This window comes from Callorhinchus milii, unplaced genomic scaffold (assembly GCF_018977255.1).
Source record: "Callorhinchus milii isolate IMCB2004 unplaced genomic scaffold, IMCB_Cmil_1.0 Scaffold1, whole genome shotgun sequence".
Classification (NCBI taxonomy): Eukaryota; Metazoa; Chordata; class Chondrichthyes; order Chimaeriformes; family Callorhinchidae; genus Callorhinchus; species Callorhinchus milii.
In genome coordinates, this window is record NW_024704742.1 from 70,880,840 (window position 1) to 70,952,738 (window position 71,899).

Sequence of the window (71,899 nt, forward strand, 5' to 3'; positions counted from 1 at the left end):
CAATCCCCCAGATAAAAATTGGTCACTCACTTCATGGCTGTTTGATGGACACTCTGTACACAACTGGCTGCCGCATTTTACCCACAAAATACAGTCTCAATCTACTTTAGAGTATATCCTGTGAAGCACTTCAAAACATCCCAATGACGCGATAAGCAGCTATATCAAATGCAAGGATTATTATTATTGATCATTCCCCTGCTCTCCCCTGATCCTGTCTGGGCTGGTGCTCAGCAAAGAGCAGGGGATGGGATTAAAGTAAAGAGCTCTGGTGGGGGAGCGAGTACCAGCACAGACATGATGGGGAGAGAGCAGGGGCATGCGATTAGAGTAGAGAGGGTGGTAGGGAGGAGGAGACCCTGTATTAGATAGTGAATGTGTTCTCTCTATGTTCATTACAACGTGGGCAGTATTTAAATTAATGTTCAGCATTTTAAATTGAATCAGAGACTGGAGGGGGAATTCTCAGCCCTGTAGAGTTGTCAGGAAGCATATTAATTATCGGAGGGGAAGGATAGCATTGAAAGTAATTTCATCTTGGATTGCGATATGATAATCCTGTGCACTGGTTTCCTTACCTGTTCACTGTGCTTTCAAAGTGTGTGTGCAGAGGGGGAGTCATTTTAACCCACAGTTATCAGGAATTAAATAATAACAATAAGCCCTGCAATTGATATAGCAATGTATCACGCCGTTGAGATGTCTAGGGCACCGGATATACTATAAAGTGGAGTGACAGTATATTTTGTGGGTGAAACACGGCAGCCAATTGCACACTGGAGTGTTCCAAAAACAGTCATGAAGTGAGTGATTAATTTTACCTGGAGAATTGTTGGCCAGGACACCAGGAGAGAGAGACTCCCTTCTCTTTTGGGATCTATAGCATCCACCTGAACAGGGACCTCGGTTTAATGTCTCATTGGACAAAGGGCTTCTCCATCAATGCAGTGATTCCCCAATATTGTGTGTGAACTGAAGCTCTAGAGGTGTGGGGCTTGAACCCACAAACTTCTGACTCAGAAGTGAGAGTGCTAGCAACTGAGCCCGGCTAGCACACAAAGCTTTTCAGACAAAAAATGGTCTCAAAGTTGAGACGGGTGACATTTCGGTTCTTGATCTCTCTTTCTCTCTATGGAATGGAGATTGCTTTAAGTTTATTAATAATAATCCTTGCATTTGATATAGCACCCTGTCACATCATTGAGACGTCTCAAAGCGCTTCACAGAATATACTGTAAAGTGAATTCACTGTATATTTTGTGGGCAAAACACAACAGCCAATTACACACAGCAGTGTCCCACAAACAGCCATGGAGTGAGTGACCAATTTTATTTGGGTGGATTGTTGGTCAGGATAATAATAATAAAAATAATAATAATAATCCTTATATCTTATATAGCGCCTTATCAAGTCGTCGAGACCTCTGAAAGGGCTTCACAGGATTTACTGTAAATTGCAGTGACTGTGTATTTTATGGGCGAAAATAACAGCCAGTTTTATATTTTTGTTTTAAAATTAAAGTATTTGCCTATTTTTTTCAACCAGTCGTTTTGAAACAGAGTTGATAATGAAAATGCAAAGTTTGCTGTGTGTGGGAGATGATTCGATGGGGAAAGGGTTAATCGCTATTGCAACGAAAAATACTTTTGAGGTTTGGTTTTGGGCAATTGAGTGTATGAAAGGCGATCTGTTTTTCTGGAGAGAATGAGGAGGAAGGAAAATGAGGACAGAAGACTGGGAGAGGAACAGAGAGAGAGAGAGAGAGAGGGTGAGAAGAGGAAACGAAGAGGTGGAGGGGAGAGAAAGAGAAACATCAAACGAAGAAACTGAAAGTGACTGGACCGTGAGAAGGTAGAGAGAGAGAGAGAGAGAGAGAGAACGAGAAACAATGGGGGAGAGAGTAACACACACACACAGATGCACCGAGAAAGACGAGCAGTTAAAAAGAAATAGAAATATATATAGAGAGAAATGAGAAATAGACCGAGAGACACACACACATATGTCGAGAGAGATAGAGAGAAATATGCACAGAGAGAAACAGAGAGAGAGATAGAGAGAAAACGCGGACAAATAGGGGCATGCAGAGAGAGAGAGAGAGAGAGAGAGGGGGGGGTGGGGGGGCAGAAAATGGCTTAAAAAGTACAGACAGAACTGTGCGCTTTTAAAATCATTCTCTGAAATATGTTTGTCTGTCGGTCTTTCAATCTGAGTCTGCATGTCTGTACATATGTATCTATGTATCTGTGTCTAGTTCTACTTGTATGTATGTGTCTATCTATACCTGTCTATGTAAGTGTCTATCTGTCTATTTGTCTCGATGTCTGTCTACGTATGTATCTGTCTGTTTATCCCTCTGTCTATGTATGTGTTTATCTATGTGTCTGTCTATGTATGTGACTGTCTGTCTATGTATGTCTGTCTATGTATGTGACTGTCTGTCTATGTATGTCTGTCTATGTATGTGACTGTCTGTCTATGTATGTCTGTCTATGTAAGTGTCTGTCTGTGTATGTGTCTGACTGTGTATGTGTCTGTCTGTCTGAGTATGTATCTGTCTGTCTGTGTATGTTTCTGTATGTATGTATCTGTCTGTCTGTGTATGTGTCTGTCTATGTATGTGTCTGTCTGTCTATGTATGTGTCTGTCTGTCTATGTATGTGTCTGTCTGTGTATGTGTCTGTCTATGTATGTGTCTGTCTGTCTGAGTATGTATCTGTCTGTCTGTGTATGTGTCTGTCTGTATATGTGTCTGTCTGTATGTGTCTATGTATGTGTCTGTCTGTCTATGTATGTATCTGCCTGTCTGTGTATGTGTCTGTCTATCTGTGTATGTGTCCGCCTGTCTATGTATTTGTCTGTCTGTCTGTGTATGTGTCTGTCTGTCTGTGTATGTGTCTGTCTGACTGTGTATGTGTCTGTCTGTGTATATGTCTGTCTGTCTGTCTATGTATGTGTCTGTCTGTCTATGTGTCTGTCTGTATGTGTCTATGTATGTGTCTGTCTGTCTATGTATGTATCTGCCTGTCTATGTATGTGTCTGTCTGTGTATACGTCTGTCTATGTATGCGTCTGTCTATGTATGTGTCTATCTGTCTGTATGTATCTGTCTGTCTGTGTATGTGTCTGTCTGTCTGTCTGTGTATGTGTCTGTCTGTCTGTCTGTCTGTGTATGTGTCTGTCTGTCTGTCTATGCATGTGTCTGCCTGTCTGTCTATGCATGTGTCTGCCTGTCTGTCTATGCATGTGTCTGCCTATGTATTTGTCTGTATGTCTGTGTATGCGTCTGTCTGTCTGTGTATGTGTCTGTCTGCCTGTCTATGTATGTGTCTGTCTGTGTATGTGTCTGTCTGTACTGTATTTCACTGTCTAACTATTTCCCCCAGTAATGTCACAGTAATGACAGCTCCGGGGATCCTATTAGCACAGTTACAGGGGCTGTGGTTACCTACACCCCCCCCCCCCCCACCCCCCCACCCCCCCACCCCCCCCCCCCCCCCCCCCCCACCCCAACCCCAACCCCTGGCAGAGAGCGCGCTCCCCAGGTCAGCAACCTGAGCAGAGTTAGTGCCCAGCTCCTGTTCCTGGGATGGAAGAGAGACACACACAGAGAAAAAGTTTTCCTTAAAAAAAACTGGGAGAAACAGAGACAGAGAGAGAGAGAAACACAGTAGAGAGAGGGAAAGAAAAAAAAACAGGCAAAGAGAGAGAGAAACTGGCAAATAAAAGGAAATGAGAAATATGCAGAGAGAGATATTGCTGCACTCTCTCTCTCTCTTGTGTGTGTGTCTGTCTCTCTGTGTCTCTCTGTCTCTGTGGTGTGTGTGTCTCTATCTCTGTCTGAAGAGATCTCCCCATCTCTCTCCTTATTTCTCTCGGTCCCTGTCTCTCTCTCTCTGTATCTCTCTCACAATCTCTTTTTCAGTCTCTCTCTCTCCCTCTCTCTCTCTCTCTCTCTCTGTCTCTGTTTCTCCCATTTTTTTTAAGGAAAACTTTTGAAACTCTTTTTTTCCGTCTTTGAAAAGTTGTAAAAGTTTGCAAAAGTTGTCTCTAATGCAAATAAAAGCTCTGCCTTCATGTTTCTCTCCCCATCGAGTTGAGGACATGCCATGATCATGCATTGTTGCAGGGGGTCGTTTTGCTTTTTTCTCCACAAAACGCCAGAGGGATTCCTGGCTGTGGGAATAGAGAATATGTCTCTCAGCTCCACCACCACCCTGCTCCAGAGAGAGGGTAAAGGGACCATAGAGAGAGAGAAAGGGGGAGAGAGAGAATGAGAGAGAGAGAGAGAGAGAGAGAGGGAGAAGAAGAAGAAGAAGAAGAAGAGGCAGGAAAGAGATTGAGAGAAGAAAGGATCAGTGAAGAGACTGGGAGGAGAGAGAGCAAATAGAGTGAGGTGTGTGGGTGTGTGTGTGGGTGGGGGGGGGGGGAGATAGAAAGAATAAGAAATAGGAGAGAGAAGAAGGGGGTTAGGAGAGAGACAGGGAAAGAGAGAAGGGGAGAATAGCAAATACAGAGACAGAAGGGGAGAATAGGAGAGAGAGAGAGAGGGGTGCATACAGATGGGAGAGAGATAGAGAGAACATGCACAGAGAGAGAGAGAGGGAGAGAGGAAAAAGAGAGAGCAAATAGGCAGAGAGAGAGAGAAAGAACAAAAACGGGGAAGAGAGAAAAACTGGAGGATAAAAGGGAATGGGAAATAGTCTGAGACAGAGAGAGAGATCCAGGCAGTGAAAGAGAGATCCAACCAAGGAACGCGAGAGAGAGATCGGGAAAAGGGAGAGAAAGAGAGAAACAAACAGAGTGAGAGAGAAAGAGAAAGGTGCAGAGATAGAGTTACAGGGAAAGAAAGAAAAACACAGGTCGGGAGAGAGAGAGAGAGAGAGAGAGAGTAGAGAAGAGACAGACAGAAACCGACAAAGAGAGACAGAAAAAGAATCAGAGAAAGAAAGAATGAGAAAAACGCAGAGAGAGAGAAAGAGAGAGAGAGAGAGAGAGAGAGAAAATAACAAGGAACGAAAGAGCGAAAGAGAGGAGAAGGCCCTAAGAGAATATGCGGTGCGAATCGGGAGAATTTAAGCGGATTATAGCGTATGAAACTGCGATTCGGTGAATTAATGTTCATTTCCTCGTTGACAACGTGTCCCGGTCCATCCCTGGCCATCCCCGGGCTGTCTGACACACTGCACAGCCCACAGCAGTGTCGGGGGCTCTCAATGCCTTAATCCCTCAGCACCAGATGCAAACACATCATTTATTATTTCCGAATGATAACCATTAGTCATTTTGAGCAATAATATTTAATGACTGGTTTCATCCCGGACTGAGGTTTGCAGGACAGAGAGAGGGTTTGCAGAGGCACATTACCAGGTGCGGTGCTAACATTTTGAGATTATAAACTGGATTGTGTTTTGTAATCTAAAGAAATGCAGATCAGAGGGAGAACAGGAATACATCCATCTGTTTTTTTATATATATATATATATCGCAAATCAAATGTGTTCGTTGCTGTTATTTATTCGATATAGGTTATTTTCAATATTTTGACTGGGTGTTTGTCACCTTTCCATTTGCAACACTTGCAAAGTTTGCAGCCAATTATTTACCATCACCATCATTTATTTTCACAATTAAAAAATATGTGTTGCGATATGTTGACGAGAACGTACACCGAGTTTACAATTCGAAGCATCATTTCCTATTCTTTTTTTCATGCAATACTAAAATGATAAACATTACGAGTTTTTTTTTTCCAGATGTTGAATTTTATTTTTTTCTAAGTTTACAAAGTGATTGAATTCATTTTACAATAATATTAATAATAACAATAATCGTGTTTGTTTTTGATATATTGCTCTTTATATATATTCCCGATGGTTACAGATTTATTGTATTAATTGTATTACTCATTAAGGATTATAATAATTGTTTCTTTTTACGCTCATTTGATTTTTTTAAAAAAAATGTTGATCATCTATTTTCCTAAATTAACTGTTTTTTAAAAATATTTTGTTTACGGGTTTGCCAATTTTAGAAATTAATTGCATTAATTAATTACCTTTCAGAATTTTATGATGATAATAATTGCTTATTTTGACAATGTGATCTTACGTTCATTGATCTTACAATTTGATTGCGTTAAATTGTTTAGTTTGTTTTCGAATAATTGAGTTTTTAGAATGTCGATTACATATAAATAACAATAAAGTATTATTTATTACATCTATTAAATTGTTTAGTTTGTTTTAGAGTAATTGTGTTTTTAAAATGTTGATTACATAATATCGGTTTACAAACGAGTTGTGTTTCTCAGTTTCCGTATTCACCAAAAAATATATTTTTTAATTGTGATAGAATTACTGCATTTACGTTGTATTTACTTATAATCATATCCATTTGATAACTTTTTGCAAATCAAATGTGTTAATTACTGTTATTTATCGTATATCTGTTATTTTAAATATTTTGACTGTGTGTGTGCAACATTTCGACTTGCAACTATAACAAATTATTTACCATCATCATTATTTATTTTCGCAAATAAAAAATATATATTTGTAATAATATTTCGACTGGCACGTTCACTGGGTTTACAATTTAAACCGCGTGTGTTATTATTAGTATGGCATCAGTTTGATATTTTATGTTCCAGCTTCCTATAATCATTAACCTTGAAAAGTGATGCATTTTATATAATGTCGTCTTGTTTTGCGATTGATTCAGGCTCACAATTATCCAGAGAGAGTTAAGAGCGTAGAACGCAGGTTTTGATGGCAATGAAATACATATATAAATAAATGTGTTTTGTAACCTATTCGGCTGCAATTTAAATTAAACAGCGTGTCGTATCTCACACAGAGATACAGACGGGTTAAATGCATCGAACTTTACATCTGTTTTATTTTATTTGGTCCCTTGTATTCCATTCCCTTAATGCAGAAGTTATTTTGAACGATTCATTTCAGATCTTAGCAAGTTGAATCTTGGGTGCAGTTTACAAAACATTCCTGATTGTTAAGAAAATGCATTGGAAATCTTCCTGTTAAATCATATTAAACTGGGGTCGTTTCCAATTGGATCTCTTGCAACCAATTTACCTGACTTCCCGTTGTTGTTTTGAGTTTTTCCAAGTCATTTTTTTTTCTTAAATGAAATATGTAAACAATCCAAAATAAGACAAAAAATACTGATTTCGCTTCAGTTGTCTGACCTACAATTAAGAGTCATTTTTATTTCTGATCTTTATATATCTGACGACTAAATAGGAAGTTTGTGCTTTATCTGTAAAGGCGTTGTGTACAGTGTTAATACTAATAAAATGATCATTGCGTTGGATACAGCGCCTTATCACGTCTTAGAGACGTCTCAAAGCGCTTCACAGAATATACTGTAAAGTGTATTGACTGTATATGAATGAATGTGAGTTATAGCTAATATTATCAATGATAATCATAACAAGTGGGACTTTTTATCCCCGTGTTTCTCTGTGGGGAGACAGTTTGTCATTGGTAAGGGTTAAATTCAGCAACTTGGGGCGAAATTTCTCCTTCACCAAATCGTTTTAGATGCAGTTTTCTGTTCTCAAACGGAGAGTTGACACGAAGGAACTTTTATTTAATAACAATAATAATAATAACAACAGTATCAAAGAGATTGCTACCCGTGGCTCAGAAATACAGGTAATGGGGGGAGACAGACAAACAGACAGACAGACAGACAGACAGACAGACAGACAAACAGACAGACAGACAGACAAACAAACAGACAGACAGACAGACAGACAGACAGACAGACAGACAGACAGACAGACAGACAGACAGAAACACAGACAGAAACACAGACAGAAACACAGACAGAAACACAGACAGAAACACAGACAGACAGAAACACAGAGAGGAATTGAGAGCGCCCAATTGGAAAGGATCGGTGGAGAGAGGAGAGTTGACCACTAAAACGTTCACTTAAAATAATTGCCTGTTATAATAATGATAAATATACGTTATTATTATAGGAAACATATCGATCATTTCCTGTAACAATAATAATAATAAACGTCCTACTATTATAGGAAATGTATAGCAAATTGATTTACATTGTCACATATGTTCGCATTCAATTTGTAGATCGATATATTTCGTATAATAGTGATATTATTATTCTGATAAGAAATGTCTTATAGGAAATATATAATAGTTCCTACGATATACCATAGCTCATATAAGCATTGATGCAACGAGGCCTGTTAACAAGACTGATGGTTTGGCAACATATCTGGTGAAAAATATAAACCTCTTACAGAAAGTAGAGGTATTTTAGGAAGTTCAGACATAAGAAAAGTAATATCAATTGCTGTGTAACGTGGCAGTGTTACTGCCCTGACCGACCGTCCCGGAAAACCATCAACACCCACCTCCACAGAGTGATATAAACCGTGATAACCTAACAGTAATATTCCCATTGTAGGTACATCTCTCCCTCAGCCCCAAAGGATTCCGCTGTGGGAAACAAACTGAACGCACATTCAGCAGCGAAGGTTGAAGCGGATTTTAGCGGAACAACTTCGAAACTTGCAATAAAACAGCGCAAATTCATCGCAATCAGAAATGACGGCGTTCCCTCTGCCCCCAGTTCTGTTTCTGAGTTTGGTGGATTGTTATACAAGGATCCGATCTATATTTATTATATATGTGTATGTGAGACGTCCTCCTGACTATATAAATGCCATTTGTTACATTTACTGCAAGATTCAATATCATCTCAATCCATTGTTATATAAAATATGGAAATATATGGAAATATTTTATGCTCAGTAAAATATACGAGTTTTAAAAAATATATTTATTGCACTCATCTATAAATATGCGCCTGCTTTTATATATAATGTTTTGTACGTGTGCTGTTATAAAGCAATTATCCTTGTATTTGATTTAAAGTCTTATCACTCTTCCAAACGTCTCAAAGTCTTTTACAGGATTAAACTGTGTTTTTGTAGGCGAATGTAATATATAAATTATAAATATTCTATTAATATTATTGTTATCTCTGAAGCCCTTTGAGGCGTCTCAGTGTCGTGATAAGGCGTTATATCAAATACAAAGATTGTCATTATAAAATAGACTATAAAATACATAAATATGTATTCTACACCTGTTTCCATACCCTGTCGCTCTATATAAAACGATAGGATATATGCTTATGTGCTATACTATTTAGATGCAAGATATTGATTCCATCTATAAGTGGGTTTCACTTTATATAACAAATTAATTTTAAAAATCCTTGCATTTGATATAGCGCCTTATCACGTTGTTCAGACGTCTCAAAGCGCTTCACATGATATACTGAAAAATGAATTGACTATATATTTTGTGAGCGAAATATACAAATTAAATAAAAAATATGTAGAAACCCAAACTGTCCTCTGTAAAGTTATGTATTTATATTACAAGGAAAGGCGAAATGTCCCTTTTTAAAGGTACTATTTGTGTTTGGGTTTGAGGGGGTGTGAGGAGGGGGTCTGAGGAGGGGAGTGAGGGGGTGTGAGGGGGTGTGAAGGGGTGAGTAGGGATTTGTGAGGGAGTGAGGGGTTGTGAGGGGGTGAGGGGTTGTGAAGGGATGAGTGGGGGTGAGGGGGTGTGAGTGGGTGAGGGGGGTATGAGGGGGTGAGGTGGTGTGAGGGTGTGTGTGAGGGTGTGGGGTATGGTGAGGGGGTGAGGGGGTATGGTGGTGGGGTGAGGGGGTATGGTGGTGGGGTGAGGGGGGGTTTTGGGGGGTGGTGGGGGTGAGGGGGTGTGAGGGGTGTGGTGGTGGGGTGTGAGGGGTGTGGTGGTGGGGTGTGAGGGGGGTGAGGTGGTGGGGGTGTGAGGGGGTGTGGTGGTGGGGTGTGAGGGGGTGTGAAGGGGGTGGGGACGTGAGGGGGTGTGAGGGGGGGTGTGAGGGTGTGTGTGGGGGGATGTGAGGGGGGGTGTGAGGGGGTGTGAGGTTCCCCCCCACCCCTCAACCCCGACACCCCCCTCTCAAAAATGGATAATATAATAACAACCACAAAAAAACAGTTTTTGCAAAACACTGGTTAAATACAGATATTACTCCTCACTGTATAAAAGGTTAATACAATCGTTCCATTTAAAAAATATTAGCAATTAAATAAAAGACGGATCTGGTTTAAAAAAAAGGCACTGGAATAAAAAGTGACATATTTAAAAAATCCTTAAGCAAACGCAAAGCTATTAATAATCTCTCCCCAACCACAGAGAGAGAGAGAGAGATAAAATAGCTAAACCTCTCATTATGATAATAATCCCCCTTTGTAATTGGCAGTTTAATGTGGTTGGAAACTAATTGTTGGGTTTCTAGACGTCAGGAACATCAAATGATATTTATTTAACGATGTAGTTCTGTAGGAAACGACAATTGATAGATTCGTAAAATGAACTAGATTCGATGTGAATTAGATCACTGCTGCACTCACCCAGCCTGTCACACTGCGGAGATGGGCAAACCATTTGCACAGTTTTTTCCTACATGCACTTATTTACAATGCTAATAATTACACTGGATATCTCCTGCTTTTTCAAAACCTCTCACATCCACCGCTTCTGAAAGCTGAGGCATGAGGTTAGCAATTAAAAGCACGTTTTGGGCTAAAAAATGGGAAGCGTCCCATTTGCTCTCTCTCTCTCCCCCCATCCCCACCCCCCCACCCCCACCCCCCCCATCATCTCAATTATTTAAGATACGCGTTTCTTTGCTAACACGTTGCATAAATTCTGCATCAACATCCAACATAACTAATCTCTCTCTCTCTCTCTCTCTTTCTCTCTGCATATACATACATATAATATACAGGTGAGCGTAGATTGCAAATTAATGATTTGCGACATGAAGTCGAAATTATTTTGTGCGCATTTTTTAAATAAAAGCATTTGAAAAATTTAAAAATTGCAGCTTTCTATATCTTTCTGTGCGTGTGTGTGTGTATGTGTGTGTGTGCAGATTGTAAAATGATTGTCTGCCTGAATTATTTCGTGTGCAATTTTTAATCTCATGCAACCATTCACAAACATAAAAATTGCAGTTCTTAAATGAATGCCTAATGAAAAGCGCGGCGTGTCGGTGTTATTTTTGGACCGTCCCTGTGTTTTTATTGCACACCATTTTTCTTCTTTATTGATCTCTCTCTCTCCCCCTCTCTCTCTGTGTAGTTTTTTTTTGCTAAAATCGAGGTCCAGTGTCTGAGCAACGCCTGTCAATCAAAGGCAGCCAAGCCGCTCTGAGCCAATCAGGATCCAGATGCCGCGATTGGCGGGCGAATAGGGCGGAGGCAAAGTTATGAATGGGACCGGCGGCGGCCGCGCTGATTGAGGGATCCGTGTGTCCGTCAAAGGTGCGCTCCAATCAGCGTGGAGGGGGCGGGACGGATGATGCGTCCCAGGGCGAGCTGTCAATCACGCAGCCCAATCCCGCAGTTACCTGCAGAAAGTCGAATGCAACGTGGAAGGGGAGAACTGCTGTCTTAATGTTATTTTTTTTTTACAAAAAAAACGCGTGTCTGTGCGTGTGCGTACATAAACATATATTTTATTTATTGACCCAGCTGGCGAGGGCGGAGAGCAGTCATTTTGAGGAGCGTGGGTTTACATTTTTTTGTGGTTTTCTCACACACACGCGCACATATAACACATTTTTTTTTCTAAAAAAATGCAAGAAATGTTGTAAAGATTGCAATAAAACAAGCACTCCGCATTTTGGAACAGAGGAAGGAACAAAAGAAGGAAAATAAAAAAGAACGAAAGAAGGACGCGTCAGGTAACTATTTGGTGGGAGTTTCTGTCAACCCGTCTACCAACTCCACACACACTCATACTAAAAACTCAACCACACATTTAACAAATTGAAGACAAGGCAAACAAGAGAGAAGAAGATAAAACTGAAGCAGCCGAGAGAGTGAGAGAGACATGGAGCATCATGCATCGATGGAGCAAATCAGCCAAACTCACCCTCAACACGAACCCATCAGCTTCGGTATCGACCAGATCTTGAACACCAGCGACCCTGGCTGTTGCATGCACCCGGGTCAGAGAGCTCCTGAGACGGATTACCACTTTGGGACGCACCCCTATGGCTCTCATGCCAATACCCACTGCATTAACTCCTATGGCAGTAACGCTTGTGGCATGGCTGGGCTGCCGAGTTCCTTCAACGTTAACATGAGCATTAATATGAATGTGAATATGAACGCTGGCTCTGGGGTTATCAGAGTGCCGGCACACAGACCCATGCCCCCACCCCCTCCCCTCTCGGCTGGGATGCCCACTGTGCCCAGTATGACTAGCAGTCTGGCCAACTTGTCCACTGTAACCTTCCCCTGGATGGAGAACAGCAGGCGCTTCGCCAAAGACAGGCTAACAGGTGAGTCTTGTGTGGATGTGTGTGTGTGTCTGTGTGTATATGTATATGTATGTCTGTGCGTGTGTATATATACATGTGTGTGTATACATGTGTATGTGTTTATACATGTGTGTATGTATATATGTATGTGTGTATATATATGTGTATATGTATATATATGTGTGTGTGTATATATATATATGTATGCGTATATATATGTGTGTATGTATATATATATATATGTGTGTGTGTGTGTGTATATATATGTGTGTGTGTATATATATATATGTATGTGTGTGCGTGTTTTATTCCGGGAGGTGAGGTATATGTGTCAAAGATAAATATTATTAAATAATATTACCGAAATAGTAATATTATCATTGCATTTGATATGAGGCCTCATCGGGTCGCACGAGATGTCTCAAAGCGCTTCAGACGATGTTGTAACTGTGTATTTTTGGGGCCAAATTATTATTGTGGTGAAGCGCTTCGAGACGTCTCTACGACGTGATAAACTGCTACATCAAATGCAGGGATTATCATTACAGTTATTTGTATTATTCCTAAAGCATATTCCTAAAGGACGGAGAAGGAGACGGGGAATTGCAGAGAAAAAATGGGTTTTATAAAAATCCCTTTGAAAATAAAGTGTTATAAATACTGTGTGTGTGTATATATATATATACTTAACATCTATCAAATAAGGTCATGTGTGTAACATGGGAATTGCTTTTATTTAGGTCATAATTGCGCACAAATTCTAAATTAATTTGAAAATAGAGATTGGGGATTTTTTTTTACAAATATATATTTTCTTATAAATCTAATCAAACAAGGGGAGGCGTTGTGTAATACATAAGTGTTTTTATTTAGGTAACAATTGAGCCCAAATGTCAAATGGACTCGAAAATAAAATTATATATATATATTTATCTAAAAATATGCATTCAAAAATATCATTTGAAATGTAAATATCGCACCGTGCGCATTTTTCATAGAAGTTAAACCATATTATTAGTATAGAAGTTAAACCTTATTATTATTATTATTATAGAAGTTAAACCATATTATTGTGATAATGTAATGGACATGTAATGGGAAAGGCTGTATTTTGTGAAGCGTTTTGAGCCCGAGATGTGGACGATGCAATAATATTTTAATGTTAAATTAAAATGCAGTCGCACACACAGTTATATTGCTCACATAAACGCTGGTGTATAACAGCGAGGATCAAAACTGAGGGGAGAACAAGATGAAATCATGAAAAACACACGATCAACGAATTTTATTTTGTTTCAATAAAAACATTATAAATATAAAGGCCAACTGTTATTTTGGAATTGAGACAGTGACAAGGGGAGCATTCAACAGCAAATATATATATACACATATATATACACACATATAAAATAATCATTATTAAACAAAACATAAAACATCATTTTACATGGTACAAACTAATGAAACTGCCCCCGAATTATATATAATTCGATTTAAATCCTGGGTTTTATGAACAGATCGTAAAGGGAGATGTTTTAATGTTTTTTTCCCACCTCGAGGCAGAGTTTAGAAAGGAGAAACACGGTGAGATGTATTGCTAAATAGAGGATTAAGTGTGTTCAGGGTTGTTAATGTTACTGTAGTCGCCCTAACCCAGTCTCTCCCCTGAAACCTGGTCAATCTCACTGTGTTCTGGTGTAGACAAGACACAGGAGCTTTCACATCCATAATAATCCTTATTACATTATATATACATTGCACACACACACACACACATATATATATACACAAATAATAGTCTATCAAATACAGATATAACTGGCACAGTCCCTCCCATCAAACAGAGCGAATATTCCTCAAATCATTTAAACCTTTGGACGAGTGAACGTCAATTATTTTAACAATTGAATGCAATTTAAAAACAACGCTCCGAAATGTCGACCCGAATAGAGTTTTGTGCCGTTAAATACGAGAAAATAGGAGAAAACAGCTGTTTTGTTTTGCTTTTTTTTCCCTACAAAAAAAAACACATTTAAAATAGCGTTTACGAATCCTCTTCCGAGGGCTATTATTTTGCGCGATGGGATGGGATGCGCACGGAACGGGGTTAAATCATTCCCGACCGGCTCTAAATTTATTATATTTGCAAAGAAGCAGAATTTTGCAAATCCTTAGAAATCAATAAAAATAACAATAATAATTGTCACATTTGTAATTCAAAGCTAGAACTGAAATGATGTACTAAAGGGTTTAGCGCTGTTAGTGCTATGCAGTCAGTCTGTCTGTGTCTGTCTGTCTGTGTCTGTCTGTCTGTCTGTCTCTCTCGATTTCCAGCAAAAATCAGAAAATAGTGCCTCTCAGTAGAAATGTTACAGGGGAGAAAGGAAACACTTTTAACCACACTTTGAATAATAATAATCTTTGCATTGGACACAGCGTCTTATCACGTCGTTGAGACGTCTCAAAGCGCTTCACAGAAAATACTGTAAAGTAAATTGACTGTATTTTGTGGGCAGAACAAAACTTTTACTCATTGTATAGTGGATAATAATAATAATAATAATATAGTCACTCAATCCACGACTGTTTGTGGGACGCTGCTGTGTGCAATTGGCTGCCGCATTTTCGCCCACAAATATACGGTCAATTCACTTTACAGTATATTCTGTGAAGCGCTTTGATATGTCTAGAAGACGTGAAAAGCGCTATATCAAATGCAAGGATTATTATTATTATTATATAGTCACTCCACTTTACAGTATATTCTGTGAAGAGTTTGAGTCGTCTCAAAGACCTGATGAGATGCTATATCAAATGCAAGGATTATTATTTTTATTATGCATTGACTGCGGATTGATTTTGTGGGCAAAACAAAAAATATACTAATTTAATTCATGTTTAACTCAATAATGTGATGTCAGGCCTAACTGTGTTTGGACTGCGTTTCCCAGAATGGGTTTAAAACCTGATAGACTTTTCTGCCCCTTACTCTCTCTCTCTCTCTCTCTCTTTCTCTCTCTCTCCCGCCCCCCTCAATATTCTCTATGGGGCAAATTCGGTATTTTTAAATAATTCATATGTAAAATTTCTCATATAGTTCTTGCAGTAAAAAAAATTCCACCTGTGTTGAGACTCACAGTAATATTTCAGAGCACCAGAATTTTGCAGATCATGAGAACAGTCTTCAAGGTTTTTTAAAAAAATAATAATCCTTGCATTTGGAGTATAGTAGCATATTGGTTAGAGCGCTCGCCTCGCAAGCGAAAGGACCCGGATTTGATTCCCGGGCAGGGCGAAACCTTAGGCACGTTTCCTTGCCTCAATTTAGTAGCAGTAAGTAGGAACCTGGTTGTTAATCGATTGCTGGATCCCTTTCTGGGGATAATAATCCTTTCAAAAAAAATAATAATTTGGTCACTCAATCCACGACTGTTTGTGGGACATTGCTGTGCATAATTGGCTGTCACTTTTCGCCCACAAAATACAAAATTCAATTTATTCTGTGAAGTGTTTTGAAATGCCTCAATAATAATAATAATAATCCTTGCATTTGATATAGCACCTTTTCATGTCTTCAAGAAGTCTCAAAGCGCTTCACAGAATATACTGTAAAATGAATCGACTGTGTATTTTGTGGGTGAAATGCGGCAGACAATTGTGTACAGCAGTGTCCCACAAACAATCGTGGATTGAAGTGAACAATTTATTATGTTTTTGAAGGAATTATTACCCCTGGAAAAGTGATCCGCCAATCAACCAACAACCGGGTGCCTACTTACTGCTAGATAAACAGTGGTGTGTGGAGTAGGGAAGCTTTCTCATCCTTTCGCGCTGCCAGGCGTTACGTGATAAGGCGATGTATCAAATGCAAGGATTATCTGTAGTAGTATTACACTGTATTATATGTGTTTTCACGTCATGAGGACGTCTCAAAGCCCTTCACGGGATTTATTGTAAATTGTAGCGGCCATACATTCTGTGAGTTCCTTTAAGAACCACATTTCAAAACAGGGTTTGTAATTCAAAGTTACAATTGAAAATTAATATTTAACCCCTCGAATAAAGGTTCTTAAACACACATTCAAAGCTGCCTGCCCACCTACATAGGAGGCATGTGTTTTGCAGAACTATGTTGAGTTAAGTTATAACTCAAGAGGGAAAATGAGAAGAAATTTTTTTACACAGAGAGTTGTTCGGATCTGGAATGCATTGCCTGAAAGGGTGGTGGAAGCCAATTCAATAGCAGCTTTTAAGAGAGAAGTAGATAATTACTTGGGAAGGACACGTTTGCACGGCTGTGGGGAGAGAGCGGGGGAATGAGATTGAATTGGATAGCTCTTTTCAAAGAGCCAGCACAGACACGATGGGCCAAATGGCCTCCTTCTGTGCTGTATAATTCTATGATTCTATAACTAATTACTGTGTGAAATTGACTGCCGCGTTTCACTCACAAAATACACGGTCACTCCACTTTACAATTGGAGTTCTGTAGCTCAGTGGTTAGAGCACTCGCTTTGCAAGCGAGAGACCTGAGTTCAATTCCAGGCAGAGGGCGAAACCTTGAGCAAGTTTCCTTACTCCACACAGAGCCTAATAACAATCCCTCCAAAAAAACAAAACAATAATAAATCGGTCATTTTCAATCTACGACTGTTTGTGGGACACTGCTGTGCGCAATTGGCTGCCGCGTTCGCCCACAAATATACAGTCAATTCACTTTACAGTATATTCTGTGAAGCGCTTTGGGACGTCTAGAAGACGTGAAAAGCGCTATATCAAATGCAAGGATTATTATTATTATAATATATTCTATATCAAATGCAAGGATTAATATTCTTATAATGGAATCCCGGAAAAGCATTACAATACATTTAGATTTGGAAGCAGGCCTCAAACAAGCAAATTGTTGAATTATTTTGTTGTCTTTGAAGTTGGTTTTCTGTAAGAAAATGTGCACAATAGTCGCAACAATAATAGTCCCTGTGTTTGGTACTGTGCCTTTCACACTGTCAGGAGAACGTCTCGAAGCATTTTTCAGAGCTTACTGGAATCTGTAGTGACTGTGTGTTTTAGACAGCGGAATTTACAAAGAGACGCTTTCCGAAATCAAGGCTGTATTTAAGAATTTGTCAAATTCTGGAATGGGACAGAAATAGAGAAATTGATTTTTTAATGCTTGTTACTAGATGTCTGAAGAGATGAATGTCTGATTGTTTTATTATAATCATATTATGCCTTATTTCCTTGAGACGTCTCAAATCACAGAATTTACAGAATTAGGGGATACAGAGTTCATAACTCAGTCTGACTTTGTTTACTGTATTTACTGCCCTTTGGATGGGACATTAAATCCAGGTCCCATCTGCCTGTTCAGGTGGATGTTAAAGATCCCATGGCACTATTTGAAAAGAGAAGGGAGTTTCTCTCTCCCGGTGTCCTGGCCAACAATCCCCCAAATAAAATTGTTTGCTGACTCCATGACTGTTTATTCGCGCAAATTGGCGGCCCATTTCACCTACAAAATACACAGTCAAGAACCACTTTATAATATATTCTGCGAAGCGCTGTGAGATGTCTCAACAATGTGATATGGCGCTATATCAAATTCAAGGATTATTATATGCAATAAAAAATTACATCTCTAATAAATGTATAAAACACAATATAATTCCTTGAAATTTTCGTATATGGTTTTACCTTATAGATATTTTGTGTAAAGCGTTTCCTCCATTAGATTTAAATGAAGCCTCCTTCAGTAAGTGTTGAGAGCACATCAGAGCTTTGATACAGACCAGCGTTGTGTGATATCAACATTGAAAGTAGTGCATGTAATGAGATCGAGACCTTGGGAAATGCTTTAGAGACACTTAAAAAAGCTTTTGATTGGTTTGCTATACTTTTAGTACAAAAGAAATCCAGAGAGCAGGGGGACATGTTCAGAGATCAAATATATGGAGTCCTGTAGCGTAGAGGTTAGTGCATTTGCCTCGCAAGCGACAGGACCTAGGTTCGATTTACGGGCAGGGCAAAACCTTAGGCAAGTTTCCTTACTCCACAGTCTCTGTTTACCTTGCAGTAGGTAGGAACCTGGTTGTTAGTCGATTGGCAGATTGCTTTCTGGGGGTAATAACACCTTCAATAAGTAAATAAACATAATAATAATTTGGATACTCAATCCACGTCTGTTTGTGTGTAATTGGCTGTGTGTTTCGCCCATAAAATATACAGTCAATTCACTTTACAATATATTCTGTGAAGCGCTGTGAGATGTCTCGAACACGTTATAAGGCCTATATCTAATACAAGAATTATTATTGTTGTCAGAGTCCGGGTTAACAGAGTAGCGCTTTATCACGGTGCAACAGCTCGGCTCCTGTTCAGTTTAAATCCTAAAATATCCATTCTTTTGTTACTATTAAAGGTCAGGAAGACTTTAGAGAACAGAATAAATAGGAAGAAGATATGGCAAAAGAGAGAGAGGAAAAGTGACAAGAGAGAGAGAGAGAGTGGGAGACACTGAAGAGAGAAAGATAGAGAGATGGAGGGCAAGAGAGAGAAAAAAGAATTTCATGTTTTTTAAAGCAAAACATATCAAAGCCTTTACAACACTTGCTGTCAGATGTAGTCACTGCTTTTGTGCCCAGAGAGAGAGAAGGAAGGAGAAGAAAAAGAATATAGGGAGAGGGTGAAAGAGAGAGGGGAAAAAAAGGGAATGAGGGGAGAGGGGATAGAGGTGTACAGCAGTACAGGAGAAGGTTCTGTACCCATCTATACCCTTAATCCCCCTCCCCACAAATAGTCATAGATTGACCAAATTTATTTATTTTTTGGAAGGATTTTTATCCTCGGAAAGCGATCTTTTCGCTTGCGAACCTTGCAAAGGGGCAAAGAAAGAGAGAGACGGATGGTAAGAAAGAGAAAGACAAACAGAGGGAGTGAGAAGAAGGATAATAATAATAATACTTGCATTTGATATAACGCTTTTTCAAGTCTTCTAGACGTCTCAAAGCGCTTCACAGAGTATATTGTAAAGTGAGTTGACTATACCTGTGGGCAAAATGCAGCAGCCAATTGCGCACAAAGTGTCCCACAAACAGTCGTGGATTGAAGTGACCAGTTTTATTGCTTTTTTTTTCTTGAAGGATTATTATTAGGTGTGTGGTAAGGAAACTTGCCCAAGGTTTCGCCCTGCCCAGAATTGAACCCGGGTCTCTCGCTTACAAGGCGAGTGCTCTAACCATTGAGCTACACGACTACTAGAGTTAAACTATAGAAGGATTTTTTTAATGTCTCATCCACCTGAATAGGGCATAGGGTAGAGTCCTGTAGCTCAGTGGTTAGAGCATTTGCCTCGCATGCGAGAGACCTGGGTTCTATTCCCGGCAGGGCTAAATGTTGGCCAAGTTTCCTGACTACACACGCCTCTATTTACCCAGCAGTAAGTAGGAACCCGGTTATTAGTCAATGGGGGGAATCATTTTTCCAGGGGTAATAATTCCTTCAAACAAAATAATAATAAATTGGTCACTTCAAACCATGACTGTTTGTGGGACACTGCTGTGTGCAATTGGTTGCTGCGTTTCACCCACAAGATATACAACAACAACAACTTGGATTTATATAGCACCTTCCACGAGGGCAACATCTCAGAGTGCTTATACGATCAATTCACTTCATAGTATATTTTGTGAAGCGCTTTGAGACGTCTAAAAGACATGAAAAGCTCTATATCAAATGCAAGGATTATTATTATACTGTTAACTCCATTGAATGCATTTTGTAGGCGAAACAAGGCATCCAATTGCACAGAATAGTGTCCCACGAATAGTCGTGGATTGAATGACCAATTTTTGTTTAATTGTAAGGCAAAGTAGCCGGCAGGCAAAGAGAAGGTGGAATTTGAGCCTTGGAATCGTGACGTTTTTAACAGAGATATAATAATAATAATCTTTACATTTAATACAGTATCTTTCATGCCGGGAGGATATCTTCACAGGATATTCAATAAAGTGTAGTGACTGTTTTTGTAGGGAAATTGGCAGCCAATTTGCACACAGCAATGTCCTAGAAAAAGTCATGATTGATTTTATCTGGGGGATTGTTGGCCAGGACAATGGGAGAGAGATATTAGATATCACCTTAAGCAAATTTCGTTACTCCACAATCCTTTGATTACCGAGCAGTAAGTAGGAACCCAATTGTTAGTCAAATGGTGGATCAATTCCAGTGGTGATAATCCCTCGAAAATTTGGTCACTTAATCCATGACTGGTTTGTGGGACACTGCTGTATGCAATTGGGTGCTGCTTTTCACCAAGAAAGTACACAGTCAATTAACTTTACAGTATAGTCTATGAAACGCTTCAAGATGACATAAGGTCCTATATCAAATGCAAGGCTTATTGTTATATATAACAATACTCCCCCCAACCCCGGCCACATCATCCACCTACCCCTACTCCACACCACCCCAACCAAAAACAAAAGCAGTGAAAATGCAGGAAGGGGTAAGGAGAGAGGACACCAGTTTAAGAGTCTCCAAACCAGAAAGAGTTCCGCATATGTATGCCATCCACATATGGAAATTTCCCTTTGCCTGGAATGAAATGCAAACTGTCTCTCTCTCTCTCTGGAGGGATGCACCCTGCTTACCTAACAAGAGGCAATGCTTCAGGTGTGCTTTGGGGCAACGGCTGGAGTCTAACCAGCTAAAAACCGCATAGCTTGCCATTGAGAGCACTGTCTGGCAAGCTTTCTTGCTGCGTATCCAGCAAGGACCACCCTACCCATTACGGCTTTGGTTTGCAGGGTTAACGGGAGCTGAGTGGGAAGAGTCCCTGCCCCCAGTGACTGGTGTGCCCTTTCGCGCCCTGCTGATGTGCCTGGCTGGGCTGTGCTGTCATCAGTAGTGCCGCGGACTTGCCTGGCTCAGGAACTGGACTAGAGAACATCAGAGGGTGGGCTCTATTCTGACATTGCTTTACCAAGCAAATCCATTTTTTTAAAATCTATGACTGTGTGGGGGACATTGCTGTGTGCAATTGGCTGCCGCGGTTTGCCCACAAAATATACACTCAATCCATTTTCCAAAATTCTGTGAAGCGGTTTGAGACATCTCAACGACGTGATGAGGCGCTACATCAAATGCAACAATTATTGTTATCACCTGGGAGCCAGTTCTGTCCGATTACCCCCCTACCTCCCTCCCCTCCCAGAGGAGAACGTTCCATTCCCAGACTAAAGAGAGTCGAGACGAACATCAGCAGATCCCTAGTTCGATACTAAAGATGAAATACATTCAGCACAATTAATCAGAGGCTATTAAGTTAAGTTAGAATCACCGCATTGGGGGGAAAATTACATACTAAACGAGTAATGATGTAAATTAAGGAGTCAATTGGCAATGCATTAATTTTACATATAAAATTCCTGGGATTTTCCATCTATTTTTTGGGATACATTACCTGCGGTCAGTCCATGCTTAGGTCTCAAAATATCCATGTAAATAGTTGGCACTTTTTTCCCCTCTGTGACGTCAAAACAGATATCCCCTGCTCTATGGAGGAGGGTAGACTGTGGTGTTCAGGTTGCTGCTGAGCTAAATGGGCTCAAGGAAACATGTACAATGTTAACACAAGATAAGTGGAGGCCCGTAGTGTAGTGGTTAGAGCAATCGCCTCGATTCCCAGGTGGAGCGAAAGCTTAGGTTTCCTTACTCCGCACACCTGTGTTTAGCTAGCAGTAAGTTGAAACCCAGTTGTTAGTTGAATGGCAGATCGCTATTCCAGTGGTAGTACTCCCTTAAAAAAATATTGATTCTTTCAAACATAGATTAGATAGTTTTCTTTTAGAAAATAACATTATGGGATATAGTACATAGGTGGTTTGGGACATATGTGCATGTGACCACCAGGAAGGTGGAAGGCGAAATAGATTGACCTTGGTCTTTTTTCACCTCGCATTTCTTACATTCTTATGTAATAACTTTGTTACTCAATCCACGACTGTTTATGGGACACTGCTTTACACAATTGGCTTCCGTGTTTCACCCACAAAATACACAGTCAATTCACTTTACAGTATATCATGTGAAGCGCTTTGAGACGTCTCAACAACGTGATAAGGTTCAATATCAAATGCAAGGATTATTATATTATTATGTGTCAGTCTAGCTCAGTTAGCAGCATTTTCGCCACCGACTCAGAAGGTCTGTTCAGGTGGATATTAAAGATCCCTTAGTGCTGTTCAATGGACCATGGCAGGGCAATGAAGGTGAATTGATTGTACTTTCAAAGAGCCGGCATACATCAAATGCAATAATAATAATCCTTGTAGTTGATACAGAGCCTTTGACATCAGGAAGATGTCTCAAAGAGTTGCACAGAGCCTCATAGAATTATACAGCACAGAAGGAGGCCATTCGGAGTCTCATAGAATCATAGAATTATACAGCACAGAAGGAGGCCATTCGGAGTCTCATAGAATTATACAACGCAGAAGGAGGCCATTCGGCCCATCATGTCTGTGCCTGGTCTTTGGAAAGAGCTATCCAATTCAATCCCATTCCCCTGCGCTCTCCCCATAGCCCTGCAAACTTTTCCTCCCCAAATAATTATCTATAATTATATGACTATCTTTAATACTTGTAAAGAGAAGGGAGTTTCTCTTTCCCAGTATCCTGGATGACAATCTCCCAAAATAAACATAAAATTGTTCACTCACTCCAGGGTGTTTGTATGGACGTCGCTCTGTAAATTGTTTGCTGTATTCGCCTACAAATACACAGTCACTACACTTTACAGTAAATCCCTTTGAGACCTCTTGAAGACATAATAATAATCTTTGCAGTTGACATAGTGCCTTACCACAGAATTTACTGTAAAGTGAATTGACAGTATTTTGTGAGTGGAACAAGGCAGCCAATTTCACACAGCAGACGTGATATGCATGATAAGATGCTGTATTAAATGTGAGGATTATTATTTATTATAATTATGTGTGTACATAGGATACATGCAGATATATACATAGCTCTGAAACCAAGCACAAATTACATCTACACTTATAAGAAACTTCTGTAAACTATAATAATAATCCTTGCATTTGATATAACGCTTTTAACGTCTTCCAGACGTCTCAAAGCACTTCACTGAACATACTGTAAAGTGAATTGACTGTATATTTGTGTGCGAAATGCGGCAGCCAATTGCGTACAGCAGTGTCCCACAAACAGTCGTGGATTGAAGTGACCAATTGATTGTTGCTTTTTCTTGAGGGATTATTATTAGGCGTGTGGAGTAAGGAAACTTGCCCAAGGTTTCGTCCTACCGGGAATCGAACCCAGATCTCTCGCTTGCCAGGCAAGTGCTCTAACCACTGAGCTGAATGTTGTTGTGAGGTGAATGGGCAGCCAACTTGTGTCAGTGGCATCCCGCACACAGCAATAAGATGTGTAAACAATTGATTTTGATTACTTTTTGGAGGCGGAAGGAGGAATTTGGACAAGGCGGGGGTTATAAACAGATTAACCGGAAAAACACTACACTATTCTTTGAAACAACAAAAACACTTTACAGTGTTTCACACACAAAAGACAGTCACTCCACTCCACTTTGGAGTCCTGTAGCTCAGTGGTTAGAGCACTCGCTTTGCAAGCAAGAGACCTGAGTTCAATTCCAGGCAGGGCGAAACCTTGGGCAAGTTTCCTTACTCCACACAGAGCCTAATAATAATCCCTCCAAAAAAACCAATAATAAATTGGTCATTTTCAATCCATGACTGTTTGTGGGACATTGCTGTGTGCAATTGGCTGCCGCGTTCGCCCACAAATATACAGTCAATTCACTTTACTGTCTGTTCTGTGAAGCGCTTTGGGATGTCTAGAAGACGTGAAAAGTGCTATATCAAATGCAAGGATTATTATTATTATTATTACTTCCCATTGCTCATCTCTAGGTTTGTCCACTAGCAATTCAGCCCAGTTTACTGTGGTCAATACTTAAATTTAGCACCTTGGTTTGGGACTCCCCCTTCTCGCTCTCAAATCTAATGTCAAATTCAATCATATTATCATCACTATTTGCAAAGTGTTCCCTTACTGTCAGATTATTGACTAAATCTGGCTCATTACTCATCACCAAATCTAGTATGGCTTGTTCTCTTGTTAGTTCTAACACATATTGTTCCAAAAAGCTGTCCTGATATACATTCGAGAAATTTGTTACCTTTACTACCTGAGGTGTCCTGCTTCTCTCAGTCTATGTGAAAATTAAAATCTCCCATCATAACCACGTTGCTTTTGCTACATGCTTCCCTGATCTCCGTATTTATATATTTCACCACTGAATCACAATTCTCCGGAGGTCTGTAGACTTCTCCCAATAGAGTCTTACTTCCTTTGCTGTTCCTTATTTCTACCCACAGTTGCCCTTACTGAAATCTCTCCTTTCCACTGCTGTAATAGTGTCTTTTATCAATATTGCTACTCCTCCTCCTTTCCCAATGTCCCTGTCTTTTCTAAAGATCTTATAGCCTGGAATACTCCCAGTCCTGCCCAGCTTGCAAGAAGATCTCTGAAATGGCTATTACATTATACCCTTTGAGCTGAATTTGTGCTTCCAACTCACATGTTTTATTTCTTACGCTACGTGCATTTGTGTACATAATGTTTATTTGGGTAACTGTCACTAATTTTCCTCTATATGTTCTGACAATGTTTTTCTCTCACATTTTGATTTGCTACACCTTGTGTAATAACTTCCTATTACCTTTTCTTTTCCTATAGTGTTTATGTTACCTTGATCGTTGCTCTTGTCCTCTACTTTCCCTATGTTTTTGTTATTTTTACCACCCACGCTTACCAACTTACCTGTTAGGATTTTGGCTTGTAGTGTCAACAGGAGCTGAGTGGGAGGTTTCCCTGCCCCCAGTGACTGGTCGCCCTTCCGAGTTCTGCCGATGAGCCAGGCTGGGCTGTGCTGTCATCACCAGTGCCCTGGAATACTGAGGACCTGCCTGGTTCAGGAATCAGACTAGAGACTCACAAACAATAATGGGATGAATTGTCAATTGAATGATTTTTTTGGGGGGTGAAGGAGTATGGAGGAATTCTTGGCCAGACAAATTACCTATTACCAGGGAGAACTTCCACCTGGTCCAGATTTACTCTATTTATGCCGTGTTGCAAATTGAGTCAGAAGGTTGTGGGTTCAAGCCCCATGTAGGGACTTGGAATCACATCGTCTAAGATGACACTCCAACGCAGTGCTGGAGATGTGTTGCATTGTCGCAGGTGCTGTCTTTGGATGAGACATTAAACCAAAGTCCCATCTGCCTGTTCACGTTAAAGATCTGTTAAAGATACCATGGCACATCAGCCTATTCTGTGAGCTCAAAAGTTTGTGGCTTGAACTCACAACCTTCTAACTCAGAGATGACAGCACTGCTGACTGAGCCAGGCTGACAAGGAAAGGTGATTGTGGTGGGGAAGTAAGAAAGAAGGGAAAAAGAATAAAGGTGTCGTGGGGAACAGCGTGGGGGGGGGGTGAAATTACTTCAGGAAAGCGTGCAGTAAAATAATCATTAATAATAATCCTTGTGTTTGATACAATGCCTTTCACACCGGGATTATGTCTCAACTCACTTCACTGGATTTAATAATAATAATAATCCTTGCATTTGATATAGCACTGTTCATGTCTTCAAGATGTCTCAAAGCGCTTCACAGAATATATTGTAAAGTGAATTGACTATGTTTTGTGGGCGAAACACACCATCCAATTGCACACAACAGTGTCCCACAAATAGTCGTGGGTTGAGTAATCAAATTATTATTGTTTTTTTCTTGAGGGATTATTATCAGGGTGTGGAGTAAGGAAACTTGCCCAAGGTTTCGCCCTGCCGGGAATCGAACCAGGTCTCTCGCTTGCGAGGCAAGTGCTCTAACCACTGAGCTACAGGATCTCTTTAGAGATTTACTCTAAAGTGTAGTGACTGCGTATTTTGTAGGCAAACACAGCAGCCAATTTGCGCACAGCAATGTCCCGCAAGCAACCAATTGGAGTGAATGACCAATTTTATTTTGGGGGATTGTCAGCCAGGATACCGGCAGAGTAACTCCCTTCTCTCAGAAATATGGATTGATATTCTATACACAAAGTGGTACATTTGTTGTAAGTCTATTCCACAAGTGATATGGATTTAATGTAGGGATACAGTGTACTGGTCACAGGATGACCACTATAACACTCAACAGCAATTTAAAGTTAAATAGAAAGTTACGGCACTAAAACAGACTGCTCAACCCAACCAGTCCATGCCGGTGTTTATACTCCACATGAGTCTCCTAATCCCCTCTATTCCCCTCTCCTACATCCCTCTATTCCCTTTGTACACCCCCCTATTTCCCTCTCCTACACTCCTCTATTCCCCTCTCCTGCACTCCTCTCTTTCCAAGTGTCCTGGCCGACAATCCCCCAGATAAACTGGCTTTGTGTGGGACATTGCATTGAGCAAACTGGCTGCCTCATTCCCCTACAAAATACACAGTCACTACACTTGAAAGCAATTGAGCTGTTAGGACATTGCATCGGACATCAGGATTATTATGATGTATGATTGTTTGCAAAACAGAACTGCACAAGTATTTTACATGTGTGACAACCTGGCTCACTGATAGCTCTCTCATTTCTCAATCAGAAAATTGTGGGTTCAAGTCCCCACGTCAGGACTTGGAACCCATATAGTCCAGGCTGTCACTCCAGTGTCAGTGTGGGAGGCACAGCCCTTCAGATGAGAAGTTAAACTGAGGTCCCATCTGTGCCTGTTCAGACAGATGTTAAAGATCCCAAAAGAGAAAAGAGTCTCTCTCTCCTAGTGTCCTGGATGACAATTCTTGAGATAAATTACTCACTTTTTTATGGCTGTTTGTGGAACGTTGTTGCGCAAAATAGGCTGCCACATTCGCGCACAAAATATACAGTTACTACACTTTACAGTGTATCGTATGAAGTGCTTTGAGATGCCCACCTTAGGTGAAAGGTGCTGTATCAAATGTAAGGATTATTATTATTATCAATACTATTATTGGAAAACACTAACGTAATTAAACAATTATAAATTAAAGGGGCACCATGTTCACAGAAACATGATGAGTTACTCTCGAGGGTATACAATTAAAATCAACTTAAAAAAAACATAACGCGATAGATTTAGGTGTAAATTTAGGATTATCATCAGAGCAAAAGGAGGAGAAGGTGTGAAGATATTTTTGTTAGACACACAGGGTTGCTAAACTGTGGATTGCTTTACCATAATTGCTGCTGAGGCTTTTTTAATCTATCTCTGGAATTTTCACGTGTAGGTGGGCTGCATGGAATTCTCAGTTTGGTTTGGAGCCTGGTGATGGTTGACCCCCAAAAAATGGAGACTTTATCATAATGCTTAAAAGGGAATTGGATAAATACCAGTGGGGGAGCGAGCACTAGCACAGACATGATGAGGAGAGAGCAGAGGAATGGGATTAGAGTAGGGAGCTCCAGTGGGAGAGTGACCACAAGCAACAGCAACAAATTAGATTTGTGTAACTAACGCCTTTCACTTCAGGAGGACGCCCGAAGACACTGAACACGGAAACAAAGGGAGAGAGAGCATGTGAATAGCCTTACACTGTGCTGTAAACAGACTGCACATGAAGAACAATGGAAGTAGTAAAGGTGACTTTGAGTGGCAGGTTGGCAAGGCCCATGTAATTTACGGCACTTTACTAGGAATGGGCGTGCTCCAATCTTGTTGCCGGGAGGGGAAAAGTACCTGTGATCTCTTTTTGAGCGCTCGTGCCCCAGTGAAACATTCTCCCACCGTCACAGCTAATTTGCTACATTTTGACAATCCCAAGTATCACCAGCCAACGCCCGCCTGCCAGCCAGTTGGGATTTGTTTGAATCTATGCAACCAGTTTTTCATCATGTACAAAAATAACAACAGTCCCCACATTCGCTACAGAGCCAAGAACCTCAAAACAGCTTTGCGGAGACTTGCTTATCAAGTTAGTGATGTGTGTTTTGTAGCAATATAGGAACAGGAGGAGGCCATTCAGCCTCTCAAACCTGTTCCGCCATTCTATAGATCATGGCTGATCTGTACCTCAACTCCATTTTCATTTGCTTCATATAATAAAAACACGTGCATTTGATATAGCACCTTATCACATCGTTGGGATGTCTCCAAGCGGTTCACAGAGTTTATTGTAAAGTGGATTGACTGTATTTTGTGGGCGAAATGCAGAAGCCAATTGTGCAAACAAAAATAATTTTGGTTACTCAATCCCTGACTGTTTATGGGACACTGCTGTGCGCAATTGGCTTCCGTGTTTCGCCCACAAAATACACAGTCAATTCACTTTATGATACATTCTGTGAAGCGCTATGATTCGTCTCAACAATGCAATAAAGCACTGTATCAAATGCAAGAATTATTATTATGTAAATAGGAACAATCTGATCATTGGTAGCTTTGAAGTGGATTAGCTGTGTAGCCTTGGCAATCTCTCAATGTATCAACGCTCAAACTCATTGCATATGATAGATATTTGCCTTGATGCACAGTGCAGCTGACGCCATCTGATTGCCTATAAATGACATTACTTTTTTGCAGCCTATTGTATATTCCTGCTCTCACACTGCTTCCCCAGTCCACACTGCTTGACAGTCTGATGATTTAATTCCCAGACCTTGTTCTGTGTCATGCAAACCTGACGTTAATGCATAACAGTTTGTTGTCAGTAGTGCTTCAGTAGTGGCTGTGGACAGGCCACCTCAGCCCCGTCCACAGCCACCCCTCATGACCCACACCCTACCCATCCCCCCTATACTCCTTCGACCCTATCTCTCCCTCCTCCCTTACCACGACTGTCCGCAAGCTCAAACCCACCACCTGCTCCCTCGATCCCATCCCCACTTTTCTCCTCATTTCCCAGCTCCATCTTCTGGCCCCATCTCTTGCCCGATGTCATCAACCTCTCCCTGTCCACCGGTTCAGTTCCCACCCCCCTAAAAACGGCCGTCATCACCCCCATCTTGAAACAACTTTCCCTGGATCCATCCCTCCTCTCCAGCTACCGCCCCATCTCTAACCTCCCATTCCTCTTCAAGGTCCTGGAACGAGTCATCGCGCTCCTTTCTTTCTCGCCATTCCCTCTTTGAACCCCTTCAATCCGGCTTCTGCACTGCCCACAGCACGGAAACAGTCCTGGTCAAAGTCACTCATGACATTCTGAACATCTGTGATCAGGGCTCCCTCTGCCTCCTTGTCCTCCTCGACCTCTCTGCCGCCTTCGACACTGTCGAACACTCCATCCTCATACACCACCTCTCCGCTTTACTCAATCTTCACGGACCTGCCCTTGCCTGGTTCGATTCCTATCTCTCTCACCGTCCCCTCTAACATTTTCTCCTCCAGCCCCCGCACTGTCACGTCTGGTGTCCCTCAGGGCTCTGTCCTTGGCCCTCTCCTCTTTAATATCTACATGCTCCCCCTTGGTGACATCATCCGCAGACATGGGGTCAACTTCCACATGTATGCGGATGACACCCAACTCTATCTTTCTGCTTCCACCCTCAACTCCAGGACCACTGCTGTCCTGACAGACTGTCTGTCGGACATCAAGTCCTGGATGAGGGCAAACTTCCTACAGTTGAATGTGAACAAGACTGAGGCCCTCCTGATTGGCTCACACCAGCGCCTCAGCACCTCAGGCTCCGGCAGCATCAACCTCCATGGTTGCACACTTCAACTCACCGCCAGTCAGGAACCTCGGTGTCTTGTTCGACCCTCAACTGTCTTTTCTCCCCCACATTCAAGCCATGACCCGCTCTGCCTTCCCTCACCTCCGTAACATCGCCCGACTCTGCCACTACCTCACCCCTCAGGCCACTGAAACTCTTGTTCATGCCTTCATCACCTCCAGGATTGACTATGCAAATGTCCTGATTGTTGGCCTTCCCAACTTCTCCCTCCACAGGCTGCAGATAATCCAGAACTTTGCATCCCGTGTCCTCTCCCGCACCAAATTCCATGACCCCATCTCCCCCACTCTCGCCCGACTCCATTGGCTCCCTATCCTTCAGAGGATCCAGTTCAAGATCCTGGTCCTCACATACAAAGCCCTCCATGGCTTTGCCCCACCCTATCTCTGCGACCTCCTAACCCGTACCAACCCACCCGTTCCCTCCGCTCAGCCGGCTCCGGCCTGCTCCACGTCCCCCGACCGACCCGCCCTACCATTGGTGGGAGAGCCTTCAGCCACTCTACCCCCAACCTCTGGAATTCCATCCCCCAATCACTCCGCCTCGCACCCTCCTTAGCCTCCTTCAAGTCCCACCTCAAGACCCATCGGCCAACCCCTTCCCCTCCCCTCCCTTCTCCCCCCAACCCCAGCTCGGGTCTGAAATGCTGTGCACTGTCCAGCGCCTTGGGACGTCCTCCCAATGTGAAAGGCACTATACAAATGTAATCTTGTTGTTGTTGTTGTTGCTTGGCACAGTGTGTGAGAATACTGGAGTTAGCTTTAAATGTGTCTATATCTGAAGAGAGCCATCAGAATGAGAACGTATGAGTCAGCCTGATTCGGTTGACAACAAGAATTTGCAATTGCACAGCGCCATCCACATGGGGCAATGTCTCGGAGAACTTCACAGTGGGGGGAGCCTGACGCCGAACTGGGGGGAGGGAGGACATGACTGTAAGCAGGGTCGAGGCGGAAGGTTTTTAGTCATGATCTAAAAGAGGGGAAGGAGAGGGCAAGGCGGCAGGATTGGGAAGAGAGGTCCAAAGCTTCAGGGTGTAATGGCTGAAAACACACCCAACGATGGTGGAAAGGAGGGGACAAGAGGCAAGCAGGAGGCTAGAGCTGAGCAGAGGCAGCAGGTAGTGAAATGAGGAGTAAGTCGATTGGAGATGCAGGGAGGTGCCAGGGCATGGAGAGGATCCTGAAGTCGACCCGTTCTGTGATAGAGAGCCATTGAATCCTAGCGAGGACTGGTGTGATGGGGTACAGTGTTTAGTGCTGGTGAGTAAGTGGGCGGTGGAGTTCTGAATCATTTGTGTGTCGGTAGTGGAGATGCTTAGACCGGCGAGGAGGGCACTGGAATAGTCGAGGCAGTCTGTAGTGCTCTTGCCTCTATTGTCGAAAGATGGTGGGTTCACACCCCGTGTCGGGATCTTTGAGCTCAGAGTTGAGGCTGACACTCCAGTGCAGTGCTGCATTGTCAGAGACTCCGTCATTTCAGAAGAGACATTAAACAGAGGTGCCCTCAGAAGAAATTGGTCATTCACCTCAGGACTTTGTAGGACTTTGCGATACGCAAAAGAGTCACTTTGTAGGCGAAAGCAGAGGCCAGTTTGCTCACAATGACGTCCCAGCAAACAGGCTTGAGGTGGAGTCCCGTAGCAAGGTGGTCAGAGCACTCACCTCGCAAGCAGGAAGACCCAGCTTCAATTCCTTTAGGCAAATCTTAGGCAAGTTTCCTTACTCCACATACCTCTGTTTAGCTAGAAGGAACCCGTTTGCTCGTCAATTGGCGGATCGCTTTCCGGGAGTAATAATGCTCTGGGATGCTACCCTGTGTGAGGAGTGCTATAAAATGCAATTTGTTGCTAGGTAAACAGAGTAAGGAATAAGGAAATTTATTTAAGGTTTCACACCACTCAGGAATGAAATCTGTGTCCTCTCGCTTGCAAGGCAAGCTTGCTAACCACTAAAACTATGAGACTCTACAGTACATCACATTTATTTTACTGTAAATCCTGTGAAGCGCTTTGAGACGTCCTCCTGACTTCAATTGTAAGGATTATGATTATTCTTGTTATGGTCATCGCTCCTGCTTTCCTGTCCCTGTCGCTATCACTCTCTCTTTCTCACTCTCTCTCTCCAGCCGCCCTCTCCCCCTTCGCTGCTGCCCGCCGGATCGGGCACCCCTACCAGAACCGCACGCCGCCCAAACGAAAGAAACCGCGTACTTCCTTCAGCCGAATGCAGATCTGCGAACTGGAGAAGAGGTTCCACAGGCAGAAGTACCTGGCGTCAGCTGAGAGAGCCACGCTGGCCAAAGCCCTGAAGATGACAGACGCTCAGGTCAAAACCTGGTTCCAGAACAGGAGGACCAAGTGGAGGTAAGAAAGCCCCATGCTTGCCTTGTTGCTCAGAATCCCAAAGCTCCTCCTCAACAACATCATCAACTTGCATCTCGCCCTTCACTGGGTTATTGTTGTTTAGGTGTTCCTATGTTCTCTATGTCCTTTGTTCCTTGTGTAACCTATATTCCCAGATTGCTAAATTTCTATGTTCACTATGTTTCCATTGCTTGTTGGGTTCCCGTGTTCACTATATTGCTGTGTACCTGTATCTCCTGTGTTGCTATGCAACATTGCAGCTCCAGAGCTCTGTGTTTGCCGGGCTGCAGACACCTCCCACATCAGTCTCTGCCGGCGTCTCCGACTCATATCAACAGTGATATCGCGTGCGGAGGAAATAACAATTACCAGATTACTTACAAATTGCAGCCTAGGTACAAATGTGTCAGGGGACAAGAGGAGAGGCGGCCTGTCCAAACATGTGGGGAAACAGCAGGAAAATAACTCAACAATGTAGCGCAGACAGACAGCATATGACAGCAACATTCATTCAACATTGTGGAGTCCTGTAGCTCAGTGGTTAGAGCACTTGCTTTGCAAGCGAGAGACCTGAGTTCAATTCCAGGCAGGGAGAAACCTTGGGCAAGTTTCCTTACTCCACACGCCTAATAGTAATCCCTCCAAAACCAAAAACAATAATAAAATTGGTCACTTTTAATCTACGACTGTTTGTGGGACATTGCTGTGCGCAATTGGCTGCCGCGTTCGCCCACAAATATACAGTCAATTCACTTTACAGTGTGTTCTGTGAAGCGCTTTGGGACGTCCTCCTGACGTGAAAAGCGCTATATCAAATGCAAGGATTATTATTATTATTATAGGAACATAGGAACGGGAGGTGGCCATTCAACCCCTTGAGCCTATTCCGTTATTCTATTAGATCATGGCTGATCTGTACCTCAACTCCAATTCACAATTTGCCCATAAAATATACAGTCAATTCACTTTACAGTATATTCTGTGAAGCGCTTTGAGACGTCTCGAAGGTGTGATGAGGCGCTATATCTAAAGAAAGGATTATTATTATTATTTGAATCCAACTTAATAATAATCCTTGCATTTGATATAGTTATTATGTCGTTGAGATGTCACAAAGCGCATCACAGAAAATATTGTAAAGTGAATTGACCAGTCACTGGGGGAGGGAGTCATCCCACTCAGCTCTTGTTAACCTTGCAAGGATAAGTCAGAATGGGTAGGGTGGTCCTAGCTGACAAACAGCGAGAAAGCTTGCCAGACATTTCTATCAATGGCAAGCTATGTAGTTTTAGCTGGTTAGACTCCAGCAGTTATCCCAGCACGCTCTCTGGGGTCCCCAAGCCTTGGCTCCTGCCAACCTTCACCTAATATTTTCAAATTAGCAAATGTGTCCCTCCACAGAGAGAGTGGACATTCCATTCCAATAAATATCTCTGGAATTTCCATGTATAGATGGGGTGCATGAAATTCTCAGTTAGGTTTGAAGACACTTGAACATGGCGATAGTTTTCCGCATGTGTCAAACCCTGGGCTTAATTTAGTTTACTAAGATGCTGTCTCTTTGTCTTTCTAAAGGAGGCAAACAGCGGAGGAGAGGGAGGCTGAAAGACAACAAGCAAACAGGATATTGGCTCAACTACAACAGGAAGCATTTCAGAAATCGCTGAACCAGCCCATTCAGGCAGATCCTGTGTGTCTGCACAATGCTTCTCTCTTCGCTCTTCAGAACTTACAACCTTGGGCTGAAGACAGCACCAAAATCACATCAGTGGCCTCAGTAGCATCAGTGGTGTGAGAAACTCAAAGACATATTACCTTCCCACTTTTTTTCAGGTTTTTCTCCCCACCACACACCACTCCTTGCTCGTTCCCAAAACAATCCCCCAAAGACTTTGAACCTTCTTACCAAAATATCCTGCACATTACTCTATATCGATCGGGAGAATTGTGTGCTTTTTTTATTGGAAAAAATATTATGAGAAAAGTGAACGGTGCAAAAAAATAATTTTACTTGTTAAAGGGTCATTGCAATGCAAAAAAATAAACGCTTCAATAAAAATAGCCATGGATTTCAAAACGTCACGGTTAGGAAGATGGATGGACGGACGGACACATGCTAGAGAGGGAACATCCATTGCACTTATGTTTGACCGGGATGGCTCCGGGTAAAGCCAGAGGTGGAGGAATGATCTATGAACAAGTCAATGGGATGAAGGTTGTTCCATTGGAATTATATGAAGTGGGAGTCAATGTGTTTATTCCATTGGGATTCCAGACAATAATAATAATAATCCTTGCATTTGATGGATGGGAAGGGCCTTGGTTGATTGGAATATTTACAATTGAAGTCAACCAAGTAAATAATCTAATCGACCAAGCTCCTTCCCATCCATCAAATGCAAGGATTATGAAAGGGATGTAGGTTGTTCCATTGGGATTGTGTACAATGGGAGTGAATGGGAAGGTGGAGGCATTGTCTATTTGAATGTTGTACTCTATACATTGTCCATCCTCTCATAATCTTTCAGAAATTTAAATAATGTTCCTTGCATTGATAAAATGCCTTATCACGTTTCAAAGTGCTTCACAGAATATACAGAATATACAGAATTGACTGCATATTTTGTGGGCGAAACGTGGCAGCCAATTGCACACAGCAGTGTCCCACAAACAGTCGTGGATTGAGTGACCAAATTATTATAATTTTTATTTATCCCTCCCAAATAAAGTCCTATAGCTCAGTGGTGTGGAGTCCTGTAGCTCAGTGGTGAGAGTACTTGCCTTGCAAGCCAGAGACTTGGGTTTGATTCCTGCAGGGCAAAATGTTGGGCAAGTTTCCTTACTCCACATGCCTCTGTTAACAGGTGTGTGGAGTAAAGAAACTTGCCTAGGATTTTGCCCCGCTCAGGAATCGAACCTGGGTCCTCTCACTTGCAAGGTGAGTGTTCTAACCATACAGTAAAGGACTCCACATGACACTAAAGATGCCTATAGGATGCCTCTTTATAAAGTTAGACAGTGAATGATTATTCTTGCTGTTGATGAATCAGGAACAAGAGGACAGTTTTATGAATGTCCCTGGAGGAGTTAAGGGTGAATTTAGAAGAAACATGTTGATGCAGAAAGTTGTTAGAACATTGAATATGTTGCCATAAATGGCTGTTGAAGGTTGAGACTATAACAACACTTTAAAGAGAATTGGAAAAATATTTAGAGATGAAGAATGCAAAAGAAAATGGAAAGAGCAGGAGAGATAGCTTCAGCTATCGACCATCTACCCTCTGGAACTCCCTTCCTCTTGCTGCCTCACTATCTGTCTTCAAATCCTACCTTAATCCTGTTTGTGTGTGTCAGCCTGGCTCAGTGATAGCAATCTCACCTCTGAGTCAGAAGGTTGTGGGTGCATGCCCAACATTGGGATTTGGAATAATTTTGTCTAAGGTAACACTCCAATACAGTGCTGGGTGTGTGTTGCATTGTCGGAGGTGCCGTCCTTCAGATGAGACATCTTGTCTGGCTGCTCAGGTTGACCTTAAAGATCCCATGGCACTGTTTGAAAAGAGAAAGGAGTTTCTCTCTCCTTGTGTGTGGGACACTGCCCTGTTCCACAAAATACACAGTCAATCCACTTTACAATATAAGGCGCTATATCTAATACAAGGATTATTTATATAAACGTGGTCCGGGTGACCCTGAATGTCCTCCCCGCCATACCTGACAGTATCTATCCCGGGATTTACCTTCAGCCAGCTTCACTGACACCAAAACCTTTTGAGTCAGTGCTTGGCCCATTCTGCCACGAGCTGCCAGGAATTTGGTGGAAATGGATCAGTTATTGTGATGTGGGACACTGAGGGCCTCGAAGGATAATCTGTCACAGGAAGGAAATGCAGACTGGAGGCCGGTGGGGGGAGGTAGGAGGTAGTGAGAGGTTTCCAGTCAACCATAAACTATTTGCAACTGAACAAACAAAACAGACGGTGAGGGTTCAGAGACGTGCTGTGGAAATTCCTTTCCTACAAGTCACCTGATAGGCAAGGGAGTGTAAGGAGTGAGGGGAGTGACCAGAGAAATAGGGAGTGATCAGAGAAACGGAGTGACCAGAGGAACCGGGAGCCAGAGAAATAGGATTGACCAGAGAAACATTGTGACCAGAGGAATAGGGAGTGATCAGAGAAACTGAGTGACCAGAGAAACAGTGACTAGAGGAACAAGGAGTGACCAGGGGAACAGGATGTGACCAGGGGAACAGGGAATGACCAGAGAAACAGGGAGTGCCCAGAGAAACAATGATCAGAGAAACGGAGTGACCAGTGAAACAGTGACCAGAGAAAGAGGGAGTGACCAGTGAAATGGAGTGACAAGAGGAAGGGTGACCAGAGAAACAGTGACCAGAGGAACAGAGAGTGACCAGAGCAATAGGGAGCGACCAGAAATACAGGGAGTGACCAGAGGAACAAGAAGTGACCAGAGGAACAGAGTGACCAGAGAAACAAAGAGTGACCAGAGGAAACGAAAGTGACCAGAGGAAAGGGGAGGAGCTCTGTGAATGTGGCCATTTAATGCAGAGAAAGAAGTTACATTTTTGTAGCACGTTGTGTTGAAATGTCTCAAAGTGCATAGCCATCTTGTGAGGGTCCTTGTCAGGTGAGCAACACCTTCACCACTGGAGGATTGTCGGACAGGACACCTGGAGGAAATCTCCCTTCTTAATTCCAAGAGTGCTGAGAGATCATTAACTCCCCCCACAAACAGGCAGCAAGTCCTCAGTTCACACCAGTTCTCACCATTGAGACGTCTCAAAGAGCTTCACAGAATATACTGTAAAGTGAATTGACTGTATACTTGGCCAGAACTCAGCAGGCAATTGCGCACAGCAGTGTCCCACAAACAATCGTGCATTGAGTGACCAAATATTTTTTATATATGGGATTATTAACCCGGAAAGCGATCTGCCAATTGGCTAACAACTGGATTACTACTTACCCGGCTACTCTCGCTTACAAGGCAAGTGCTTTAACCAATAAGCTATAGGACTTTCCTGGTAAATCTGTTACTATTAAATTCTGGTGTGATTTCATACCTGCCCTATGATATCATTCACCAACACCTCCCCCCCCACCCCTGCCGCGAGGTAATGTCATCATGACTCCACTATCATTGAGGTAACTTGGAGCAGAGGTGGGTGGGGTCACAGGTGTGAGGCTGAGACGATAAACACACAAGACTTTCCCATTTGGAATCCCATAACATAGTGGTTAGAGCACTCACTCAGCAAGCGAGAGGATTCAGTTTCAATTCCTGGGCAGGACAAAACCTTAGGCAAGTTTCCTTACTCCACATGCTTGTTTACCTAGCAGTAAGTAGGAACCCGGTTGTTAGTCGTTTCCGGGGACAATAATCCTTCCAAAAAAAAAATTGGGTGACTCAATCCATGACTGCTGTGTGCAATTGGCTGTCGAGTTTCACCACAAAATACACAGTGAATCCACTTTACGATATATCCTGTGAAGCACTTTGAGATATCTCAGGGCGTGAAAAGGTGAAAACGCGTGATCAAATGCAAGGATTATTATTATTATACCCAATCCCAATGGACTAAACCCCTTCCCACACATTCTCATTTCACCATGACCCAACTAATGTCTTCAAGGTTATGGAAATGGAGGGGTTGACAAAACTGATGCATACAGTAAACTCTGGATAACTCATCACTCCAAGGGAAAAGAGCTCAGCAACTAGTTATCTTGAGTGATGAGTTAGGCATAGGTCCTGCTGGGCTACAAGGGGGAACTGCGACTGGTGCGGGCCCTCGTGGGAGGTTGGATACGCATGCTCAGTTGCATCACAAAAGTCTCTATTGGAGAGCCTCCCACCCTATCGCATAGGACTCTGGTCTATTGGAGGTCCACAGGCCATGGTGTGGACCTCCAATATTCCATCATAATAATAATAATCATAATAATCCTTGCGTCTGATATAGCGCTTTATCACATCTTCGAGACGTCTCAAAGCGCTTCACACAATATACTGTAAAGTGAATTGGCTATATTTTGTGGGTGAATTGTGGCAGCCAATTGCACACAGCAGTGTCCCACAAACATTCGTGGATTTAAGTGACCAATTTATTATAATTAGAAATTTTTAAAGGAATTATTACCCCCAGAAAAGCGATCCGCCAATCGACTAACTACCGGATTCCTACTTACTGCTAGGTAAATAGAGGCGCATGGAGTAAGGAAACTTGCCCAACATTTTGCCCTACGGGAATCAAACCCAGGTCTCTTGCTTGCGAGGCGAGTGCTCTAACCACTGAGCTACAGGACTTCACCAGAAGCCTCTGTGATACATCTGAGCATGTGCGTCCAACCACCATTAAGTGTCCGCAACAGTCACTAGGGCTGGAGGCTTCTGTGCTGCGAGACACAATAATAGGCTTAATATTAAGTTATCCGATCAATTTGACATTGTAAGTACTTGCAAGAATTTCTAGAATACGACTAACTACCTATTAAGTGGAATGACGAGTGGAGCGATGTCCATTATTAACATTTTGCAGCCGAGATATTTACAGCACGGCTCCTTAAGTGGTAATGACTAGTTAAGCCAGGGTCAAGTATCCAGAATTTACTGTATATTGAGCACAATATATAGCAGGTCTAATACCAGGTGACATTGGTTAGCAATTAAGAAATTGTGAGTAAATAAAATAAATATTTTTTGCAATTGATACAGTGCCTCAAATGTCAAAATTTCTCATAATGATTCACTGTAACTACCATTAAATGTAGTAACTGGTTTTATAGACAAACACAACAACACAGCATCCAGTTTGTGTACAGTAAGGTCTCACAAACAGCCATGCAGTGAGTGACCAATGCTTAAGAATCTCCAAGCTAAACTGAGAATTCTATGCATCCTGTCTACACATGAAAATCCCAGAGATAGATTGGAATGGAATGTGCACTCTGTCCCGGGCGGGTGGGGGGGGAAAGCATTCTGCTTACCTAATTCTGGAAAGTATCAGGCACAGGTTGGCAAGAGCCAAGGTTTGGGGGCCATTAAAGATCCCATGGCGTGATTCGAAATGAGCCGACAATCCCCCAGATAAAATGACCGTTCACTCCATGGCTGTTTGCGAAGCCTTATTGCATATTGAATGCATACACCGATGAGCATTCTGTCACTACACTTGGCAGCAGTTCGCCATCAAGGGCTTTCGAGATGTCTCGGCACCAGAGATGCTGTACCAAACACAGGGAGAATAAACTATGCATCACAGCGAATTACATAAAAGAGTAAATCAATGCGGGAATAGAGTGAGCGAGAAATCTCAGTTAAACGTCAAGTAAAATTGATAAAAAGTCCTGGAAACTCCTTGACAGATGTACTCTTGGGGCTCGGATAATATTTGAACACTTTCAGGTCTGTTTCTCACTCTTGAATGTCTGGCTCTCCACATGTAATCCAGATAGAGATAAATCTTGGCAAACAACCTGCACAGTAAAGTGGATTTAGTGCCCTTCTTTCCTGCCATAGGCCAGCTAATCCTCCTAAGCATGGTATCCGGGTGATACAGTGAGCAGCTATCAGTCACACAGGTAGACAAGTCCAAAACAACACAGTGGAGAAATTCCACCCAGATCTACACTGACTCTTTATACAGCATATATGTAGTGTGTCAGCTTGGCTCAATGGTAACGCTCGCACCTCTGAGTCAAAAGGTTGTGTACATGCTAATACAGTGGGGTGGGCTGGGGGGGTCACATTCAAAAAGAGATGGGAGTTTCTCTCTCCCGGTGTCCTGCTGAACAATCCCCCAAAATAAAATTGGTCACTCACTCCATAGGTGTTTGTAGGACACTGCTGTGTGCAATTTCACTGCTGCATTTTACCCACAAAATACAGTCACTACATAGTACTTCCTGTGAAGCACTTTGAGACATCTTGACGATATGACATGATAAGGCCCTATATCAAATGCAAGGAGGAGGAATGTTAAAAGGTGGGAGTAAGAGTGGAAGAATGGATAGATTGGATGCCTCAGGTGGAAAGAAACACTAGTGCAGACTGGATCAGCCTCATGGCTCCAACAATGGGAATAAAATTTGTGACATTTTATATCAGATTCAATGGGTGTCAGCCCGGCTCAGTTGGTAGCACTTTTGCCTCAGAGTCAGAGGTCACAAGATTGGTTTGGATAAAGAAAGCCCTTTGGCCCATTTGATCTCATCCCTCCAGAACACCACCCTACCTTCTTGTGGGTTGAAGCCCCACATGGGGATTTTGAGCTCACAGTCTAGGCTGACACTCAAATGCAATAATGGGAAGTTCTCTGTGTTGTGGAGTCCTGTGGAGTGTTGATTAGAGCACTCGCCTCGCGAGCTAGACGACTCGGGTTCGAAACCCAGGGCGAAACCTTAGGCAAGTTTCCTTACTCAACACAGCTCTGTTAAGTAGGAACCCAGTTGTTAATCGATTGGAGGATCGCTTTCTGGGGACAATCATCGCTCTAAAAAAATGTCATCACTCAATCCACCATTGTTTAGGGATACTGCTGCGTACAATTCTGTGAAGCGCTTTGAGGCAAGTCAATGACATGATAAGGTGCTATAACAAATGCAAGGATTATTATTATTATCATTATTATTATCTATGGCATCCATACCGTATACCCTGGTAAGCATTTGGGATGTTTCAAGATGGTATTAAATGCAAGGAAAATTATTATGTTCTAAACTTACCTCCATTTCAAAATACTTTTTGGTGCAAATGTAAACAACAGGGAATGTTTATTTGTTTTCTGTTTCCTTCCACTTGACATTTGAAATGCATCATGGTTTTAAGTGTCACTTGTGGGTGCATTAACCTGGAGGGCATGTCCAGAAAAACTGGCTGTAAATCCTCCTAAGTTAGAGGATACATTAGCACTGATTTATGACTTGCAGATAGCCATTCCAACCTCTTACTGTTGTATGGTCTCCCCAGCTCCACTGTACACAAAATCCAATTAATCCAAAACTCTGTTGCCATGATACTCTCACCCGCATGAAACTCTGTACCCCATCACACCAGTCCTTGCCAGGCTCCCCTGCCTCCCAATCACTGAATGGATCGATTTCAAGATCCTCTCACTCGTTTTCAAATCCTTCATGCCCTTGCACCTCCCTACCTATCTGACCTGCTTATCCCCACTCCACCCGCCGCTGTCTCCGCTCTGCTGGCTTCAGCCTTTTGTTCATCCCTCATGCCCTCCGTTCCACCATCGGTGGCCGTGTCTTCAGCCACGATACCCCGAAACTCTGGAACTCTCTTCCTCAATCACTCCACCTTGTCCCCTCTCTCTCCACCTTCAAATACCACATAAAGACCTTCCTTTCTGATCGTGCTTACGGTCAACCTCACTCCACCCCACTCCTCTCCCCCAGTTCGTTGTCAGACTCCGTCACTGTCAAGCGCTCCGGGATGCTACCCAGCGTGTAGGGAGCTATGTAAATGCAAGTTGTTGTTGTTGTGTCTTTCTGTACTTTATTGATAGTTTGCCCCATCTTATAAATAATGGAAAATGCATTTAGTGTAATAATCCTTTCGAAAATATAATATTTGATCATTCAAACCATGACTGTTTGTGGGACACTGCTGTGCGCAATTGGCTGCCATGTTCCGCCCACAAAATATAGTCAATTCACTTTACAGTATATTCTGTATAAGTCAGTATAGCACTTTGAGACATCTCCACTGCGTGATAAGGCGTTATATTAAATGCAAGGATTATTATTATTGTACCCAATCCAAATGGACTGAACTCCTTCCCACACATTATCATTTCATCGTGACCCAACTATATCAAATGTAAGGATTATTATTATTATTTGTCATCAAGAGAATATCTCAAAGTGCAGGAATTACTAGTGTTTTGTAGTAACTGTGCACTTTGTGGGTGAACTCAATAGCTAATTTGCACACAGCAATGTCCCACAATCAGCCAAAAAAGTGAAGGTCCAATTTTATCTGGGGGATTGTTGACCAGCACACCCAGTGAAACTCTCTTCTCTTTGCCAATAGTGCCGCGGGAAAGTCCACCTGAACGGGTACAGACAGGGAACTCGGTTGAATGTCACAACCAAAGGAAGGCACTTCCAGCAATGCGTTACTCTCACAGAACAGCACTGGACTGTCAGCCTAAACTAGTCCTGATGTGGGGCTTGAACCTATAGTCTTCTGACTCAGAGACAAGTGTCATTATACATTGCAGCAATCCTGCCAAAAAGAAAGGTGCTATATGAATTTTTTTTGATGTATGTCAGTCTGGTGCAGGGGTAGAATTCTCGCCTCTGAGTCAGAAGGTTTGTGGGTTCAAGCCCCACGTTGGGGCTTGGAATCTCTTAGTCTAAATGACACTCCAGTCCAGTGCTGGGGGGGTTGTTGCATTGTTGGAGGTTCTGTCCTTTAGTCTGCCTGTTTAGGTGAAAGTTAAAGATCCCATGGCACTATTCAAAAAGAGAAGGGAGTATCTATCTGCCGATATCCTGACCAAGAATCCCCCAAGTAAAATCACTCCCTCCGTGGATGTATGTGGGACGTTGCTGTGCGTAAACTGGCTGTCGTGTATCGCTCACAGAATACACAGCCACTGCACTTTACAGTAAATCCTGTGAAGTGCATTGCAATGTCTTGATGAGATGATAAAGCGCTATATCAAATGCAGGGATTATTATTATTAAGGGCTCTGTATAAATACAAGCTGTTGATATCAAAAACTAGTGTGGAGTCCGCTCCAAACAGTTTGGCAGGGCATTCTATATCCCAATAACCAGCTGTGCAAAGAAAATGTCTCCTAATCTGTCTCTTTGTTGGGTTTTTCTTTGGTGAATCTTTGGTCAATCCACTTTACAATTTTGAGAAGCACTTTGAGACGTCTCAATGATGTAATAAGGTGCTATATCAAATGCAAGGATTATTATTATTAAAACATTGTCCCTTTAATTGTTTGTAGACAACACATAACGTGTAACCTGCACAACAAATACAGGGAGCAAAAGGCACCTGATTGGGAGCTGATATCCTTCAGGAGAGTTGGTTATTTTGTCAGTCGACTGCTAAACAGCGCCATCAGGTGTCGGCCAGGCTCAGTTGGCAGCTCCATTAGTTTTGGTTCAGAAAGTTTGGGCTTAAAGACCCACGTCAGGAACTGAGTTGACTTCAAGCTGACATTCCATCGCAGTACTGGTGGAGCGCTATGGTATCATTTGTTACCTCCTGAATCAACCTTTCCCTGATAACTCCTCCCCAGTACCAACATCCACAAGCTGCAGCTCATTCAAAACTCCGCCCGCCGCTCACACCCTCATCTGCACCAAACTCCTCATGATCATAACCGCCAGGTCCAATGGCTCCTTGGCTTCCAACAGGTTGCTGTTTAGGTCCTCACTCACAACTTTCATAGCCCAGCGCCTGCCTGTTTCTGTGATTTTCTATTACTTCACTCCTTTGCTCGTCCCTCCACTCAGCTAACTCAGTTGTACTTTCATCTCCTCTGCGCCATCATGGAGTTTGGTCACTCAATAATTATTATCATAATAATAATAATCTTTGTATTTGATAAAGCGCCTTATCACGTCTTCGAGACGTTTCAAAGCGCTTCACAAAATATACTGCATAGTGAATTGACTCTATATTTTGTGGGTGAAACACAGCAGCCAATTGCGCACAGCAGTGTCCCACAAACAGTCGTGGATTGAGTGACCAAATTATTTATTCATTTGAAAAATTACTTCTTTTTTAGCTCTAACCACTATGCTACGGGATTCCACGATTATCCAGGTTATAGTAGGAATTATCAGAGATAACGGGAATTATCAGAGATAACGGGAATTATCTGGGATCCCTGAAACAACAACAACAAGATTCCATTTATAAAGCGCCTTTCACGTCAGGAGGACGTCCCAAGGCGCTGCACAGTTGGGTCATGACCCGAGCAGGGGGGAAATGGTCAGGGTGAGGGGAGGGAGCGAGGAGGGGAAATGGTCAGGGTGAGGGGGAAGGGGGGGCGAGGAGGGGGAAATGGTCAGGGTGAGGGGAGGGAAGGGAGGGAGCGAGGAGGGGGGAAATGGTCAGGGTGAGGGGAGGGAAGGGAGGGAGCGAGGAGGGGTAAGAGAGTCGAGAGGGGAGCTGAAGGCTCGGTCAAAGAGAAAGGTTTTGAGACCGGCCTTGAAGGAGGAAAGGGAGGAGGCGGCGAAGGCACTGGGGGATGGAGTTCAGAGCCTCGGGGCTGAGAGGCTGAAGGCCCGGCCACCGATGGTAGAGCGGTTGGGGCGGGGGATGTGGAGCAGACCGGAGCCAGAGGAACGGAGTGTACGGGCAGGTAGGTAGGGGATAGTAGGTTGGAGAGGTAGGAGGGAGCAAGGCCGTGAATGGCCTTGTAGGTGAGGATGAGGATCTTGAATTCGATCCTCTTGGGGATGGGGAGCCAGTGGAGGCGAGCGAGGGTGGGAGTGATGTGGTCGCGGTGTCTGGTGCGGGACAGTACACGAGCTGCAGAGTTCTGAATGACCTGCAGTGTGGAGGGAGGTGCGGGAAGGCCGGCGAGGAGAGATTTCCCATAGTCCAGCCTTGAGGTGATAAAGGCGTGGACCAGAGTTTCAGCCGCGTGAGGGGTGAGGTAGTGCCGTAGTCTGGCCATGTTCCGGAGGTGATGCAAGGCGGTGCCAGTTGAAAACCTTCCTTCGAAACCCGAAATGCCCGGGGAAAACTCTGAATTCACTGGCCTTTCCCAAATTCCATGGGATCCACCCCAGGAACTGTCTGGAATCCCAGAGGAAGCCAGGAATGCTCTGGGACACTGGGTCCCGAGCAGTGAAATGACATTCTTTTCATTGAAAAAAATGAAACGCGGAATAAGTGACCAGCAGCATGGCGGACCCGCTCTCACGAAGGGTCAAGGACCCCAAAGGTTGCCTCACTGCCCTCTCTCTATAGATGCTGCTGACCTGACCCCCTGCCCAGTGCTCCCACACACCTCTGGGTCTGTGTGGGGAGGACCATTCTTGTTGTCACATGCATCCCACCCGCTGATTGGACGAGAGCCCCGTCAATCGGCCGCGGCCGCAGCACAAGCCGTCTGATTGGCTGGCATCAGCCTCCTCCCGCCCTCTCCCGCTCCCTGCGGTGTGACTGCGGTGACGTGTGTCAGGCCGCCCGGAGGCTCCGCCCCGCCGCGCTGTGATTGGTTGTGAGGCGGGCGGCTGGGGCCTGTCAATCACCTGCGCCAGGACGCGACTTCCGGTCCGCAGGGGAGAGAAGCGATGGAGGAGAAGAGGGACCCGCAGTACCCGAGTCTGGTCACCCCCAGTGTCTACATGTTCGGTGAGGACCAGCTGGGCCCGGGGGGGGGGCAGGGCTGTGGTGTGTGTTGGGGAGGGATTGTGTCAGGGCTGTGTGTGTGTTGGGGAGGGGGTTGTGTCAGGGCTGTGTGTGTGTGTGTTGGGGAGGGGGTTGTGTCAGGGCTGTGTGTGTGTGTTGGGAGGGGGTTGTGTCAGGGCTGTGTGTGTGTGTGTTGGGGAAGGGGTTGTGTCAGGGCTGTGTGTGTGTTGGGGAGGGGGTTGTGTCAGGGCTGTGTGTGTTGGGAGGGGGTTGTGTCAGGGCTGTGTGTGTGTGTGTGTTGGGGAGGGGGTTGTGTCAGGGCTGTGTGTGTGTGTGTTGGGAGGGGGTTGTGTCAGGGCTGTGTGTGTGTTGGGGAGGGGTTGTGTCAGGGCTGTGTGTGTGTGTGTTGGGGAGGGGGTTGTGTCAGGGCTGTGTGTGTGTTGGGGAGGGGGTTGTGTCAGGGCTGTGTGTGTGTTGGGAGGGGGTTGTGTCAGGGCTGTGTGTGTGTTGGGGAGGGGTTGTGTCAGGGCTGTGTGTGTGTGTTGGGGAGGGGGTTGTGTCAGGGCTGTGTGTGTGTGTGTTGGGGAGGGGTTGTGTCAGGGCTGTGTGTGTGTGTGTTGGGGAGGGGGTTGTGTCAGGGCTGTGTGTGTGTGTGTTGGGGAGGGGGTTGTGTCAGGGCTGTGTGTGTGTGTTGGGGAAGGGGTTGTGTCAGGGCTGTGTGTGTGTGTTGGGGAGGGGTTGTGTCAGGGCGTTGTGTGTTGGGGAGGGGGTTGTGTCAGGGCTGTGTGTGTGTGTGTGTTGGGAGGGGGTTGTGTCAGGGCTGTGTGTGTGTTGGGGAGGGGGTTGTGTCAGGGCTGTGTGTGTGTTGGGGAGGGGGTTGTGTCAGGGCTGTGTGTGTGTGTTGGGGAGGGGTTGTGTCAGGGCTGTGTGTGTGTGTGTTGGGGAGGGGGTTGTGTCAGGGCTGTGTGTGTGTGTGTGTTGGGGAGGGGGTTGTGTCAGGGCTGTGTGTGTGTGTTGGGGAGGGGGTTGTGTCAGGGCTGTGTGTGTGTGTGTTGGGGAGGGGGTTGTGTCAGGGCTGTGTGTGTGTGTGTGTTGGGAGGGGGTTGTGTCAGGGCTGTGTGTGTGTTGGGGAGGGGTTGTGTCAGGGCTGTGTGTGTGTGTTGGGAGGGGGTTGTGTCAGGGCTGTGTGTGTGTTGGGGAGGGGGTTGTGTCAGGGCTGTGTGTGTTGGGGAGGGGTTGTGTCAGGGCTGTGTGTGTGTGTGTGTGTTGGGGAGGGGGTTGTGTCAGGGCTGTGTGTGTGTGTTGGGGAGGGGGTTGTGTCAGGGCTGTGTGTGTGTGTTGGGGAGGGGGTTGTGTCAGGGCTGTGTGTGTGTGTTGGGGAGGGGGTTGTGTCAGGGCTGTGTGTGTGTTGGGGAGGGGGTTGTGTCAGGGCTGTGTGTGTGTTGGGGAGGGGGTTGTGTCAGGGCTGTGTGTGTGTGTTGGGGAAGGGGTTGTGTCAGGGCTGTGTGTGTGTTGGGAGGGGGTTGTGTCAGGGCTGTGTGTGTGTTGGGAGGGGGTTGTGTCAGGGCTGTGTGTGTGTGTTGGGGAGGGGGTTGTGTCAGGGCTGTGTGGTGTGTGTTGGGGAGGGGGTTGTGTCAGGGCTGTGTGTGTGTGTGTGGGAGGGGGTTGTGTCAGGGCTGTGTGTGTGTGTGTTGGGGAGGGGGTTGTGTCAGGGCTGTGTGTGTGTTGGGGAGGGGGTTGTGTCAGGGCTGTGTGTGTGTGTTGGGGAGGGGGTTGTGTCAGGGCTGTGTGTGTGTGTTGGGGAGGGGGTTGTGTCAGGGCTGTGTGTGTGTGTGGGAGGGGTTGTGTCAGGGCTGTGTGTGTGTTGGGGAGGGGGTTGTGTCAGGGCTGTGTGTGTGTGTTGGGGAGGGGGTTGTGTCAGGGCTGTGTGTGTGTTGGGAGGGGGTTGTGTCAGGGCTGTGTGTGTGTGTGTTGGGGAGGGGGTTGTGTCAGGGCTGTGTGTGTTGGGAGGGGGTTGTGTCAGGGCTGTGTGTGTGTTGGGGAGGGGGTTGTGTCAGGGCTGTGTGTGTGTGTTGGGGAGGGGGTTGTGTCAGGGCTGTGTGTGTGTGTTGGGAGGGGGTTGTGTCAGGGCTGTGTGTGTGTGTGTTGGGAGGGGGTTGTGTCAGGGCTGTGTGTGTGTGTTGGGGAGGGGGTTGTGTCAGGGCTGTGTGTGTGTGTTGGGGAGGGGGTTGTGTCAGGGCTGTGTGTGTGTGTTGGGGAGGGGGTTGTGTCAGGGCTGTGTGTGTGTTGGGGAGGGGGTTGTGTCAGGGCTGTGTGTGTGTGTTGGGGAGGGGGTTGTGTCAGGGCTGTGTGTGTGTGTTGGGGAGGGGGTTGTGTCAGGGCTGTGTGTGTGTTGGGGAGGGGGTTGTGTCAGGGCTGTGTGTGTGTGTTGGGGAGGGGGTTGTGTCAGGGCTGTGTGTGTGTGTTGGGGAGGGGGTTGTGTCAGGGCTGTGTGTGTGTGTGTTGGGGAGGGGGTTGTGTCAGGGCTGTGTGTGTGTGTGTTGGGGAGGGGGTTGTGTCAGGGCTGTGTGTGTGTGTTGGGGAGGGGGTTGTGTCAGGGCTGTGTGTGTGTGTTGGGGAGGGGGTTGTGTCAGGGCTGTGTGTGTGTTGGGAGGGGGTTGTGTCAGGGCTGTGTGTGTGTTGGGGAGGGGGTTGTGTCAGGGCTGTGTGTGTGTTGGGGAGGGGGTTGTGTCAGGGCTTGTGTGTGTGTGTGGGAGGGGGTTGTGTCAGGGCTGTGTGTGTTGGGGAGGGGGTTGTGTCAGGGCTGTGTGTGTGTGTGTTGGGGAGGGGGTTGTGTCAGGGCTGTGTGTGTGTGTTGGGGAGGGGGTTGTGTCAGGGCTGTGTGTGTGTGTGGGGAGGGGGTTGTGTCAGGGCTGTGTGTGTGTTGGGGAGGGGGTTGTGTCAGGGCTGTGTGTGTGTGTTGGGAGGGGGTTGTGTCAGGGCTGTGTGTGTGTTGGGGAGGGGGTTGTGTCAGGGCTGTGTGTGTGTTGGGGAGGGGTTGTGTCAGGGCTGTGTGTGTGTTGGGGAGGGGGTTGTGTCAGGGCTGTGTGTGTGGTGTTGGGGAGGGGGTTGTGTCAGGGCTGTGTGTGTGTGTTGGGGGGGGTTGTGTCAGGGCTGTGTGTGTGTTGGGGAGGGGGTTGTGTCAGGGCTGTGTGTGTGTGTGTTGGGGAGGGGGTTGTGTCAGGGCTGTGTGTGTGTGTTGGGGAGGGGGTTGTGTCAGGGCTGTGTGTGTGTTGGGGAGGGGGTTGTGTCAGGGCTGTGTGTGTTGGGGAGGGGTTGTGTCAGGGCTGTGTGTGTGTGTGTTGGGGGGGGGTTGTGTCAGGGCTGTGTGTGTGTTGGGGAGGGGTTGTGTCAGGGCTGTGTGGTGTGTTGGGGAGGGGGGTTGTGTCAGGGCTGTGTTGTGTGTGTTGGGGAGGGGGTTGTGTCAGGGCTGTGTGTGTGTGTTGGGGGGGGGGTTGTGTCAGGGCTGTGGTGTGGGGATTGTGTCAGGGCTGTGTGTGTGTGTTGGGGAGGGGGTTGTGTCAGGGCTGTGTGTGTGTGTTTGGGAGGGGGTTGTGTCAGGGCTGTGTGTGTGTTGGGGAGGGGGTTGTGTCAGGGCTGTGTGTGTGTGTTGGGGAGGGGGTTGTGTCAGGGCTGTGTGTGTGGTGTTGGGGAGGGGGTTGTGTCAGGGCTGGGGGGGGGGGGGGGTTGTGTCAGGGCTGTGTGTGTTGGTGGGGGAGGGGTTGTGTCAGGGCTGTGTGTGTGTGTGTTTGGGGGGGGGGTTGTGTCAGGGCTGTGTGTGTGTGTGTGTGTTGGGGAGGGGGTTGTGTCAGGGCTGTGTGGTGTGTGTTGGGGGAGGGGGTTGTGTCAGGAGGGGGTTGTGTCAGGGCTGTGTGTGTGTGTTGGGGAGGGGGTTGTGTCAGGGCTGTGTGTGTGTTGGGGAGGGGGTTGTGTCAGGGCTGTGTGTGTGTTGGGGAGGGGGTTGTGTCAGGGCTGTGTGTGTGTGTTGGGGAGGGGGTTGTGTCAGGGCTGTGTGTGTGTGTTGGGGAGGGGGTTGTGTCAGGGCTGTGTGTGTGTGTGTGTGGGGAGGGGGTTGTGTCAGGGCTGTGTGTGTGTGTGTTGGGGAGGGGGTTGTGTCAGGGCTGTGTGTGTGTGTGTGTGGGGGAGGGGGTTGTGTCAGGGCTGTGTGTGGTGTTGGGGAGGGGTTGTGTCAGGGCTGTGTGTGTGTGTGTTGGGAGGGGTTGTGTCAGGGCTGTGTGTGTGTGTTGGGGAGGGGGTTGTGTCAGGGCTGTGTGTGTGTTGGGGAGGGGGTTGTGTCAGGGCTGTGTGTGTGTCGGGTGTTGTGGTTTATGTCATTTTCCTGAAAGCATTGTGTCCTTCTTCATGTCATCCGCTCACAATGCTTTGTATTACAAATACAAAATTATATCTCTGTCGCGCCTTTCACATTGGGAGGATGGGAGGTGCTGGACAGTCAGCGATCCGGTTTGGGGTGTGGTGGGTGTTGGGTGCAGGGAGGGATGGGATTTGTGGAGTCCTGTAGCTCAGTGGTTAGAGCACTCACTTTGTAAGCGAGAGACCTGAGTTCAATTCCAGGCAGAGGGTGAAACCTTGGGCAAGTTTCCTTACTCCACACAGAGCGTAATAATAATCCCTCCAAAACCAAAAAACAATAATAAATTGGTCACTTCAATCCACGACTGTTTGTGGGACATTGCTGTGCGCAATTGGCTGCTGCGTTTCGCCCACAAATATACAGTCAATTCACTTTACAGCATATTCTGTGAAGCGCTTTGAGACGTCTAGAAGACGTGAAAAGCGTTATATCAAATGCAAGGATTATTATTGTAGGGTTGGAGGGTGGCTGAAGGTGTGGTCAAAGAGGACAGTCTTGAGACGTGCCTTGAAGGAGGAAAGGGAGGGTACGATGCAAAGGGAATGTGGGATGGAGTTCCAAAGGGTTGGGGCAGAGAGGCTGAAGGCTCAACTGCCAATGGTGGGCGTGTTGGGCAGGGACGTGGAGCAGGCCTACTGAGCGGAGGGCGCAATCGGGTTGATATGTGATTACCAGGGTCACAGAGGTAGGAAGGGGCAAGGCCATGGAGGGCCTTCAAGGCGAGGATGAGAATTTTGAACTCTTATCAGGTCTATTTGTATAAAAGGTATAATCGTCTAATTCGTAAATCTGCCTAATTCCTGTTCCAAGAGTTTATATTCTATGCACATTTGACATAACTTGGAGTGTGTCCAAGGAGGCTCTGGCCCTAAACTTTCAGTCCTCCTTGGACGCTGGAGTGGTGCCGGAGGACTGGAGGATTGCAAATTTTACTCCCCTGTACAAAAAATGACCTGGACTTGGGTGTAGGGAGTACAATTCCCAAGTTTGCAGATGATACTAAGCTAGGAGAAGTAGCAAACAGTGAGGAGGATAGTAGCAGACTGCAAGAGGACATAGACAGACTGGTAAAATGGGCAGACACGTGGCAGATGAAGTTTAATGAAATGCGAAGTGATGCATTTTGGAGGAAGAATAAGGAGAGGCAATATAAGCTGATGGTACAATCTTAAAGGGGGTGAAGGAACAGAGAGACCTGGGGGTTCATATCAGTAAATCTTTGAAGGTGGCAGGAGAGGGAGATAAAGCTGTTAAAAAAGCATACGGGACACTAAGCTTTATAAATAGGGGCAGAGAATACAAAAGTCAGGAAGTTATGATGAACCTTTATATAAAACACTGGTTAGGCCTCAGCTCGAGACTGTGTTCAGTTCTGAGCACTACACTTTAGGAAGGATGTCAGGGCATTGGAGAGGATGCAAAGGAGATTTTCCAGGATGGTCCCAGGAATGAGGGACTTCAGTTATCAGGAGAGGCGAGAGAAGCTGGGATTATTCTCCTTGGAGCAGAGAAGGTTAAGAGGAGACTTAAGAGAAGTTTCCAAAATTATGAGGGGATTTGATAGAGTGAACAAGGAGAAACTATTTCCACTGGCGGGTGGGTTGGTAACCCAAGTGCACTGGTTTGAAACAGTTTTTAAAAGAAACAGAGGGGAAGTGAGGAGAAATGTTTTCACACAGCGAGTTGTTCAGATCTGGAATGCATTGCCTGAAAGGGTGGTGGAAGCTGAAAGAGGAAGAGTGTTCCAGAGTCATTAAATGTATGGTCCCAACTGATACAACTTATGTGAGATTTATTGTAGAAAGAATATGTATTTCCAGAGCCTAATGCCAGAGTCTCAAAGTGCTTCACAGGGAATTACAGGTAACTATAGTTACTGTTTTCGTTTGCACATGAAGCATTCAATAAATCGAATTACTTACATCTTGGGGATTGGTGGCCAGGACACCGGGAGAGAGAAAAATGCCCTTCTCTTGTAAAAGCTTCTTGGGATATTTATTGCCAATGGAGAGGGTCCAGGTGGAAAGAGTGAGGACCTTTTTGTTCCTTGTTTCTCACTTCCTTTTGTCAAACTGGCCTTACATGGAAGATGCAAACAGATGATATGACTACACGAATGGTCGCATTTCCTGTATTCCATTCTGCATGTTGGTCAATATTCACTGTTCAGTACATACGTTTAGGCTGACGCTCCAGTGCTTTGCTGGGGGAGAGATACATTGCCCAGGTGCAATCCTTAGGATGAGATGTCAAACCAAGGTGCTGTCTGCACCTTTTCAGTTACAGATCTTACAGATTCTGTGATGTTATTGAAAAAGATAAGGGGGTTTCTCATGGCATCTTGGTCAGCAATTCCCCAGGTTAGAATGGGGCTATTTGTAGGAAATTGCTGTGCACAAATGTCCAGCTGCGTTCACTTACAGAATACACAGTTAATCCATTTTATAGTAAACTCCTCTGAGACATCTAAATAACGTGATAAGACGCTGTATTGAATGCATGGATTATTGTTTTGCAGGATGTATGCTGAAGGGAGACAGAAAGGAATACAAGTTCAAGGTGGAATGTGGGCGAGCAGCTCACCAGCTTGTTCTGAGAACGGTGAGCCCCAAATGTACCTACATCAATTCCAGGAAGGGCGAAACCTTGGGTAAGTTTCCTTACTCCACACACCTAATAATAATCCCTCCACAACAATAATAAATTGGTCAATTTTAATCCACGACTGTTTGTGGGACACTGCTGTGCGCAATTGGCTGCTGAGTTTCGCTCACAAATATACAGTCAATTCACTTTACAGTCTATTCTGTGAAGCGCTTTGAGACGTCGGGAAGACGTGAAAAGCGCTATATCAAATGCAAGGATTATTATTATTATTATCACAGAATAAGGGGACTTTTGTTTCCCTTGTTGGTTTGTAAGTTGTAGGGGGCCATCTTGTATGGTTAAATTCACAGGTGATCATAACATGGTCCCAGAGCGCTTAACGTTGGCAGAGCCAGGGGTAGAGGGTGTGGGGAGGTGGGAGTTGACTGTAAGAATGACCAAAAAAAAGGTTTTTAGTCGGGATTTGAAAGTGGGAAGGGAGGGGGCAAGGCGGAGGGATTGGGGGACAGAGCTCACTTACAAAATATACAGAGCTTCGGGGCATAGTGGTTGAAAGCACAGCCACCGATGGCCTGAGCCAGCCGAGCGGAGGCAACGGGTGATGGAGTGGAAGATGAACAAATTGGAAAGCTAGGGAGGAGTGAGGGCATGAAGGGATTTGAAAACGATTCAAATTACCTCACGTGCACGCGCATCAATGGTGGACCTGATGTGGTTTGCCCATCACCCGTTGCCTCCATCACCCGTTGCCTCCGCTCGGCTGGCTCAGGTCAAGCCTGAAGGCCTTTCTCTTCGACCGTACCCACGGTCACCTCCCCCATCCTGTGCGTCAGAGTCTGCCACTTTCAAGTGCTTTGGGATGTTAGCCTGGGTGAGGGGCGCTATATAAATGCAACTTGTTGTTATGGATGTTTGTGAAACTTTGTAGACAAATGGCTGTTGCGTTTTACTGACAGTCACTACACGCAATTGCTGCAAAATGTTCTGTTCGACCCTGAGCTGTCCTTTCTTCCTCATATCCGCGCCTTAACTGGCACCGCCACAACTGGCACCGCCTTCCATCACCTCCGGAACATCGCCAGACTACGGCACTACCTCACCCCTCACGCGGCTGAAACTCTGGTCCACGCCTTTATCATCTCAAGGCTGGACTACGGGAACTCTCTCCTCGCCGGCCTTCCCGGCACCTCCCTCCACACTGCAGGTCATTCAGAACTCTGCAGCTCGTGTACTGTCCCGCACCAGGCTTCGGGACCACATCACTCCCACCCTCGCTCGCCTCCACTGGCTCCCCATCCCCCAGAGGATCGAATTCAAGATCCTCATCCTCACCTACAAGGCCATTCACGGCCTCGCTCCCTCCTACCTCTCCGACCTACTATCCCCCTACCTACCTGCCCGTACCCTCCGTTCCTCTGGCTCCGGTCTGCTCCACATCCCCCGCCCCAACCGCCCTACCATCGGTGGCCGGGCCTTCAGCCTCTCAGCCCCGAGGCTCTGGAACTCTATCCCCCAGTGCCTTCGCCGCCTCCTCCCTTTCCTCCTTCAAGGCCGGTCTCAAGACCTTTCTCTTTGACCGAGCCTTCAGCTCCTCTCTCGACTCTCTACCCCCTCCTCGCTCCCTCCCTTCCCCCCCTCACCCTGACCATTTCCCCCCTCCTCGCTCCCTCCCTCCCCTCCCCTCACCCTGACCATTTCCCCACTGTTCGGGTCCCGACCCAACTGTCCAGCGCCTTGGGACGTCCTCCCGACGTGAAAGGCGCTCTATAAATGCAATCTTGTTGTTGTTGACCTGAAGGTAGGAAAGGTGGGGGCAAGGCAGAGGAATAGAGGGAGAGTATTCCAGGGTTTCGGGGCATAGTGGCTGAAAGTACAGCTTAGATGAATGATCAAATAAAGTTAGGATGTTGACCAGGACACTGGGGAAAAACTCAGGTCCCTTTACAGAGTGTGCAATGGAGCAAACTGCCTTCTGAACCAATTTACCTGTGATTCCTCTGTTGTAGTATCTGCTTGTTACCACCAGGTGGCTGCCTTGTATTACTTGGGCATCAGGTAAAATCAGACCTCAGAATTCTCCAGATCTTAGTCTTTAGACCATTGGTTTAAAGCCATTGTGAAGAAGATTTGAAAACCTGTTCAATTTGGTCTAATTTCAAAGCCAGTTTCTATTTCTGTAAATGTACGTGGCTTCAAAACTGAATCTTCCAAAACTCCCTCTGATTTCTTACGGACGAAAAATAGAGCAGCTTGTATTTATATTGGTTTTTTTTGCTCATCACGGGATGTGAGCCAGGCAGTGTCGGAATTAATAAAGCTGGTTTACGGACCAATAGATAGCTGGTTCAAATCCTGGCGGTTTCATGGGCTATGTCGGGAGGCTGAATTATAACAATAAACTTTGCATTTGATATAGTACCTTATCATGTCGTTGAGAGACGTCTCAAACACTTCACAGAATATGTTATAAAGTGAATTGACTATATTTTGTGGGCGAAATGCAGTAGCCAAATGGCACAGCAGTGTCCTGCAAACAGTTGTGGATTGAGTGGATTTTTTTTAAGGGATTATTACACCCAGGAAATGATCCGCCAATCAACTAACAACCAGGTAGTCCTGTGGAGTAGTGGTTAGAGCACTCAAGCAATAGGACCCGGGTTTGATTCCTGAGGGGGTGAAACCTTAGGCAAGTTTCCTTACTCCACATGTTCTGTTTACCTAGCAGTAAGTCGGAACCTGGTTGTTAGTCGATTGGCGGATCACTTTCAGTAATAATCCCTCCAAACCCATGACTGGTTGTGGGACACTGTTGTGTGCAATTGAAGATGTGATAAGGCGTTATATCAAATGTAAGGATTATTATAATAATTAATAATAAAATAATAATTATTAATAATTATTATAATAAGCGCTTTGAGACGTCTAGAAGACGTGAAGCGTTTTTCACGTCTTCTAGACGTCTCAAAGCGCTTCACAGAATATACTGTAAAGTGAATTGACTGTATATCTGTGGGCAAAACGCAGCAGCCAGTTGTGCACAGCAGTGTCCCACAAACAGTCGTGGATTGAAATGACCAATTTATTATTGTTTTTTTTTCTTGAGGGCGTGTGGAGTAAGGAAACTTACCCAAGGTTTCACCCTGCCGGGAATTGAAACCAGATCTCTCGCTTGCTCTAACCACTGAGCTACAGGACTCCCATTATATTTATAGGAGGGTTTTCTTGACTCTTTGCCCTGTGTGTAGGTGTGTGTGGGCTCCGAGGCCAAAGATGAGGTACATCTGATCGAGCTGGAAGCCATGAACTCGAGCGGGAAAATGACCAAAGTGCCTTTAACCACTCTGAGACCCTCAATCCTGACCACAGTAAGTGTCTCTGCTTCTTGCACTAGTAGTTTACACCCACCATCTGGGTTCCATGTCTTCACTAACAGACTCCTGGCTCCCATCATAGCCACAATTTACATTTGTATAAACAACAACTTGCATTTATATAGTGCCCTTTGCGGGGACTAGCGTTCCCTGCGTATACAAATATACATTTGTATATCACCTATAGCACATCCAAAGCTGGACACTCAGGGATTTCCACCTGAGCTGGGGTTAGGATCAGGAGGGGTGGAGAGGAGGAAGGGTGGGTGTAGGAGAGTGACTGTAAGTGTGATCAAAGAGGAAGTTAATCTAGATAAAAGCTCTCTGCCCTATCAACGCCCCACCCCGGTCTGGGTCTGAGTCTTGCATGTCACTCCACAGAAGCTGTACAGGTGAAGCAGGCCCTTTGGCCCATTTAGTTCTGTCCTTCAGTCCTTCCATTCCTGCGACAAACTGGTTTTCGATGAGTCCCAGAGTCCCTGCCTCAACTTCTGTAACTTCCGTTCCAACTGTCGATTTCCATTTTTGTGTAAAGAAACACTTCCTGGTGTCTGAACTAAACTTGTCCTTCACAGCCCTGAACCATGAAATGAGCGACCAGCTTTATCTGGGGATTGTTGGCCAGGACACCAGGAGAGATAAACTCCCTTCTCTTTTTGAATAGGATCTTTAAACTCTGGAACTTTCACACTGAATCCCTCCACCTTGCCCCCTCCCTTGCCACTTTCAAATCCCGCATAAAGATCTTCCTTTTTGAATGTGCTTACTGTCACCTCTCTCGCCCCTCTCCCCTTGGCTCAGTGTCAGACTCCGCCACTGTCAAGCACTCCCGACATTACCCCGCGTGAAGGGCACTTTATAAATACAAGTTGTTGTTTAACGTTCTCATTCTTTGTTTGGAGTCAGCACACGGTGTGAGGAAATCTTGCTTTGTGTATATAGTTTGGGACACGACATGTCAAATGATTACCAGGATGGTGGACCCTACCCCGCGTGAAGGGTGCTATATAAATGCAAGTTGTGGTTGTAGATGGACCGTGGTCTTCTTTCGCCTAACAAAGTCTTGTGTTTCAGATGAGTCTGGGAGGGTTTGAAGTGTCGCCTCCGGTCTCGTTCCACCTGAAATCTGGCTCGGGTCCTGTCTACATCAGCGGAGAGCACATCGTGGGTACGTTTCCTGCTCCTCAGTGACTGGCTCTGATTGACTGTACAGGAAGTCCACAAAGTCCTGTTACCCCTGTACTGAAGTGCTTCTAATACAATTATCATTTTTTCATGTGTTTCCGTTGTTGGTCAGTGCACTGTAAAAAAACAAAACACATGGGGTAACATGTGGACACCATGTGCACAGTCCACATTGATTGGGGGCTGTTTGTAAAGCTCTACTCTCAGTGTTTGGGGATCGGGATGAATGATCAACTGCCTTTTCAGTCCCTGAGGACCCTGCTGTCTATTACTATAAGATGCTAGAAGTCTGAGCACTAAGGTTTTGGAGAAAAGGTGAGAGACTGGGAGTAAATGATCTGTGGTGATAAATGGGGTATTATTAATCTGAATAATAATGCTTGCATTTGTATAATGCCATTCACATTGAGAGGATTTCTCGAAACCCTTCACGGGATTTACTGTGAAGTGCAGTGACTGTGTCCTACAACCAGTTGTGGATTGAGTGACCAAATATATTTGTTTTCTTTTGGATGGATTATTAACCCCGGAAAGTGATCCACCAATCAACTCACAACTGGGTTCCTACTTACTGCTGGATAAACAGAGATGTGTGGATTAAGGAAACTTGCCTAAGGTTTCGTCCTGCCTGGAAATCGAAGCTGGGTCCTCTCGCTTGCGAGGCGAGTGTTCTAACCAATAGGCTACAGAACGCCTCTGTTTTGGAGTGTCAGCCTAGACTGAGTTCAGAGTCTCAACGTTAAAGTTTAAACCCACTACTTTGTGACTCGGAGGCCAAAGTAGTACCTGCTGAGCCAGGCTAACACCAATATTAGGTTTTCAATGTTGTTAAGTTGTTCAATATAAAATAAAGTAGCCCATTGAAACTTTTAATCTCAGAGCATTTACAGGGTGAGGGTGGGGGGAGTGGGGGTGTTAGAAAGAGTAAGAAAGAACTTGCATCACTTAGAAACATCTCAAATACATTCTTGCTCACATTGTATTTGTCAAGTGTAGTGACTGTTTTTGAAAGCAAGAGTGGTAGACTTTTTTTTGGCACAGCAGGGTTCCCACAAAGAGCCTTGGGGTGACTGGCCAGATTTAGTGTGGAAGATTGTTGGCTGGGACATTGAGAGACACTAATGATGTATTGGGGTAGAGCAATTCATTGTCTTGTGAGAGGAGCCAGTTGTATATCTTGACAGATCTATAATAATAACAATCCTTGCATTTGATATAGCGCCTTATTTCATTGTTGAGAATCCTCAATGCACTTCACAGGCTACACTGTAAAGTGAATTGACAGTATATTTCAGGGCGAATGTGTCAGCCAATTGTGCACAGCAATGTCCCACATACAGTCTTGGATTGAGTGACCAACTTTTTTTGAGGGATTATTACCCCTGAAAGCGATCTGCCAATTGACTAACAACCAGGTTCCTACTTACTGCTGGGTAAACAGTGGCGTGTGGAGTAAGGAAACTTGCCTACGGTTTTGCTCTGCCTGAGAATGAAACCTGTGTCCTCTTGCTTGCGAGGCGAATGCTCAACAACACAGCTACAAGTGATCTGCGTGCTTTATGATGGTTAAACTATATTCCTCTTTATCTGCCTGTGCCAATGGCTTCAGATTGCTTGAGCAGTGGACGGTTGCGGGAATGGAACAGGCCATGCAATACAGTGGCTTTGCACCTTGCTCTCTCAGAGCACCGACCACAACACCCTGCTCCCCCAGCTCGAGCCGATGGAGTGAAAAGTTCTTCCCTTGTCAAACCGCCAGGCCCACCAAGGCACTGAGGCGGGACGTGCTGCTCCCAGATCCCGAGGGTTTGCGACGATCCAGAATCGCACAACTCGTGTCATTCCAGGATTCGACTGGATTTCCACCACTCCAGGATCCACTCATTAAAAGAGGATATGCAGGAGGATTTCTTACCATTGACACCCTGGAGGGAGATGATTCCTATGTTGCTGGTTGCGTCAGAAATCATTCTGGTGAGTCTCTGTGCGTCTGTCTGTTTGTATTGCATGCGTTAAGGAAATTTAAAAGAACAGTCTTGGCCACAAGCCTGGACACCTGAAATTCCACCTCATCTCAGCTTGCGAGACCTCTTTTTTAAGTTTCAGATTTGGTCAGGATTCTGTGTTTTTTAAAAAAAATAATATTAATGATGATCCCTACATTTCACGTCGCGAGGATGTCTGAAAGCGCTTCCCAGGATATTTTGTAAACCAGACATTATGTATTTTGCAGGTGAAACCGGCAGCCAATTTGTGTACAGTGACATCCCACAAAATTCCATCCTTCGGATGAAATGTTAAACCCACCTTCTGACTGCCTGTTCAGGTGGATGTTAAAGATCCCATGTCTCTATTGGGAAAAGAGAAAGGAGTTTTTCTCCCCTGGTGTCCTGGCCAACAATCCTTCAAATACAATTGGTCACTCACTCCATGGCGTTTCACCCACAAAACATATAATCACTCCCACTTTACAGTATATCCTGTGAAGTACTTTGAGACTTATCAACAACCTGATAAGGTACTATATGAAAATCCAAATATTATAAAATGCAACCTGAATTTGGAAGCCACTCAGCTCCTTTTTAAGAACTGCAGGAAACGACACCCGAGTGAAGACTGAATATAAGATTTTCTTAAATTATTCTCAGAGCACCTGGTCTCACAGGCCGACTAAGTGATATTCAGGTGTGGGGGAAGTGTACCATCTTGTGCAATATCTCTGTTGCCAATTGATACTAGAATTGTTCCATGCTGTGAGTATATGCTGTTCTCAGATCTTGTTCTGTGCCTGCAGGTGAGGCTGGATATCATGGATGGCGAGGGTGGCTATGAGCATTGAGGAGTTTCAAGAGTAACTGTTTTGGCCAATGGCACATTGAGCACCGGGCATATTGCTTTGAGAGAATCACACGAGAATGACGCACTCCATCTGAGGACATGGTGTGGCGTGGCCAGCGGAGGAGCAGGATGGATGTCTTTCTGTAAGAACAGATCAGTGGTGCTGATTTTATCTGGGCCATCCTTGGCCAGGCAATCAGGAGAAACTCCCTGCCCTTTTCGATCAGCATCGCGGGATCTTTAATGTCTACCTGAACAGGCGACAGATGGGATCTCAGTTTAATGCAGGGGAGGCAAAATATGGCCCACGGCCATATCCAGCCCGCCAAATGATTCTGTCCGGCCCTGTCTAGCAATAGAAAAAATTATAGTTTGTTCAGTCAGAAAGTCGCACAAATTTCACACTTGAATCAGACCAGAAACATCAGCGAATCACACTGCTTAGTCGTGCACACGCTCCCTTAAGTGTTGAATCAGGCTGACGTCAGAAATGTACGGATCGGCAAATTTTCAAACGCGTGTGCGGTAACTGGCAATACGTTTCACTGAAATGGACGTTAATTCAAAATGAGTTTATCAAAGAAGCGGAAAATGGACGCTGAAGGCTGAATAATCAACAAAGAATAGACTTCTACATTTTTTTTGCCAATGTGGGTGGAAAATAAAATAAAATAAATTAAAATGAAATAAATAAAGAAAATAAAACAGTGTGTAGTTACAAAATAAATTACAAAAATTGCATGTTTTTCACTGGCACTCGATGAAAGTCGTGATGTCAAAGACACAGCCCAGTTAATAATTTTTATTCGAGGTATCACCAAACATTTTGAGCTCACAGAAGAATTGGCATCAATGCAGTCAATGAAAGATATAACAAGTGGAGAAGACTTTTTGGAGGCAGTAAATAAGTGTATCCTAAAATTAGAATTGTAGTGAAAAAAATTGGTGAATGTGACCACCGATGGAAGCCCAAATCTGACAGGCAAAATGTTGGGTTACTGAAAAGAATTCAAGATCAAGTCAAAGAAACAAATCCAGAACAGAATACTATTTTTCTACACTACATTATCCACCAAGAGGTCCTCTGTAAGAGTGTTCTAAAACTAAGCAATGTCGCGGACACAGTTACGAAAGTTGTTAACTACGTTCGAGCAAGAGGATTAAACCACAGGCAATTTGTAACTGCTTGAGGAATTGGAATCCAAGCACATGGATGTAAGATGGCTTAGTTTAGGAAAGGTCTTGAAAATAGTGTGGGAACTGAGAACAGAGACTGATTTATTTTTGGACATGAAACAAAAAGGTTCAGATTTCCCACAGCAGAATGATGCAAATTGGCTCTCTGATTTCACATTTGCTGTTTATATCATGGGCCACATGAATGAACTGAATTCAAAGCTGCAATGGAAGGGGGCCTTTGTGCATGATTTGTATTGCAGTTTCAAGTCATTTATGATGAAATTATTTCTTTTATTGCATCAGATAGGAAACAGGCAGTTTGCCCACTTTCCAAATTTGCAGCATTACTGTTTGCGATCACAGCCTTAAAAAGTATACTTTATCACTACTTGACTTGCATGGCGAATTTTCTCGCCGATTCCAGGATTTCAATTTGATCGAAAATGACCTGTCTTTGGTCTCTTCACCATTCTCATTTGATGTTGACAAAGCCCCATTTGATCTCCAACTCGAGCCTATTGACCTGCAATGTGATCCATTGCTTGCGGACCAATTCAAATCAGTGCCGCTTTCCAGTTTTTACGCCTCTCTTAATGAATATACCTTTCCAAAAATAAAGGCTCATGCCCGGAGGGTACTTGTGCTGTTTGGATCAAAATGCATATGGAAGGAGACATTTTCTGTGATGAAATTCAATAATTCAAAATCCAGATCTGTGATGACTGATGACCACCTTGCAGCAGTACTCTGCATTGCAACAACGGAGACAATGCTTGACTTCAGTTGTCTGGTTAATGCACATCAGCGCTCTCATTCATCCCATTGAGTGAGCTTCTCACATTCTTATCAAAATGTGAATAAATTAATAAATATCGAATAAACGTCTGCTCCCTGAGTTTTTATTTAACCTAATTTTAGTGAATGTCTATATACTTTATTTTGTGTATGTACAAGTGTAAGATTTGATTTTGAGCTATTATTAAGCATTTGCATCTATATTAAGTGTGTGGCCTGCTATCAAAACTCGTGAAGTGGTCGCCAGACAAAATAATGGCCTGGTTTAACATCTCCTGAAGGATGGTGCCTCACACAATACAGCGCTCCCTTGAATGGTGGGCCTAGACTGTGAGCTCAAAGTCCTCATGTGGGGTTTGAACCAACAACCTTCTGCTTCATATAGGTGTTTCCCCAACATTTCCCTCCATCGTCTCACCCCACCTTACTTCTGTGACCTCCTTTAATCCTACCAACCTGGCTCAGTGTGTGCTTCATGTCTCTTACCTAATTCCCCCCCCACCATCCCTCTGACTCAGTGTCCCTCTTCCTTGCCCCCTCTCCCCACCTTTAAAACCCTTCTTAAGACCTATCTTTTGACCACGCTTTTGAACCCCTTCTTTATCCCTCCCCCTGACAAAATGCAAATGTTGGCATCTAAGTCAGGCTCTGCCACCTCATGTGTTTATAATAATAATCCTTGCATCTGATATAACTCCTTATCACACTGTTGAGACGTCTCCGAGTGCTTCTCAGAATCTATTGTAAAGTGGTTGACTTTTTTTGAGGGTGAAACGCAGTAACCAATTGTGTACAGTAGTGTCCCATAAAGATCTGTGGATCAGCTGACCAAATTTTTCTTTATACAACGGATAGTATTATTCCTGTTCCTCTCTCTTTCCCCCACACACCCGGTCCTAAGCACGTGTATCCAATCACATTGCTAGTCCAGTGTGGCATAGTGTTACCTCCATGTTTTTTTTCACTGAAACATGTGGAAGCATGATGATAATTGTATTTAGAAGATTAAATACAGTTAAACACTTGTACTGTATACAATGAAGTACTTGTATACAGTATAAGCGTTTAACTGTATTTAGACATCCAGAGGATCGGTCATTTGCATGGCAGATAATGATCAGATCCATCGCCATGTTCGGTGTGACATCTTCAGAAATATGGATGGAGTGAGGAGGAAGTTACTGGTGTCAGACATAGTTACACTCAACTCATCTGTGACAGAAAATAAATATTCATTGTAAGAAGGAAAACAGAGGTGGGTAACAGGACTTTGTGAACAACCTGCATGTGGTAATCTGGGGTGTGGTCTGACACATCTCGAGCCTGATTTGGTGTGATTAAAGAACCTGGCTGCTGAATGGCTCAATGGCTGGTTTTGATTTGAGCCTCTCTCCCGGTTTTGCCTGGATGCCCTGCCCTCACTGTCTCCTGGTTTCCTGTTTCTAGGGCTGCCCGAGTCGGAGTCGGAATCTGAGGAGGATGGTGACAGCTGTGCCATGAAAAAAATGCCCGTTAAACGTGAGTCACCCCCTGGTGCTCTACACCCTTCGAAGGTAGGGAGGAGGAGATCACTTAACGTGCGAGTCTTGCTCAGCAAAAGGTGATAACAGAGTTTGTAATTTTACAGCGTCTTCTCACATCACACTTTGTTGCTTTTGAATGAGCGACTTAACTAGAGGATTTTTATAATATAATAATAATAATCCTTGCATTTCATAATCCGCATTATCATGTTGTTGAAACGTTTCAAAGCACTTCACAGAATATATTGTAAATTGAATTGACCATATTTTGCGGGTAAATTGACTGTATATTTTGGTGGAGTCCCAAAGCGTAGTTAGCGCACTTACCTTATAATGTGAGAGGACCCGGTTTTGATTCCCGGACAGGGCGATACTCCCCTGTTTACCTAGCAGTAAGTTGGATCCCGGTCATTAGTGGATTGGCAGATCTCTTTACGAAAGTAATAATCTCTCCCCCTCCAAAAAATTGCTCACTCAATCCACTACTGTTTGTGGGACATTGCTGTGCGCAATTGGCTGCCGCATTCTCCCACAAATATGCAGTCAATTCACTTTACAGTGTGTTCTGTGAAGCGCTTTGGGACGTCCTCCCGACGTGAAAAGCGCTATATCAAATGCAAGGATTATTATTATTATTATCCCTCATCCCTATACAATGATATCTCATTGTATTGGGATGAGAGAGCTGTAGTGGGGGAGCAAGCACCAGCACACGATGGGGAAAGAGCAGGGGAATGGGATTAAAATAGAGAGTTCCAGTGGGGGAGCGAGCACCAACATAGAATAAGGGTTGAAAGGTCTTTTCTATGACTAATGGCTAACATTCTCTAATAAATTCCTCTTAGGAGTAAGTGTAGCAACGTTGACGATTTGGACTTATGATAGGGGTCTCCTCATAGCTGAACTTCTTCAAAGTGGTTGCACTTAGTGGTCAGGGGGATGTGGGCCCCAGTGTTTTCACTGTAGCCGAAATAATCATGTAGCCCATTTAGACTTTCAGAAAGCTTTTTCTCGAGACAAAAAAAGTTTCACACGAGAGACTTCTAATTAAACTGAAAACCACAGGAATCTGTAGCAGATCGGGGGAGTCGATAAGCAACTGGTGCTTCTAATGGAGCTCAAGTAATCATAAGCACTTTAATGTTGGTCTGTGAGGGGCGGGGGACAGGTAGTGTTGAGTGAGGGCTCACTAGCTTGGACCCTTATTGTTCCTAAAGACCCAGGAATGTCCGAGATTCATTCCCTGTTCTGAACCGAGATAAATGAGGCCAGGATTTTTTTTCACCACTGGGAGTTGGTGAAAATGTGGGGTGAGCTGCCCCAGAAGACAGGTTCAATTGAGAGATGCCAAAGGGAGATGGATTGATGGATGGATGGCTACTTGGAAAGTGAAGGTATTTATGTGTGTCAGCCTGACTTATTTGGTGGCACTCTCGCCTCTTGAGTCAGAAAGTTGTGGGTTCAAGCCCCACATCGGGACTTGGAATTACACATCCTCCAGTGCAGTGCTGGGTGTGTGTTTCATTGTCGGAGGTGCCGTCCTTCGAATAAAATGTTAAACAGTTGCTGCCTACATCTTCAGGTGGATGTTAAAGATTCCATGGCACTATTTGAAAAGAGAAGGGAGTTTCTCTTTCCTGGTGTCCTGGTCAACAATCCCCCAAATAAAACATTGGTCACTCATTCCATGACTGATTACTGCTGTATTTCCCATAAAACAGTCACTGCACTTTACAGTATATCCTGTGAAGTGATTTGGGACGTCCTCCAGATATGAAAGGAGCCATATCTAATTTAAGGATTATTATTATTACTATTAGGAGTAATAATTACTTGCATTTGTGAAATGTCTTTCATAGCTCAAAAGACTTTACAGAATATAATATGGTAGAACAGTGCTGTGGAGCAAACAAAACAGCGAATCTGTGCTAGTGCCATCCCACAAACCATATCTGAGCAGCAAATTCATGTCAATTTGGGGGTGAAATTCTGGCAAGCTTTCCCACTGCTTGCCCAGCTAGGACCACTCTACCCATTAGGGCTTTGGCTTGCAGGGTTAACAGGAGCTAAGAGGGAAGAATCTCTTCCCCAGTTACTGGTCTACCCTTTCAGGTCCTGCCAATGAGCCAAGCTGGGCCTTGCTGTCATCAGCAGTGCCCTGCATGTCACCTTGGAGACATCACCACTGCAAGGAGATCCTGTTTACCTCTTCCGCTCCAAGGATAGTCATGAGTTGGTCATTTGACATTGGATAAGTGAGGGTTTGAGCCCTCTCTTGGTGGGTAAGGCAATCTGGATGATACAACAACAAAGTTACATTTGTATAGCGCCTTTCACGTCGAGAGGACGTCCCAAAGTGCTGGACAGTCAGTGTTTTGGACCCAAGCTGGGGGTCGGGATTGGGGAGGGTAGAGGGGAAGGGGGGGTGACCAAAGGCACAGTCGAGGAAGAGGATCTTGTGATGGATCTTGAAGAAGGCAAAGGAGGGGTCAAGAGTTAGGGACTGCAGAATGGAGTTCCAGAGGGTGGGGGCAGAGTGGCAGAAGGCCCGCCCGCCAATGGTGGGGCGGGCGAAGCGGGGGCAGTGAAGCAGGCTGGAGCCTGTTGAGCAGAGGGAGCGGGTAGGTTGGTAGGGGGTTAGGAGATCCCAGAGGTAGGGGGGAGCAAGGCCATGGAGGGTTTTGAAGGTGAGGACCAGGATCTTGAAACCAGGATCTTGAACTGTATCTTCTGTGTGATGGGAAGCCAGTGGAGTCGGGCGAGGATGGGCATGATAGGGTCAGGGAGTCTGGTGTGGGAGAGGACATGGGCTGCAGATTTCTGGATGATCTGTAGCCTATGGAGGGAGGAGTTGGGGAGGCCGACAAGCAAGGAGCCTGCGTAGTCGAGCCTGGATATTATGAATGCATGTATGAGGGTTTCGGCTGCCTGTGGTGTGAGACTGTGGGGGAGCCAGGCGATGTTGAGGAGGTGGGGGAAGGCAGAGCAGGTCATAGCACAGATGTGGGGTAGAAAGGATAGTTGAGGGTCAAACAAGATCTCAAGGTTCCGGACTGGCTTAGCAAGGTGGTGTGTGCAACCATGGATGGTGATAGTGTCAATGCCTGCGGTGTGGAGGGGCTGACGGAAGCCAATCAGGAGAGCCTCGATCTTAATACAGTCTAAGATACAGGATTAAAAACCAAGTGATAACGTGCTGTATCAAATGCAAGAATTATTATTATTAAAATGTGAGTTTTTTTCTTTCTAAACTCCCTCATGACTTGGTCTCTCCAGAGGTTTCTAGACAATGTAACAAGTGGACTTGTTGCTCGTATCTCACTCAGCTTGGATGTATGTATGTAAAATCTTTCTCGTATCTCCCCTTCCCCTCTCGACACACACATGTTCTGAAGATGGCGTTCCCTGACCGTTTCTCTCTTTCTTTGTAGAAACTGTTCCAGTTGGAGAAAGGGGGGAAAGGAGTGACGGCTACCAAAGCTGGCACGGAAGGCGATGAAGATGCCGATGACGAAGATGATGATGAAGATGATGATGATGATGAGGAGGAGGAGGAGGAGGAGGAGGAGGAAGAAGAGTGAGTTTTCCTTCATCAGTTTTTCTACCTCGTCCGCCCACCCTTCTTTGTCTCGGACTCAGATGGTTGTGGCCTCAAGTCCCAAATCAGAACTTTGAACTCACAATCTAGGCTGAGGTTCCAGTGTAGTGCAGGGGGAGTGCTGCATTGTCGGAGGTGCTGTCCTTCGGATTAAACCGATGCCCTGCCTGTCACATTAAAGATCCAACTCCATCAGGTCCCCTCTGAAATCATTCCATTTCCAGAGAGGAAAGTCTCTCCTATATTGTTTGGGACACTGCTGTGCGCAATTGGCTGCTGCATTTCGCCAACAAAATATATAGTCAATTCACTTTATCGTGTATTCTGTGAAGCGCTTTGTGATGTCTCAATGACATGATAAGGCTCTATATCAAATGTAAGGATTATTATATCCATACTTCCTGATAACATCCCTGTAAATCTACACTGTCCTTTCTCTCTCTCTCCAACGCTACAATATCATTTCTGTAATGTGACCAGAACTGTATGCAGGACTCCAAATATGGTCGAAATGCAACACCATTTATACTAAATCTACATTTACATTGTATTCCTCTGGAGATAAAGCCATTAGTTATGGCCTGCCCACCTGTGCTGCTCCTCTCATTCTTGTGAATCTGAGTCCCTTTGTTGCCTCTATCTCTCTTAATAATAATAATAATAATTGCATTTTATATACCGTCTTATCAATAATAATAATAATCCTTGCATTTGATATAGTGCTTTTCATGTCTTCTAGACATCTCAAATCGCTTCACAGAATATACTGTAAAGTGAATTGACTGTATATTTTGTGGGCAAAACTTTTAGTAAATTTGGCAGTAATTTTGTGCACAGCCTGTCCCACAAACAATGCACATCAAGGGAATGGCCAATATATCTGGGGGGGAATTCTCGGCCGGGATCCCGGGAGAAACTCCCTTGTGCCGTAGGCCTGGATAACTGTCTGGTCGTGCAGTGTAATAGTTACCTGTCAGTGATTACAGGCTGTAACCCCAGCGAGGGGCACAGGTAGGGATGCATGCATGAGCATAAGATATTCATAAACGTTGCCCAAATGTGCCGAGATTGCATTCCAGCCTTGAAATTGGCCCTTGCTGCCCTGTTATTATCTGTAAATGGGCGCCGGGCATTTCAGGGTGTTGTTACATTGGCCTGGAAGCTGGGCGAGGCACAGGGGGCGGTGGGCACGCTCCTGTGAATGCCACATTGAGTTTTGCAGGGAGTTAGAATATATTAATAATAATCCTTTGCATTTGATATGGCACTTTATCACGTCTGAGACATCTCAAAGCGCTTCACAGAATATACTGTAAAGTGAATTGACTGTATATTTTGTGGATGAAACACGGCAGCCAATTGTGCACAGCAGTGTCCCACAAACAGTCGTGGATTGAGTGAACAAATTTTTTTTAAAAAGGATTATTATCCCCGGAGAGCAATCCGCCAATCGGCTAGGAACTGGTTGTTACTTACTGCGAGGTAAACAGAGGCACGTGGGGTAAGGAAACTTGCATTGTCCCGCCTGGGAATTGAATCCAGGTCCTCTCGCTTGCAAGGCGGGTGCTCTTACCACTATGCACACAGCGAGTATGTTGTGTAGGTTTCAGTGCATCATTTTGCACATGACTGTACTGGCAGCCTACACAACACAACACAATAATAATAATAATAATAATAAAAAAGGGACTGGAGAAGATCAGGAAATATATTGATCTACAAATTGAATGTGGACTTATGTGACAGTTTAAAACAAACATAGTTCCTATAATCATCAGTGCAACTGGGTCTGTTAATAATACTATTCAAAAATGGCATGACAATATACTTGGTGAACAAAATATCAATCTCCTGCACAAAGTAGCCAGGTTGGGAAGCTCAAATAGACTAAGAAATGTAACATCAATTCTTATGTAATGTGGCAGTGTTACTGATCTGACTGACCATCACTGAAAACCACTTAGAAACTATCTCTACAGAGTGATTTAAACTGTAATAACATAATAATAATAAAAATTAATCCTTCCGTTTGATATGGCACTTTATCATGTAATGAAGTACTGGGCCTCTGACAATGCACTATTCTCCCTCACCCCACCCATCCAGCACAGTACTGGAGTGTCAGCCTCGATCGTGATTTCAAAGCTCTGACGTAGGTTTGAACCCACAACCTACCAACTCCTAAAACAAGAGCATGACTGACTGAGCCAAGATGACAGATGCAGTCTCTCACCAGGGCCAGATACAGTTTTGAATGGAATGATTTAAGAAATTAATGTTAATTTAAGAAATACGAGAAGCTCACTGAGGCCAGGAGATAACTGCTAATGATTGTTATTATTTTCCCTTTAAGAAGGAACTTGTTCCATTCTGTTCAATTTGTTACATAATTGCCAGCCTTTTTAATCCCATTTCCTTGACTTTTCTACATATTCCTTAACACCCCTTGCTGCCTAAGTACCTCTCCATTGCCCTTTTAAGCATCACAATTGATTCTGCATCTGTGGCCTTCAGAAAGAGAAGAGTTTCTCTCCTGGTGTCCTGGCCAACAATCCCCCAATAAAATTAGTCGTTCATGGCTGTATGCAGGACATTTTGAGAGTGACACTGTTCGCCTACAAAACACGGAGTCACTAACTACATTTTGCAGCAAATCGTGTGAAGTGCTTTGAGACATGTTGTTGACATAAAATATGGTGTTTCAAAAAAAGGATTATTATTGTGGAGTCCTGTAGTATATTGATTAGACCACTTGTCTTGCAAGTGAGAGGACCTGGGTTTGATTACTGGGCAGGGCAAAATCTTAGGCAAGTTTCCTTACTCCACATGCCTCTGTTTACCTAACAGTAAATAGGAACCCGGTTGTTAGTTAATTGGCAGATTGCTTTCTGGGGGTAATAATCCCTTTAAAACAATTTTAATTTGGTGACTTAGACCACGACTGTTTGTGGGACATTGCTGTGAGCAATTGGCTGCTAGGTTTCCCCCACAAAATATACACTCAATTCACTTTAAATGCGTTTTGAATTATATTGTAAGGTTTATTATAATATTGATTATGTCCTCTTGTGATAGCTTCCTCTAACACAAAAAACTGGGTACAAAATGAGCTGCATTTATACAGCGTCTCTCCAGTGGGGCAGAGCACACTTGTACAATACATTTGTATTTACTAATTGCTTCCTGATTATCGCGTTGTGTGTTAGGGAAGAAGATGAGGAGGAAGAAGAAGAGGAAGAAGATGATGATGATGTTGATGACATGAAGGAGGCTGTGAAACCAGTGAAGACCCCTGTAAAAGCGCCAGTGAGAGTGAGTTACTGTACCCTTCCCTTCCTGGTCGGTCAGTGTCTGACGAATGTACAATGACCAGATTGAATCCAGAGGACAGGCAGAGTCCTGTAGCGTGGTAGTTCTCTTGCTCGCAAGCGAGAGGACCCGGGATCGATTCCTGGCCAGGGCGAAACCTTAGACAAGTTTTCTTACTCTGCTGCCTCTGTTTACTTAGCAGTAAGTAGGAATCCACTTGTTAGTCGATTGGCGGTTCGTGTTCCGAGTGTAATCCTTGTTGAAATAAAAAAAATGTAGTCACTCAATCCACGACTGTTTGTGGGACACTGCTGTGTGCAATTGGCTGCCGCATTTTTCCCACAAAATACAGTCAATCCACTTTACAGTATTTTCTGTGAAGCACTTTGAGATGTCTATGTCGTGATAAGGTGCCATATTGTGGAGTCCTGTAGCTTAATGGTAACTGGGTTCGATTCCCAGACAGGGCGAAACGTTAGGCAAGTTTCCTTACTCCCCACGCCCCTGTTTACCTAGCAGTAAGTAGGAATCTGGTTGTTAGTTGATTGGCAGATCACTTTTCCAGGGGTAATAATTCCTTCAAAAAAAAATTTGATCACTCAAACCGAGACTGTGTGTGGGCACTGCTGTGCACAATTGCTGCCGTGTTTCGCCCACAATGTATGCAGTAATTCACTTTACAGTATATTCTGTGAAGCACTTTGAGACATCTTAAAAACATGTAAGGTGCTATATTAAATGCAAGTATTCGTGTCATTGTTTCAAATGTATGGATTATCAATATTATTAGGGTGGAGGTGCCAGCTTGGCTCAGTCAATTGCATTCCTGACTCGGAGACAGAAGGCTTTAAGCTCGCAGTCGAGGCAGCGCTCCGGTGCAGTTCTGGGCAGCATTGAATTGCCAGGTTGCAGTCTGTCCTTCACATGAGACCTTAAACCGAGGCTGTTATGGCTGTTCATGTGGAAGTTAAAGATCCCACAACAGTATTAGAATAAAGAAGGGAAGTTTCTCTCTCCCAGTGTCCAAGCTCATGATTCCCCCAGACAAAATTGATTGTCACTTAATGGCTGTGGCAAGACATCAAATTAATGTCTCATCACAAGTATATTATAGTATAGCGTTGGAACATCAGCCGAGACTGTGAATTCAAAGTCCCGT

General features: G+C 44.4%; 3 protein-coding genes across 3 annotated transcripts in view; all 3 read left to right on the plus strand.

The window, feature by feature from the left end:
- Nucleotides 1–11,667: 11,667 nt before the first annotated feature.
- tlx2 (T cell leukemia homeobox 2) lies at nucleotides 11,668–34,577 on the plus strand. The gene is made up of 3 exons (XM_007906664.2): nucleotides 11,668–12,412; nucleotides 32,322–32,559; nucleotides 34,135–34,577. The coding sequence occupies exons 1-3, from the start codon at nucleotides 11,959–11,961 to the stop codon at nucleotides 34,352–34,354; spliced, it is 912 nt and encodes a 303-aa protein (XP_007904855.1). The 5' UTR covers nucleotides 11,668–11,958; the 3' UTR covers nucleotides 34,355–34,577.
- Nucleotides 34,578–45,821: 11,244 nt separating this feature from the next.
- On the plus strand, nucleotides 45,822–67,414 carry LOC103187265 (nucleophosmin). The gene is made up of 6 exons (XM_007906681.2): nucleotides 45,822–45,924; nucleotides 52,854–52,936; nucleotides 56,188–56,307; nucleotides 57,388–57,481; nucleotides 63,757–63,863; nucleotides 67,265–67,414. Exons 1-6 carry the CDS (start codon nucleotides 45,864–45,866, stop codon nucleotides 67,412–67,414), a joined length of 615 nt encoding a protein of 204 aa, XP_007904872.2. The 5' UTR covers nucleotides 45,822–45,863.
- Nucleotides 67,415–70,533: 3,119 nt separating this feature from the next.
- The window catches only part of LOC103187249 (nucleophosmin-like), a 17,055-nt gene continuing 15,689 nt past the window's right edge, over nucleotides 70,534–71,899 (plus strand). The window contains exon 1 of the mRNA XM_007906665.2: nucleotides 70,534–70,743. Coding sequence (XP_007904856.1) covers nucleotides 70,537–70,743 — 207 coding nt within the window. The 5' untranslated portion in view covers nucleotides 70,534–70,536. The remainder of the gene's footprint in view (nucleotides 70,744–71,899) is intronic.

Coding starts and splice junctions, on each gene's coding strand:
- tlx2 (XM_007906664.2), top strand. CDS start 11,959: ATGGAGCATCATGCATCGATGGAGCAAATCAGCCAAACTCACCCTCAA. Junction 12,413..32,321: donor CGCCAAAGACAGGCTAACAG/GTGAGTCTTGTG, acceptor CTCTCTCTCCAG/CCGCCCTCTCCCCCTTCGCT. Junction 32,560..34,134: donor AACAGGAGGACCAAGTGGAG/GTAAGAAAGCCC, acceptor GTCTTTCTAAAG/GAGGCAAACAGCGGAGGAGA.
- LOC103187265 (XM_007906681.2), top strand. CDS start 45,864: ATGGAGGAGAAGAGGGACCCGCAGTACCCGAGTCTGGTCACCCCCAGT. Junction 56,308..57,387: donor GACCCTCAATCCTGACCACA/GTAAGTGTCTCT, acceptor CTTGTGTTTCAG/ATGAGTCTGGGAGGGTTTGA. Junction 57,482..63,756: donor CAGCGGAGAGCACATCGTGG/GTACGTTTCCTG, acceptor TCCTGTTTCTAG/GGCTGCCCGAGTCGGAGTCG.